Below are 70,453 nucleotides of genomic sequence, written 5' to 3'. Positions count from 1 at the left end.
ACACTTCCTATATTTTAGTACTTTTTTTTTGGAACAACTAAACTTACATGTCTCCTCATACAAAATGTGTATCTCCCCCTATACAATCCACTTTTACAACGGGTGGCATTAGTCACGTGCGTTTGCCATCGTTGTCCAAAGATGTGTGAAGAGAGAGAGAGAGAGAGAAAGTAGAACTTGGAGAATAGTGAGAGAGATCGGAGAAGAAAAAGAGGGGGGAAGAAAATTAAAAAGGTTTTTTTTTTTTCCAAAACAATTTGTAAAATTGATCATCAATAATCATGTCTTTGATGAGAAGAAGAACCTTGCTTAAGGTTATCGTTCTTGGAGATAGTGGGTATGTCTTAATTTTTCATATCATGATCTATTTCATAACTTAATCCCCATTTTTGGTTTGTAATCATCTTATTGAATTTACTTATGATCAAGGAAAAAATTCTGCTTCTTATTGAAATTTTTGTGAATTTTCAGGGTTGGAAAGACATCTTTGATGAATCAGTATCCTTTGATCAAAGATTAGATCTGTTAGATTTATCATTATTGAATTTTATCAACTTTTGAATCTTCTTTCTGGGTTTAATATAACATTGTTGATTTTTATTCTGTAACTTTGAAATTTTTGTTGAGACTTATGATACTTGAGATTGGTGTAATGAAATGAAACCATTAGTTTTTATTAGGGTTTCTTACTGAAATTAGATTCTGCAATTTGGGTCTTTAACTGTAATTTTAGATATGTTCATAAGAAATTTAGTCAGCAATATAAAGCTACCATCGGTGCTGATTTCGTTACAAAGGAGTTACAGATTGATGATAGGATTATAACATTACAAGTGGGTTTCCAGATTTATTCGATTTAAGAGTAATAAATTTTTTTTTTTGGTTTCATTGTTATGATTATTGAAGATTGTTGTGATCATGTTTGGACTGCTAGATTTGGGACACAGCTGGACAAGAAAGATTTCAAAGCCTTGGTGTTGCATTTTACAGAGGGGCAGATTGTTGTGTTTTAGTCTATGATGTAAATGTACTCAAATCGTTTGATAGTCTCGACAATTGGCGTGAGGAGTTTCTCAGACAGGTATATCTATGCCTTAAGCTATCTATCATAGGTTCTTATAGTGACAATAATGGATTCATTGAAATCTTGTTTTAGGTTGATTTAGTTAATCTATGTAACGGTTAGCCATTGTTAACGATCATTCCTTTTGTCGACTCTTACCCTACCTTAGGTGTTAGTAAAATGCCTTGCCAAGTACTCTCGAGCAACATGGAGCTACTCGCTATCAGGGTAGAGCCTATGCGAGTAGAGATTTTCTCCATACTTGGTGTAGTTCAAGTACTTCAATATGGTAGGATGAGGACTTCCAAGTCCGAGTAACTTAGTGAAATAGAAAGCATTTTTCCATTGAAATTATCGTTCAGCTTTATGATTTCTATTTTGCATACAAGTTATCTTTTATAGAGTTGAGACCCAGAAGAAACTAATTTTTTATACAATTTCATAGCATTTTTTTCACTTTTTTTTTCTGACAATACTTAAAATTGTTCGTAAGTTCAAGGCCGAGTACTCTCAAGTAACTCTACCTACTCCCAGCCTGTCCAAGTAGGGCTCTCATAGCGGGTTCTACTGTATAGCCAGTAGCCACGAGCCCACGACGAAATTTCATTGGATTCATTTCACATATTCAAATTCCAAAATGTTCTGTACTGAGTATGTTCGAAGGTCTGAAATAGCATGTGAACGCCTTTGCGAGTCTGTGACTTCTTCAAGTATCAAGTTGACACTGTCCTTTATGCCTAAGTTAATGCAATTCATATTGCCTCATCTTGAGTCAATCTGATGTTCACATCTCTGAAAGTGGTGATTGATTACTTCCTTTTTTAGCTATTTTGCCTTACAATCATCTACCTGTTACTTAAACTCTGTAAACCTTCTGGGTGATGCTAGGTTGACACAATATCTGTAAACCTGTTACTTAGCTATTTTGCCTTACAATCATCTGATGTTCACATTTCTGAGACAAAACTTGACACAATATCTTCTAATCGTTCATTCTCAAACTTTTGTGGATGCACAGTCAAATCTAAAAAATGAGGCTCTATGTCTTTTTGTGTCAACAAAAACTATGTTGACCTATCATTATTCAATCATTTTACATGTTTGTGTTCTTATTTCTTAATTTGTTTGAATCGGTTTTGTATTCAGGCAAGTCCAGCGGACCCCAAAACTTTCCCATTTGTCTTGCTCGGAAATAAGGTTGATATAGACGGTGGAAACAGCCGAGTGGTAAGGAATGACAGCATAATAAATAGAATAATTTTATTTGTTTTTGTTTCATCTTATACATCATAAGCTTCTAACTACCCATCTTCCTGCAGGTCTCTGAGAAGAAAGCAAAAGATTGGTGTGTAAACAGGGGGAACATACCCTACTTCGAGACATCCGCAAAAGAGGATTTAAATGTTGATGATGCATTTACTTGTGTTGCAAAGACTGCACTAATGAAAGAACATGAACAAGATATGTAAGTAAACTCAATGAGACGGTTTTTTATGCATTGTTACTTTTCTTCTTTTTCTAAGTGCGGATGACTTTTCTCGATTTGCAATACTCGGAGGGTTTGTGTCTGTTACATAGATAAATTGTGATATTTATGTATGATCTATATATACATACATACATACATATATATATATATGTATGTATATGATATATCTAAATCTGAAGCTCCCTTAGAAAATTGCCACATCCGGACATCCCCATGTTTGGTCAGTTGACTCCGTTCATAAATCACATTCATGCAATCGGTAGAGGACTTCCCATTTGATTGTGCTTTTTTAAGAGGTATATGAGTTGGCTCATGGCTGAAGTAGAAACCAAATTGGGAGTAAAATTTCCACTTGTTGTTTTTATCAAGATCATGCTGAACACTAAACAAAAATTCTTGACCTGCGAAAATGGGTATTTAATTTGAAATACCCCTCGTCAATTCAGTTATAAGTTCACTGAAAGGTTGAAGTTATCATGATCTGATTACATGTCCTGATGTTCGAATTCTTTATTATCTTCTCTACTCGACTGATTTTCATCTGATTCGTTTAGTTTGTTTCACTGACGAAGAAAACTTTCATCTGCAGATACTTCAATACCATCCCAGATGCGGTTTCAGAAACTGAACAAAGAGGAGGTGGCGGTTGTGCGTGTTAGAATTCAGATCTTCCTCCTAAGAGAAGCTAATCTATAGCAAAGTTCTAAATTCTCTCCTGGTTTGCCTGATTCATCTTTCTTTTTCGATTCTATTTTCTTCTACTTGTTATGATGATTCTTAGCCATTTTTTTAATGTACTTACCACTTGTATACTAATTAAGGTTTTCTTATTGTCGAGACGGCTAGGATTGTTTTCTTTTGAGCTGTATTGATTTGTAAAGACTGTGTTGTTGCTGTTAAATTTTTAACCTTCAAATGGTAATGACTTTTACCTTGGGTGTTAGATTTTTGTGCATACTTTATCTTATTTTATATTGTTCTAGTACCTCCTCTGGGCATGGACTATTTGGTGTTAGTCTTGGTTAAAAATACCTGCCAATACTACTTTTTTTAGGTTTCGGTTCCTCATCAAACCCGCTGGAACTTCAGCAAATTCATGCAAACCAAGTATAAATATGTACAAATTCGTGCGAACATTATCCATGCAAAGGTATGCAACCTTCCTGAGGAGCAAAAGGCGAAAAAATGTGGTTGAATCTTTTTGACAAAACTAAAATTTGGCCTAGGAAATTTTGTCAAGTTTCCGCCAAAACCAAATAATAGTAATGTTTTTGAAGAAATAAGAAAATTTGGTGATGGAAAATGATTCGCGAACCCATTACAATCAAAGTTGTTTCAACAAAACTCAGCCCTCTAAAATGAAAGAAATTCGTCACAACAATGACCGCCCGCGCAACCGTTACTGAGAAAGTCTGCTGATGTTTTAAAAAACTATCGCCACAAGCCCGCAAACTTTACTGACAAAGTATGTTTATTTTTCTATGACTATAGTTCTCCGATAATCGTCTTAGAAGACGAAGGATATAATCAATGTTTTACAAAACTTTCAAGGTGTTTGCATCGAAACTAGCATAGGGCGACACAGTCTCCTAATGCCTCGAGGTGTGCGTACATATTTGAATTCGATATTAAAACGTTTGCATCTAAGTCGCTTGTTATTCTTGAGTCATTGGACAATACAAAAGTATTAGTATTTTGTTTATTAAACACTTTTGTGGGACTTCATACTACAGTATTTAAGTATAAAAATTATGCTATATCATTTCCTTCAAAAAAAAAAAAACTTAAGCCTTTTACGCAACGAGGCGCCACCTCGCCTTGTGAGGGCAATCTGCCTTTTGAGGTGTAAAAACATATTTTAAAGCATTGGATATAACATAGCTTAATTCACATTGTCGTAGTCTAAAGTGGTAATAAGTTTGTATATATAGCAGATCAATTCAGAACTATAACAACTGTGTATGTAGAAAATAAGAGACAAATAAGTTTTACAATGAGCCAGAAGGCAGCTAACAGTTGAATGCCATGACTCTCACAACTGTAATTTAATTTGCAGAATTTAGCATCTAACTTATATAGGTCAAGTATGTAGGATTTTACATCTCAGCCGCGAATGATTTCCCGCAACCACAGGTTTGTGTAGCGTTCGGGTTCTTGAATGAGAAGCCTCCACCGATAAGTGCATCGCTAAAGTCCAACTGCATGCCGTATATAAAGAGGAGACTTTTCGGATCACAAACTGCAAATATCAATCATGAGAATGAAACATGTAAGCAAGAAGTTTTGAGCTTTTTTCGTGTTTACAAGATTGATAAGTTCTACTTCTCACATGGGTAACGAAGTTATGATCCATATATGTAAGAGAATAACATGTACATAAATATATAAAAACTCAGCCTAACTCGGTTTGAAGCATCTGCATGAAAATTATATAAGAACTATTATGTTTGAACTTAGTTCAACCAAAAAAATATTATGTTTGAACTTTATTTGCATATAACCTTAACTCGGCCTTGACTCGGGCAGCCGAGTCCGAGTTTAACAGCTTAGGCTTGTATTATGTTGAAGGAAAACGTGGAACAATCAGAACTTGCATAAAAGTAATATCGTTTATCGGTCATGGAATAATGTGTAGAAGTTCCTTTGCCCAATATCTCTACAGCCAAACCAATAGAGTTCCTAAACTGGAGACCTTCTTTTCTTGTGAATCAAAAAGATTTGAACCCTCTCTCGTCTATCTAGCACTTTCTTATGGTGACTATCACTCGGTCCATTGTTTTTAGTTGTCATAAAGGTAGCGTTATTTTGCAGATAGACAGTTCACTATATCCAAATAGAGCAGTAATTACCAATGGCAATCACTCAATATGAACTGGCATGTTTTGGAGTAAAACAATTCCCACATTCACATAATAATCAAATGGAGTAGATCTAAAAATTACCCACTTCTGCATCTTCATGTACTATCTAAGCACTTTATGAGGCAGACTTCGATAAATTATGATCAAATTGAGAGTAGTTGTGTTGTGGTAATAAAACGTTATTATGTTTATGTCTCGTAACCCTTCATTTGCATGAAAATAGGTGGGTTCTAAATAAATAGGCTAGTTCCGTTGTTTGGTTGCAATCTTATTTCATCGAAGTGTGGACCCATTAAGTTAAAACCGTGAAAAAAATGTGGTTTTTAAACACTACCATGGAACAAGCTTCTTTGCTTCCCCCATCAAATCACTTCCGCGGAACTCGTGGAAATGAACACCTTCCTGGAGCAAGGAAGTGTACTACAAAAGTGTGTTCATTTCCACCCGTTCCACATAAGTTATTCTCCAAGGGAAGCAAAGAAGTATTATTCCATGGAAGTGTATTACAACCATAATTTTTAGTTAATAAGCCCATAATCTCACGAAAATACAGTTGCAGTCAAACAACGGAAAATAGCGTTTGTTTTGAAAACTCGCCCGTTTGGATGACAATTAAGGTTATCAAACACACACTAAGTTTCTTATCATGACTAGGATGTTTACTGAGTAACAGTTTGATAAGCTAAATCTACTAGACTGCTAGTAAAAGTAGAAACTTCCAATTTAATAAATATCAATACAAGCTTATCAAAAGAAAGATAAACAAGACTCGAACAAGAGCCAAAACATTAAGTACTAGCACTACAACTTAAGCTTCTAACAAAAAGTAGATATAGAGGCGTACCTATGACAAACCCATCGTACTCGATAACGGAGTCGTCGGGTCTTGCGTTTGATCTGTTTTCGAACTCCATTGTATAAGACATCCCAGAGCAACCGCCTTGTTTAACTCCAATTCTTAAGCATAGGTCTTCATTCCGTTCAGACCTCATTTTGTTCAAATGCTTAAGTGCACCATCAGTAAGAGATATTGGACGTGCAATACTACCAGAGGTTGCTGGAGCTGAAATATAGAAATTTGAAAGAATTTAGCATTACAATAAAACATCACTTCTGCAAGATATTAAACCCAAAGGCAAAAACCCTCTTAATATTGAACTAGCATTTTGAGATAGATAAGTCGTTTACAAGAACGAGTGTGCATCGAATAAACGATAACACTAGGGTATTGATATTAAAATGACATTGTTTGTATAGGAAATTGGGCCAAACCGCCGAAGACCCAATTTCCGGCCCATTTCATGTTGGTCTTCGTCACAAGGATATGTCAAATGTTTAGGCTTGGGCACCCTACCCAAAAGCTGTGCAAACTATGAAATTGAGGAAACCATGTCCAAACCTTGCATATATGGGCAAATTTGTGCAAACCTCATTAGGCACATATCTTATATAGGTAGCTGAAACCTAAAAATTTTAAGAAGTCCCTTTCGACAAAAGAAAATTTGGCCTAAGGAGTTCTGGTCATTTTCCCTTGTTCTCGATGTGCAATCAATTAGTATGAAAAGTATCGATATGGTGGGGATACGGCGAAAGATAGAAGTCACCAAGCTTTCTACCATGCTAAGTCTAGGAGCGACATGGACTAACCACTATGGGTGAAATGCCGTGGATGTCTTCTGATTAGGGTTTTGATTGGAAATATGGTAGGCACTTAAGCTGGTTTATCATGTGCCTAAGAAGCCGAGGCAAACTCGATCCAATCTAAGCTCAATTTCAGTAAAAGAACAAAAGACTTATGGATCCAATAATCGAATCAAGATACCTTCACTACAATTAGGGTTCTTATTTTTGTTCTTTAATCACTAATGTTTCAAGATTCAAGCTGAACCCACAACTCAAACAGAACCAAATAAGTATTTTCAAATATAAACACTACAAATTTTATACCTCATTAGAACATATACATGAGAACTTTATACCCTAAAATTTCCCCTAAATAGTTTTATTCAATCTCTCTCAAAATTCACTCAAACTCCTAATTGAGTTTAATATCCCAATCATCTAATATCTCAAATATCAAACTTAAACTGTTTAAATCACACATATCTCAATAAACCCTTACCCAATTTGTTCTTCAAACTTACAAACCCAAATTAGTTCGAGATAAAAATTCGATTTTTAATATCTTATCTATCACGTAATTTAAATTAAGAAGTGGGGTTTCCAGAGAGAGAGAAAGAGGGAAGTGATTAGGGAGTACCTGAGACAGAGCTTGATCGAATTGAGATGGATTTTCTGAGAGTGAGATTTGGATATGAAGATCTAAAGGAAACTGAAGATGAAGATTTGGGTAAAAAGGGAAGCTTTATACCTAGACGGTAGAGTGATGGACAATTGGTTGTTGCAGAGAGAGCCATGAGAGAGAGGGAGAGAGAGGGAGGAGAGAGGACGAAATTATGAGAAATTTAGTGATGAAAATGATATGGTTGTATTACAATTGAATGAAATGGTTTCTGACCGTTGGATCATTGTTACCTATTAACTTATATTTTCTAAGGGCCTGTTATTCGTTCAAACTTTTTTACTAGATTTTTTTTTGTTCCGGACTTCCAAAGATCTCATAACTTCTAAGTGTTCTGGCACATAAATGTTCAAAACTTTAAAGGTTTAGAAACTTTAAAGTTTGAAACTTTTAAAAGTCCGGGACATTAAAGTTTTTAATCATTTAAGCTCGGAAACCTTTTTATTAAAAACTTTGAAAATCAGGAATTTTTTTGTTAAAATCAAATTATATTATTTCAAATCTTAGCCGTCCAAACTAATGTTTGATATTACAATGAACGTTATATTAATAGCTAAACTTGGAATAGGGTTTTAAAGGCTCCTCCGAATTAAAGCTTTTGCCATCCATCAACATTTTTTGTATTATTTCATGAAAGTTGAGTAAATATTCGGTTTTAAAGACTCCTCTGAAGTAAAGCTTTTGCCATTTATATGATTGGATTAAAACTAGGAAGGATGATATCATGATAAACAAAGTACCAACCACTAGGTTTAGTGATATAGTCTATACTGTCATATATTTTGTTTAAATTTACAAGCTTAGACCCGTTATTCTATTACCATTTTTCATGGGTGCTTCTGTGTGCAGAAACAAGACAACTGCGATTGGAATAGGGTTTTAAAGGCTCCTCCGAAGTAAAGCTTTTGCCATCCATCAACATTTTTTGTATAATTTCATGAAAGTTGAGTAAATAAAATTTAATTTCTATGTACAAAGTATTATTTTAGAATTTAAGAAGAAAATAAAAAGGTAAGCTCCCAAAATAAATACTAAACACATAGACGTCTTCGACTCGCGTAAAAAGAATTAAAAGTAAAAAAAAAAATAATAATCAATTGCTTATATGAAAAAATATATTTTTTTATAAGAGGTGGATGCTATGGAGACAAACAAATTATATTAGGAGTTCGAAGGAGGGGGGGGGGGAGAGAGATTTGAGATAAGGAGAAATCAACAACATTAAAGAGATAAGAAAAAAAAAACATTTTTAGGTACACCCAAAGTAGGAATTCAAAGATCCACCTGTTTAGGTGGATCTTTGAATTTGACTAATTTATAAGTAAATTTGTCTCGAAAGTCCTTGGGCCAGATCTTTGATTAAAAGTTCTTAATTTTTCATAAAAAATAAATAACGCGTTCTTTTAAAATTCTTCAAAATAGATCTGAACCAATAACACGAAACTTTAAAGTTCGTAAATAAAGGTCTGAACCAATAACACAAAACTTCGAAGTTCTTAAAAAAATGCCGAAACCAATAACGCCAAACTTCAAAAGTCTTAAGAACTTTGAAGATCTGTTAAAAGGTCTGAACGAATAACCCCCACTAAGTCAATTATTTAACTAACCAAACTGAAGGTTTATCCAAAAGAAATAGAGATTTGAAGTTGAGTTTGTAATGTAGTTGAGTTTGTAATGGGTATAACCCAACCAAGAATATAAGATCTAGGTCATCTCCACTCATTGTCAATTGGTTTGAGTTGGATGGCCACAAATTTAACTTGATATCAGAGTTAAGTCTAAACGTGATAGATTTAAAAACACTATATGGCGTGTGAGAATAGTCCCACATGAGAGAATGAGTATCTAGCAACCAAGAATATAAAGTCTCATTGTCAATTAATTTTGTGTTGGATGACCACAAACCATGATTTAATGGCATTCTAGTCTCTATGTTTAATGTTCAACATTAGCATGATATAATATACTCTCATGTGTTTTCGTAGCTTAGATAGGTCAAATTGTATCATGGAATGATGTAGTAAGACTCTTGTAGTGTATATTATTAGGACTTCGTTGAGTTACTTGACCGTTTTTTAGATTTTGTAATTTATTGATTTTGTAGTGTTTCATGTAATACAATTTTAGGGTTCAAAATATATACTATGTATCTTGAGACTATAAAGGCATTTAATTTTGTCTCGGTCCGACTCATCTAAAATTAAATTGTTCCAAACTATAGTGATAAGAAGTACAACCATCCATCTTGATATTAGAATGGCGACAGATAAAATAAACATTCTCAAATCTAACTCGTATGTGTATTGGTGGGACATAAATTTACTTTTGGTAACTGATAAGAAGAGAAATGTGCTCCTTAGCTATAGGTGGTGGGGTGTTTTTAGGAGAGTTTTCTTCCTCTAGTTTTTAATGGCTACTTCTTCCTCAATCCCCAGAACTTGGGGATGCCTTCATCCATCTTCTTCTTCCACTACCCACACCAAAAATTCTGCCACTTTTCCAACCATTTCACTCTCATTTTCTCCCTCAACCCTTTGTGGGTCTAACAAAATCAGATTGAATCACAGCTCTAATACTAGTTTTCGCACCCAAGCTAAGTTTGATAAATTCCAAGGTCAAGAAGTTGATACCCAGAATTCAGTTCAAACCCAACAAGATGATGATGATGATGGAGATGGAGATGAAGTTCAAGTTGAAGATGATAGGTAAAAGGTTTCATTTTTCTTTTCCTTATCCACTCATTTTCTTGTAATAATTGAACTGAAAGATTCTTTCTTACATTATTATCTCTATCTTATATCTATGCTTATTTCTGGGTAAGTGATTAAAAATTTCAATAATTCTTTAATAAAGTTCAAATATTAGATTTTCCTCTACAATTTTAGTTGTAATAAGTCAAGTTAATAAACATTCAAAGATAAAGAATCCTAATTCGAAGAAGTTCAAAAGTGGTCATGCTTGTAAACTAGCTATTTTAAAGAAGAATGATGAGGAAATTAGTGAAAACAAGAGACCTCTTCATTTGTAATAACAATTAGGAAGTTGTTTAAATCTTTATTGTAGATATGGGATCGTTGGTCGACCCATAGACTCTCGTAAATTGGTGTGCTTCGTTATAATAGTTCGAGTTTTTTCTTTGACGACGTTAAGATTCGAACGCTGGTATCTCCAGCGGAGAGATATACACGTGACCATTCAACTGAAGTGAGTTTCACATAGTTTGAGCTTTTTGAATGTGTGTTCGTTAAACACGGTATCGGAGCTACATGTTGCTAGTCGTCATGATCAGTTAACTACGAGATATTCTAGTCGACTAGTTAAGATTGAAGTTTTGTGGAGATGGAATTTTTGAGAATTAGTATAGTTATGTGGGTCATAAGAAAACTTACTTTCTTAGAAAACGGTCCAACGTATCACAACCTAAAATGGTATACGGAAGAGGTATACCCCTAAGTACTGCATTCGTACTAGCCTATCTTCCCCCCAGGGCCTCAAATTCTATTTGATTTTAAGCCCTGAGAAGGGACAGGATATTTCTAAGCTCATTCTTGAATTTAGACAGAAAACGTTGAATTAAATAGATTACTTTAAATAACTGGTTCTGTTTATGTTTCAGTTGCTTACCTTCCGATTTGGAGGGTGCAGTACGGCAAGCAAGTGAAGCAACGGCTACATTTGTCTCTTCAGGAGGAATGCGGGCCATTGTAAGAATTTGGTTAGATAACCAATTGCGCTTATCTTAGCACGGAACCATCACTCGTGAAACTTCCATTTCACGTCTTATATTGTATTTGATTAATTTAACTCCAATCTATAATTCCGAAATATGAATCGAGAAGTATGATGGAGTATTATAAAATAACTTGTGATAATATTTTACAGGTTGAGCTTTTAATCCCACAATTACAGTTTCTTGATGACGAAGGGGCCCAAGCTGAACTTTGGGAATTGTCGAGAATTTTCGTGGACTCACTAATTGAAAAAACGGGATGTCAGGTTAGGAAGATCTGCTTCTTTGTATTCTACGTTTCAGTTTAAAGGATTACCTCAAATTTATGCACTAAACTCTACTATCCTTAACTTCTCACTTCTTTAATTTCTCCTTGCACATTGTTCTTGGATGATCTCTAAGAAATGCAATTCTTTTTTTTGTCTAAAATCGATGTTTCTGACATCAAACTAATCTCGGGTCTATTGGTAGAAAGTTAAAGCTATATATCCGGATGCTGGAGCTGCTGCACTTCTGAAATATCGTTGGAAGGATGCAGTTTTTGGATTTGCCAGGTAAGGTGTCTTCCTCCTTCAGAATAATCTAATATCTATAGTCATGGCAAACGAATGCTTTCTTTCTGATACATGGGTTATATCGGAGTTATGCGCAGTTCCAAGTTGTAATTTAGAAGTTAAAATTGATTTTACTTCGATCTTTATATCTCCCACTTGAACAAGGATTTCTACATATTGCCCAATAATCCAAATTAGATCGATTTTGCAGCATTTACTTGTGACAACTTTTTGTTTGTATGAACATATAATATGGTATATCTTCTACAGCTTAAGTGACAGAAAACCTGTACAAAGCGAGGATGAAATTGTGGTAATGGTGGTTCCTGATTATCAGATGTTGGAATACGTAGAGAGAATTGCTGCTAGTCTATCAGATGATCCTGTACATGCTTCTATCCTTGTTGATTTTCTTTTAATTAAAGATAGCCAGACGTGCGTAGGTACGTGAAAATAGTCCCAACATAAGCAAAGGATAGTTGTTTGACAAAGTAAATAATATCTAGGGACTATCCGCTCATTGCAAATCGATTTTGAGTTGGATGCATACAATCCAATAGGAGGCATGTCCATAAATATTTTTCTTCTATAGTTTTTGGGCCAGTACATTTCTAATTTTTATGTTATTAGCCAAGGCCACTCATCATGTGGAACCCGCGTCTTGTCAGTGAAGATGTTGGAGTTGGATTTAATGTTCGCAAGTTGCGGAGATACTTCTTAAGGTACTCATTGTTTTTCTATTCGTAAAATATCCTAATGTTCTCTTATTCTTTCGTATTCTCTTCTGGGCTTAAATAATAAAATTTGTATTTCACCCCCTCTATGTGCTACAAAAATTTGAATCCCATTTCCGATGGTGAAAGTTTCATAATGATTTGATGTTAACGAGACCATGCCGACGAAATATATTCCATACACCCTCACAAAAATCCGCCGCTTCATCTGTCCATGGGGTCCGATATTGGTGTAAACAAAGTGTGAGTCAGAGTGCAGCTTTCACAAAAATTTGCTAATCTATGTTTTAAAATGCTCTACCCATATCGCCGGCACGGAAGCAAAAATATCTGACTTTGTTCCTATCAGAGATGCATATAAATCCCAAACTAGTAGTATGCATATCTTGGTCGAAATAAATTATAGAATATGACTTGTGTTCCATATAGGCCACTTTAAATCGTTCAGTCGTAGCATACTATTAAGTTTGCGGATGTCCAACTCAAAATCAATTTGAGCATTTGGCGTATCACTTGCAGGCGTAACTCTGATACCATGATCGGGTTGTGTTACACCCGATCCAAAACCAGTTGATTGAAGAAGCCCTAGATGTTATATTCTTCCTCATGATATTTCTCTTCGTCTACATGGAACAATTCTTACTCGTACTTAAACTATAAAAATGGTGGTGCGGTCATTATGCTACACATAGTGCATGTTACCGTTTTTATTGTATTGTGGAAAAGATATACTGACACTTACCTCATTTTGTGCAGGACATTTACGACAGTCTACTCTCTCAGACCGTTGCCTTTAGGCGCAACATTTAGATGCTATCCGGGGTAGGATGAAATTGCATTTCTTGACTTCCAGCTACTCCAAAATTCTACGTTTTCTACGTATAAGAATAGATCTGATACTCCTCTCTTCTACTTTTTTTTTACCAGAATGTGGAAAGTGTTCTATGATGACAAGGACAGACCAAACCGATATATTTTAGCCAAAGAAATGATTAGTCGTCCAGATGCCGAGGACCTTGAGGTTAGTTACTTATATATATTTAATTGAAAAGAAAACTGAAAATCTACATTAAGCTTTATGAACCATCTATGTTACCGTTTACACCAAGTACTTCTTTCACAAACACACGGTTAAAACTTTCGGGCGTGAATGTGATCCAAAACTCTTGATTTTGTATTATCTTATGATGGTACTATCGCCGCTAGAAATGATGCTCGAAATGAAAGTGTAAAAGATATCATCCTTTGAATCATCTTTACGTGGACCTTGAGGGTTAATGTAATGACATAGACTGGTGAGACGGAGGCTAACTCTTGAACTTACTTCTCGGGTGCTATCTTAGCGTGGTTTCTAGATATTGCAACTCTTCGGCTAATATATATATATATATCGTTAAAAAATTAGCTCGGGCATCAACCAAAAACTTGTCTGAGCTCAAGTTAAGGTTAGGACCAAGTTTGGACTAAGCCTAAGGTACTGAATCTGACTCGTCTGAGTCATCTGCATATGAATCTTTTGAATCAAATGAACCTAAAATCAACTCCAATCTGTCAGACAAAAACGAACATGAAAGAAATCTGACCAGAGTCAACTAAGACCTCGAGACAGTTTTCAAATCTGACTTGGAGAAAAAAAAAACAAGCACTACCTTAGTCTGGGACCTCAAAACAAATACACAATCTCAATGGCATGGGTACACAGTGTCAATGGGTACTAGCCAGTAGATATGACATGAAACCATAATTGAGACTGATGAATAATTAGTTCTATTCAAATGTGTTTGATGTTATTAATAAATTGTGGTTTTCTGAATCATTCTTATGTAGGTAATATTCGGCGAAGAAGAAGAGAAATCAGATAATAGTCCTTCACTATTGGTTAAAGCTGCTGGTATATTTTCTTCGATTAACCGATTCATGAGAGTCATCTCAAAATGATATTCTTTCTTCTTCCTTAGTTTTCAGACAGTGTTTTTTCTAATATATTTTCTTAAAGATATATCGGCATGTACATCAATTCAATAAGTAACACGTAATCTTTATACATTTTATTTTTAGAAGTCGTAGAAAATGAAAAAGCGAAGAGCCACCATATGTGGTACTTCTCAACTTTTTATTGGAGGGACAATAAAATGAGTTTCACATTGATCAATCGTTTGCTCATGACTTGCTCCTATCTTTATGGGGGCTTAAACACTCTGCATTCTGCAACTTTCATATGAGGACATTCGAAGATTGACTGCCAACCTAAGTCAGCAAACAAGGAACGAAATCACTCGACCACCTAATAGAGTCCATCAGTAGGGGTTTGCCAAGAGGTTTTTTTTTTTTTTTATGATGAAGGTTGCCAAGAGGTTGATAGTAAATAAATTTTTTAATTTTAGGAGTTGATTTTCAGATGCCATCCACAAGATTTCCAGCAACCCCAGAATGAATGTGTTAGAAGAGTGTACCAACCAATATATGGGTGGGTACATAGATGCTTTAATCATCTCGACCATTTAAAATTCAATCGAGATATTAGTTGGTTCTCCCCGAAATGCGTTGAAGCGCAGCAATTGACTGCACATGTAAGGGTAAAGTAGTGTTTCGGTGCGGGTCGCGAGAGCGGTAATAAAGAGGCAAACTCTAAATCATATATATGACCCTGAAATAAAAATAACAGGGGGCAAGTTCAACCAGTGAGACAATGGGTGGTAAGTTTCATCATCGATAGGGAAACAGCGTGGATCACCAGCTAAGGCCCCTAAATGACCGCTCAGTGTTTAATGAGGTATATAATCCATTAGATCTTAAGTCCTAAGTCCTAACGTACTGCAACACGGACAAAATCAACTACCCAAATATGACACATATCATGATTATCACTAGTTTGGCTACCTAGTTTGTGACTCGTTTCCGTCTAGCCAATATGTTAAATACCCATATGGTCCTTTTTATATATCTAATTTTATGCACCTACTAAACAGTCAATATTTCACTTTCCGAAAGTACTTTTCTTTAATATTTTGTTTTATTTTTTCTTTTTCATTCTTTATCTCACATCTTCATCTTCCTTCTTCATCTCTTCTACTACTAGTTGCGGGGTGCCGACAATTTTTTTCTCCTCTCTTTCTCTCTCTTCTCATGTCTGCTCTCTTGCAAAACCCCTAAATGTCATGTAAAATAGAAGGTCTTTGGTTTAGGAAGTGCACTACTTAGGGCAAGTCCAATGTATAGGGGCTGGGTCTCCCAATTTGAATCTGGGAGCCCCAGCCCCCAACCCGTGGCATCCAACCCGAGAGTCTCGGGGCTGGACTCCCGGTGGGGTTTTAGGGGATCCACTCCACTTTATTTTATTTTATTTTGCTTTTTTTTTTAAACTGATTTTTTTTAATCTTCTTATTATTCTAAATACTTCCTTTTTAACCATTTTTCTCTATTTTTTTTTTTGTGTTTATCTTTTTGAAATTATCTCTCTCGAATAATATCACATCTTAATTCATAGTCTAAATCTAATAATTCATAGTCGAAATTTAAAATCAAAATTTCGCACACGTACTTCGCACATGTATATTATTTTGATTTGGGAGTCCGGGTTGGGAGCCCGACATTGGAATTGAGAAAAGCCCCAGTATAGGGAGAGAAAGCAGTGCTTTAGTATAGGGAGAGATGGATCTTAATTGTTTCTAAAATATTCCAAAATTTATTGAGTAAAAAAACGTCTCTTTCCTAGAACCGTACTCAATAAAAAAGATGAGAAATCTTAAATCTTAATTGATTAACATAACGACATCTGCGCAAAAAAAAACTTTTAACTTAGCATAAAAAATTTCTAAACAAAAATAGTGAAACATTTCAACTGATGTCACTGAAAATGTACACAAATTTCGTCTACAATAGATAAAATATGATGTACGTATTTTTTTTTTTTTTTTAAATAATGGTTAAAAAAATAAATCAGTTTCATCCGCTTTGGTCGAAATTTCAGGTCTTTAACATTCTACATAATCGAAAATTCTTTACGGGGTAGAACAAAAAAACGACCTAAAACTCTAAAAATGTTTGTTCATCTATAGAGAAAGACAAAATAATAGATAATGTTTACCTTCGACAAATTATCTTCATTATATATGTCTTCGTTTAAGTCGATGCTTTCGTTTAAATTGAATGACTCTTCTTTTTTGATGTTGGTTGCCCCTTTCATTAATGGTGGTTTCTCACTCATGAGATATTGAGATATCATCAAAAGCTTGTGATTAAGATATTAATGATAGTATACTTCTGTATTTTGTAATTTTTTATTATATTAATGGTGACGTTGAAAGTCGTGATCGATATTAGGGTTGAGTTGTTTATATTTGAAAAAACTAAAAAAAGATGAATAAAATATTAATTTATTGGTACTTTTTATTTAAGTCTTTATATTTTAAAGTTATCTATTAAATGTTGTTTATAGTACTTTTTTAAATCAAATTGGTGTAGGAGGAGCAATTACATAAATTAACCCTCTTTAATGTAATGGAGACTGCCCTTACCAAATGATTTTTTTTTTTGTTGAACTAGCATTCATATATTAAATCAAAACGTTATTACAATATTTATTAACTAACATACATGGAATATTCTTCCAGCTCTTGCTTGCCTTTTTCTTTCTCGCCCATTTTGCTAGTTTGTCTGCACTTGAATTTAGATCTCTTTTTACATACTTGAATTGCACTTCTTCAAAATCTTTCCTTCGATCTTTAATTTTGCATGTATGGATTAACGATTGCCAGTTCACCACCTGCCTATTCCGGTGTAGATGTTTGACTAGATTGATATTATCACTTTCTACTATTATCTTCTTATACTGATTCTCCTTCGCCCATTCGATTCCAAGTAAGATCGCCATTGCTTCTCCTTCTTCACTGTTTCTCGCTCTCTTAGATGTTACTTGCGCTGCGATGAATTTTGATTTTGCATTATGAACTATCAAACTGATTCCCACATTGGATGTTACATTGGTATATGATGCGTCTACATTTATCTTAACAAAATTTACTGGCGGGGGTTGCCATTTTTCACTGTTATTCTGCCTAATATTCTCATATTTGGTGCTGGTTTTAGGAAAATTACCAATTATTCTGATAATTTTATTGAGATCATTTAATTCATATTGAAAGCAGTGGTCGCATCTCACTTTCCATATTATCCATAAGATGGTAGTAAAATGAACATTATTACTAGTGTAGCATTGATTCTTTTGATTCTCCCATGAGAAAATCCATTCAGATAAAGAGGTAATGTTCTCCGCGATGATGTTGTACTTAAACCAGATGTTTTTAGCTAATGCACAATGTAACAGAGCATGTTCTATGGATTCAATGCTCGTGCAATTCGGACAAGTATTATCATTATTAATATATTTACCTATTCTGTCCTTCACAGGGAGTGCTTTGGTGCAGATTTTCCAGATGAACATCTTGATCCTTGGAATTGTTGGGAGAGACCAAATGAAGTTCCAGTTCTGGTTATTCGTGTTATTGATGTTGGTAGTGGTACTAAGGTGCTGGTACATAGAGGCCACCGTAAATTTTCCCGTTTTAGTGAGTTTCCACCTGAGCTAATCTTTACCTTCGTTGTTCAACGGGATAGATTGAATAATATTCTGAGTATGAATGTCAAAGTTCTCTCTTAAAACTTCAGTATTCCAGCTGTTCTGTGAGATCAATTGCGAAACTTTAGTGAGATTAGAGTTTTTAATGTTAGGAATTCTGCCATTACTCTCTGGGGTCCAATTATCGGTCCAAATATTAATATCTTCACCTGAGTGCACTTCCCAAATCGCTAGATCATCAAGTAGGCTCTAGTGCTTCCTTATAGTTTTCCACGTCCAGGAGTGATGAGCTTTAGCGGGCCCAGGGGTAATAGTTTTAGGAAAGTATTTGGCTTTAAGAATTTTGACCCAAGTAGCTTCAGAGTCAGTCTTGAGTCGCCACGCCAATTTAGCTAAGAGAGCCTTATTGTCCAAATCTGGCAGATGAAGCCCTAGACCTCCTAGTTTTTTCGGGGTGCAGATATTAGACCAGGCTTTGGTGCAAATACCTTTAGACTTACCCCACCAGAAATTCCGTTGAACGGCCTTGATGCTTTTGCTAATTCCTTTGGGAATTGCGAAGCACTGCATCTGATATCGGGGTACGGCCGCCGCAATGGTTGAAATAACCACCATGCGACCAGCTTGAGAAAGGAACGAGTGATTCCAGTTGTTGAGTTTCTTCTTGATTTGTTCCAGAATGTCTTTGAAGACAGACATTTTCTGAGCACCGATGAAGAGTTGCGTGCCCAGGTATTTCTCTGAAGTGGACGCATATTTGACTTTCATGGTACGCATGATCATTCTATTGAATTTGGGATGAGAGTTCTTAGAATAGAAAATATTGGACTTCGCATAGTTGATCAGTTGCCCTGATGTCTCACAGAATTCCTGAAGGATATTCTTGAGTAAGTGGATATTGTCTAGAGTGTTCTTCCCAAAAATAATGCAATCGTCCGCCTAAAGAAGATGAGAGATCTCTAGATTAGTATTGCCCATGGGAAAACCTAAGAATCTATCTTGATTGTTATTCGTCATCAACTTACGACTGAGGCCTTCCATCGCTAAGGTAAACAGGAAAGGGGAAAGGGGGTCGCCTTGACGAATGCCTCTAGTGGGGTGAAAAGCTTTCCCCGGACGACCATTAATAAGAACCGACATCGTAGAGGTAGTGATACACTTATTTATCATATTGATCTAATGCTCATTATATCCAAGGTTCTTCATTATGTCTGAGAGAAATTTCCATTCTATTCTGTCAAACGCTTTAGACATATCTAACTTCAGGCCAAAATATCCAGCTACTCCTTTCATCTTCTTGTAAGAGTGAATGATTTCCTGTCCTATAATGATATTATCCGTAATTTGCCGACCAGGAACATATGCGACTTGAAAAGGAGAAATAATAGAGCTTAACGTGTGTTTAAACCTATCAGCCAACAGTTTGGTAATAATCTTGTACGTAGTGTTAAGGAGACTGATGGGTCGATAATCTGTCGGGGTTTGAGAATAGGTGTTTTAGGGATCAAACAAATGTGTGTGATTAATATCTGGAGGTAATTGAGTGGTCTTGAAGAAGTTCTGAACTAGGTCGTATATATCAGCATTGATGGTCTCCCAGTTTGATTGGAAGAAGAAAGGGGGATAGCCATCTGGACCTGGTGCTGCTTCTTTCTTGAGACTCTGAATCACCCAGTTGATTTCCTCCCTATCGGGTATCCTTATGAGGTTATTATTTTGTTCTTGTGTGATAGTGGGTGTAAATAGGTTAAGCATCTTATAATCTTCTTTCGGGTGAATTGTTGTGCTGATGTCAAGAAGATGCGAAGTGAAGGTATGCTGGATATCAGTAATCTCTTCGTGCCAATCACCATTTTTGTCTTTGATCGCATTAATCTTATTGATTATGTTGCGCTGAATGGCTTGAGAGTGAAAATACTTAGTATTCTTATCTCCTAGATTGATGAAGTTGTTCCGAGATTTCTCTTTCCACAGACTTTCTTGTTGAATATATAGTTCTTCTAGATTAGTATTGAGTTTGTGATCTTCCTCTTTAGACTTACTATTTTGTAGGCTGGTAGTGATATTATTGATATTGTTTTCGATGTTGCCTAACACATTCTTATTCCACTTGGTGAGCTTTATACTCAGCTTTCTGAGGTCTTGTTGAATGTTATTAGAATTATGATACTGCTTGATTTGCTTCCAGTTGTCCTCGATGAAGTTGAAGCAATCGGGGTGTGTCATCCATGTTCTGATGAACTTGAATGGTTTAGGAGTATTATAACTGTGGGTTTTGTTGTCTAGAAGGATGGGCAAGTGATCTGATCCTACTGCATCTAAGTGAGTAACTCCATATGCATTGAATTGGTTAAGCCAAGGAAGATTCGCTAGAGCCCTATCCAGTCTCTCCTGAATTAAGTTTTCTCCTAATTGCTTATTATTCCAAGTGTATGGATTACCTTGATATCCCAAATCTAATAAACCTAATTTATTAATAAACTCCAAAGTTTTCGGAATATGCGAATGGGATCCTATAGTGCCCCCCGATTTCTTCGTCGGGTCGAGAATAGTGTTAAGGTCTCCTATCACAACCCACGGGTTCTCTTGATCTTGGTTCATATGATTAAGTATTTTCCAGGGCTTAAGTTTATTCTTATGATAAGGCGAACCATAGAACCCTGTAATATTGATCGATTTATTCCAACCCGCTATGTTTAATTCTGCTTGAATTATGTTGTTATCCGAGTATGTGATCCTGAGGTTGAGGTGGTGCTTCCAGTATATAGCAAGTCCACCCGCTTTATTAATCGGGTCTACCATGAAGCAAGAATATTCTTTATTTATGGGTATGATTATTTTCATGTTATGAGATTTATTTTTGGTTTCCGAGAGGAAAACAATATCAGGTCTATATTTCATGATAATGTGCATCAAATGTTTCTTGGTAAGATAAGTGGAAGCGCCCCTAACATTCCAGCTCAAAATGGAGGGATTATCTAATTTGGGTTTATGCTGGGACATCGTTGGAAGCTAACAGAGAATCCCAAAAAACTAACAGGCACCCACCTAAGGAATTGGATGACTCCACTGACCAGCAGAGGAGTCCAGTCTCGAAAAAGTCTAAAGGCACCTCACAGAAGGGATACTCGAGAGCAAAATAACCAACTAGCAGCAATTCGAAAATTAAAAGCAGAACTTAGCTAACAGATTAAGGAGACCTAACAGAAGCAAAAACACCGACACAAACTAAAAAGATAACAACTTAGAAATCTAAAGCAACATGTTATGATCATAACAAAAGGTACATCAAACTAAAGATTACTACTAATTCAAGCTTGATTCTGTCTCTAAACCTAAACAATCCAAGTTATCTTATATTAACTTGTTGTTACCTTCACCTGCAAATAAAAAACAATCCCACCGACAGAATCAAAGCTTCCTAAAGAAACAAGATCACACCTAACTTAACTAACAGATAAGAACACAAAATAGACAGTTAAAAAACTAAAAACTAAAAGACTAACAACTGAGAACACTGCTTAGTTGACTGGATTGGACTGTTCCTGACCTCCTTCCTCCCTCTCTGCACCTAAGAATCCAGGAGACTCTAACAATGAGTATGCCAATATGTGCCTTCTTCTTTCTTCTTGACTGTCTAATGACTCAGAAGATGTGTAGAGCCATTTAGAAGGGACAAGAGAGGACTGACCTAATGAACCTGAAGATGAGCTAGAATCACCTCTTAACTGAACTCCACTACCCAAAGCACCTCCACCCCAATACATCTCTTTCTGTTTCTTCTTCATGTAGTTTCTAAGATCTCCTTCTTCGATCTTCACCTCAATTAAAGCATTCGACTCTTCCCTTTTCCCTCTCTATTGAAATATTTCATAAGGAGGTGTAGGAGCTATTGAACTGATATGAGGGTTAGTCACTTGAAAAGCACTGGAGGAAGCAGGGAGAGCTCTAGGGACTTGAGTATCCATAGGAGAGAATGCCTGCAGATTATTGGCTCTAATACAAGGAGTAATGGGATGTTCCACTATCCTACAGACATGGCATATAGCTTTAGGAAATCTGAGATAACTGAAGTTAATGAGCTTTCCTCCATCAGTAAAAATAGAACTCAGTGTGGCTAAAAGAGGAGTACGAATGTCATACATAAACTGAATTCTAATGTAGGGGTTAGTTACCAAACTGAGATTTTTTGGAAGAATTTGCATAATATAGCCCATGCAGGAGAAAATGATTTCCAAACCATGCTAGTTTTGGATAGCTGAAGGAAGACCTGTGAAGCTGCACCACATAGGTTCTTGCATCAGCTCTGGCAGCTCACCCTCTAAAGGAAAGTCTATCTCTTGCATTACTACCAACAAACCTCTGATTATCCAGGGTCGACCTTGGTTGATCTCATTCATAACAATGAGATTCTTTGGCTTAATAGTGAAGTAGTTGTGACCTCTGGATATAGGGGAAATCTTGCATTCTCTGAAGAATTTCGATTGAACAGATAAATTCCTCCTTATGAACCCAATACCATAGTTGTAGTGACAACATAATCTAGCCACAAAACCCGAAGATAGTGAAGCATTTTGAAACCAAATAAAACCTGGGCATGAGAAATTCAAAAACAAGATAGTGAAGCATTTTGAAACTAATCTTGCTCTTGGTAACAGAGTTATTACATTGATGACCGGAAAAAGCAAACCTCCACTGGGGTCGGTTTGATACATGGGAAAATCAACTGAGAAAATCGATTTTCTATTGTTTGATATGATTAAATCAGTGAGAAAACCGTTTTACAGTGGTAAAAAAGAGTTGGAAAAAAGGTCCACAAAATGAAGTTACATTATCGAAGTGTGTATTGACTAATATTTTGTTGTTGAAGTATTAATTTTGCTTCTATTATTTAACATTTCTTCTTGACAGATGATAAACATGCTTGAAATATATTATGCTAGAGATGTTAATTATTAGTCAAATTTATTAGTAGTTGTATTTGATTACTTTATATGCCTTAAAAATTGAGTATGAAGTCAATTTGTTCATACATGCATATATAAATACAACCTACACTATGGACATGAGGAATCGTTCACGAATATGGAAACATTGTCATTTATTTTGGACATTGCATGTTTTTAGAGTAGCCATAATATCTTAAAACATATAGATGTGCGATAATAAATTTTATTTGTTTATCGCATCAAGTTAAAATGACACTTCCAATTGCGATTTAATTTTTATAAATAATTACTTTGCCCCACATGGAGGTAATTATTTTGTAAAATTATACTGGAATAAGATAGTAAAATAAAATATTAAATGTGAATTTTCTATTCCCACATGTATAAAATTTTTACGGATTTGATATTTTATTTTTACTAGTCTTAGTAATATAGTACAATAAATTCTTATGCGGTTGTAGCCTCTGCCCACAGGAAGGTTAAAATTTACTACTAAATTGACGTTGGTTAATTTAGAATAAAGGTATATGTTTCTTAGCTTTGAATCAGTGTGTGATTTCTCTTATTAAAACAAAAATACTCTTTACATTAATGTGTATGGATTTGAATTTGACGTTTCATGCGGATATACCACATGTCCCCAAGAAATAAAGTACGCCTCGAGAAAGGTTGGACTATGAGCGGTGTTAGCGATCTAATCGCCTAAGTTTGATGCTCATTAAGTCACGCGTGAACAAGAGTATTCGGGGTTCCATACTTGATTGTCCTCGCGTAAAAGACTTTCTTAAAGTAGTTGAGGAACAATTTGTTCTCTCAAATAAAACACAATCCAACAGCGTAATGCAGAGTTTCTCCAAATGAATTTTTTACCATACTAAGGCGTGCGTAAGCACATTATGACAATCAGAGAACTTTTGCTCAACATTTGTTGAGATTATAGAATCATTTTTGGTTTATTTGGTACTTAATCATCTTCCAAAGTAATATGGGTTTTTTCAAACTCTCCCACAACACACATAAAAATTGGTCAATCAATGAACTTCTGACCATGTGTGTTCAAAAGAAGAGAGAACGAAACATGAGAAACTTTAAAGTCCCTATTTTATTTCTCATGCTAAGGGAAGTACCAAGAAAGGCAGCCATGTCAACAATGTGTAGAAAGAAACAACTACGTCAATAAAGTATAATGGCATTTAGGAATGTTTCTTCTCCAAATGGGTTGAACATCAAAAAAAAATTGATTCTAACACTTTTTAGTTTGCAAGCTCAAGAAGTCTATGTATAAACTAAAATTGGCATCTGACTAATGGTATTAAAACTTCCGTACCTTGAGGTTAGTGGGAGCAAGTATACATTTTTAGTCTTATATGTAGATGATATATACTTGCAAATAGTGATTTGAGTTTGCTACCTCATACGCTATGAAGAAATGACACAAGCAATACAGTTGAGAAACTTCGTTTCTCGTCTCAAAATCGTTGATACTACAAAGAGACATCTATAGATTCTTTGTGATAATTCTGCAATAGTTTTCCTCTCATAAGGTAATAAGAGTGGAAGCAGAAATAAATATATCGATATAAAGTATCTCTTGTCAGAGGAAAGTTAAAGAACATAAAATGACCACTAAGCATATAAGTAATAAGTTAATGATATTGAATTCCTATAACTAAGACATTGCCGGCATAATTGTTCTTAGATCATGTGGTGTAAAAGGATCTTAACTTATGTAATGCTTGACTATGTACTTTCCTTGACAGTTTGAGATGTTTGGTTATTATGGACAGATCCCCATATTTGTGCACATAAAGAATAACCATCTTATATCCAGTGTGATATTAAAGGAGGACCTGAGTAATTGGAGGACCTGAGTAATTTCGTCAGAAATTACTCATTCAGAAGTTATGCTCATCAAGTACTTAGTTAGAGTGCATAATGCATTGTAATACATGGAAGGAAACATTCACTTATCAGACTGTGACCGCTATGATTCGTGTGATATGTTCCTTAATTAAGAATGAGTGGTCTCCCAACTGTTTGTATGGTCATACAGTCCATCATCCATGTACTTATGAAAGTATATCATGTGGACCAAGTGGGAGAATGTTGAACACGTCTCTTTTGGAGACTAAGGGTGGCCCACATTCCTAATTTCCCTCTGACTTGGTTTTGACCATTTACTGATTTGATTAAATAAATGCGTACATGTGTATTGGGACTAAAGATTTGGGAGATAAAATTAGTTACAGTAACCAACTCATTATCCCCTTCTTCGATGGAAAAGAAGTGAGAGTAGTTACAATAACTAAAGGTTCTAACCCCTCCTATTTCACTGCTTGTGTCTCTCCATCAATAACACAACAATTTACGGAGAGGATTGGGGTTAGAAGATTTTCAGGATTCTTCATCTATCTTTCTGTTTCAATTTATCACTTAATCAACAGTGGCTAAAGGTATGTACTTCCGCATTTATTTAGAATTTAATTTTCTAACAAATCAAACTAAGAAATTGTTCTTCGAATGAACAACATATAAAAATTGCTCCGGAAATTGAATGAAATCCACGAAGGAAAGCAATAAAACTGTTCCCAATATGGATGAACACCATATGAAAATTGCTCATCCAGAGAGGGGGGACATTTTTTATTTGCACTGAAAATGGAAGTTTCCTTTCAGTGATTAAAATTGCTTTGAAAATTGAATGAAAACCATGAAGGCAAGCAATAACTCTGAAAATGGATGAATACACAAGAGAGAGAAAGAACAACAATAGAATCCTAGAGAGAGAAGAGAGTGGTTACAAAAGAAGATGAGTCAAATAACACCATAAAATATTCAGAAAGATCTCCATCGTTCTCAGTCACCTCTCTCAATCATTCTTGTAATAGATCACCATCGTTCTTGCTGGAATCTTTAAGGAAGATCAAGAGACTTGATTGTAATTTCAACAAGGATACCAATAAGAAACGAAGAATAAATTCCGGCTAGGTTGAAGCAATCGGTTTGCTCCATATGAACCCTAGCAAGATCGGAGTGAGAGAGTTGTTCCTAACTTGGGATGGAGATCATTCCATGGAGTAATCCTATGCATTATAGTTTGGAAGAGAATTGGACATTTCTAAAGACACCACAAAGAAGTCTACTAATTACGTTGTTTCTTAAGAGCACCTCGAAGAAGTCCAACAACTATGATACCTTTTTAAAGGCACCCCATAATTTCCTATAGCCTTGCCAAACTTGACTTTCTAATGCGAAAATAATTGTTTTCCTTCCCATAAAAAAAAATGTCTGATTTTCTTACATATACGTTCTAACGTATCAAACGAACCCTTAGTATCCATTGGGTAAAGTTTTCGTAATTTTTTAATAAATTAGTGGCAGTTTGGGTATTTGACCTGCTGTAATATAGTTTTTCCTAATTTGGGGACGGGTGGGAAAGTTTGAACTTGCAAAATCGTGACCAGCAAGTTTAATTTGGGTATTTCTATCTTCGATCTACACTTTCTCTCTCAAGGATTTGTTTGAAGTTGAACAACAACAAAAGAGCCTAGAAGCAACTAGGGTTTTATGGTTTTATCTTAAATCATTCACTTTCTCTCTCAAGGATTCGATCGAACTTTCATTTCTGATTTCTAGAATGCTCCAACCTTGAGGATACTCAGATTTCTGGTCAGTACTCGATACTTGCTTTGATTCTAAATCACTTTGGTGTATAAATTGATTAGTATCTTTGGGAATTGTGGAGATGATTAGGTTGTAGCCCAACTGTTTGATGAAATTCCTCTATGAACTTTTCGTTTGCAAATCAATTGAATTTTAGAACTTGCAAATTAAACACTTCAATCGATTGATGATTATGGTTTATGAACTATGATTCCTGATTTCTTATTAGTTATGAATCTCTTAGATAAGTTCAAATTTTGTTAATTAGTCGAATGTTTGTTTGTTTGTTTATTGATGGTTATGATTTATGATTATTAATTTCTTATGAGTTATGAATCTTAGATAATTTCGAATTTAGTTCATTAGTTGGTGTCTAATTGTGATTTATTGATTCATATTTAGTTTATTTGATTGTCAATTGATATTGGTTGATGTTTGATTCATATTTTGTGTTTTTTAGTCGGAAAATTTACATAAATGTGAGATGCATAGTTAAGAATGTAATGTTATCACTCTAAATTACCTTTAAATAACACTTTTGCATGTATTACATTCATCGTAGGTAGAAACCAATTTATAAAGATTTTTTGTTAAAGATTTTGGCTACGGTGAGGTTAAAGCTTAGCCCTGTATAGGTTGGTTGAAATCCTGGCTCCGCCCCTTGATGGAAAACGAAGCAAAGTAGAAACCTTTAAAATCCTAATATATTTTAATCCTATATGAGAAAATGAATCTGGTCAACTATGTGTGACTAGTTCGGGAGCACGACTTCTTTGGTGACCCTTTAATAAAACATTTGGTCTCAATATGGACGACCTTCAACTTCATGGAGTTTTGGAAATAAAATTTAGGTTTTTCATTTTCGAGTTTCATGTTTGCAGGAATGGGATTTCAATCGCAATAGCCATTATCAGGGCTTTCTAGTATACAGTTCCTAAGTCTATAATTATCAAAGTAACATTTTTTTATTCTCACAAAACTCTTGAATTTGATTATTTGCTTGATGCTTCCCTGAAATTTGATTCCGACTTAATTTCTCATCATTTCTGATTGCTCTGAACAAAGCTATCAACCTATATACTCCTCAAAAAACTTGTTTTACTCGTGATTTTGTTTGCAGATTTCTCTGAACTAAGTTATCAACTTAAATACTCATTTATAACTTGTTTTCTTCATAATTCTGTTTGCAGATTATTGTTGAAGTTGAAATTTTGATTAAATTAGACCCCTTATTATCCCACATTGAACTTCAATTTGCAACAAACCTTTTTGGATGGAAACTTTCAGATCTTTTGGTTTCAATCGTTGAAGATGACCTTTCTTGTTCGTCGTGGCTCAATCAGCTTCATCAATGTCGACCGCTTCTTTACCTTGAAAGACCATACCTCTTTCACTTCCCTAATACCCTCCAAAAAAGTCTCATTTTCTGCAACAGCAACCCAAGTTGAACCCCTAGAATCTTTTGCACCTGAAACTGTAGAAACCACTGAAGAAACGTCTCGTGGCGATCATGTTCGATCTTTGGTGTCTCTACATCACGATCAGAGTGTCAGTACTGTGACAAATGAGGGTGAGTTTCGTCACCGTGGGTATTCTAAGTTAGTTCAATCGCATATTTTGGCTGGTAAAAGACAATTGAAGGATTTGCGAAGGGTTTTAGTCCAAATTGTTGAAGAAGAAGGTACAATTTTTTATACTTTCCCATATTTTTCTTTTAATATGCTGTATTTCCATGTTTATTGGACTTACGATTGCTATTAGCTCAAGTGATTGGGCATTTAAATATGCCATCATTTGCTTAACTTCAGAATTTCTTCGTTACTTGATTAAACATTTGAGAAATCGTTTATCTCTCTAATTGATCTTTTACTGGCTTTTCAGGTTCTAACTCGTCGCTTTCTCTCTGCGAGCTATTAATTACTAATTTTAGAGAGTGGGATTGTTCTAGTTTGGTATGGGACATGTTGGCTAATGCTTATTTAAGATCAGGAATGGTTCATGATGCACTCATTGTTCTTGGGAAAATGACGGATTTGAATTTTCAACCTTCCATTTCAACTTACAACAATTTGTTGTACAGCCTGAGGCACACAGACATGCTGTGGTGCATCTATCATGACATTGTCTCTAGTGGGGTACCCCTAAACGAATACACTAATAGCATCTTAATTGACGGCCTATGCAAGCAGTTGAAGCTACAAGATGCACTGATATTTTTTCAGGAAACGGTGAGAAAGGAGTTTAAACCTTGTCTTGTGTCATTCAATGCTCTCATCTGGGGCTTTTGTAATAAAGGTTCTGTAAAGGTTGCAAAATCTTTGTTGTGTTTCATGCTGAAGTATGGACTACTGCCAGATGCTTATAGTTATAATACTCTTATTTATGGACTATGCAGAAAGGGTTCTCTGGAAGAAGCTTTGAATATCTTTGAAGAGATGGAGAACCATGGAGTTGAGCCTGATCTGATAACGTATAAACTCCTTCTTAATGGGGTTCGCTCACTTGGGATGAAAAATGGGACTTCAGAACTCATTAAAAAGATGATGTTGCGAGGTTTTAACCCAGATGTTTTTACATACACGATACTGATCTCTGACCATTGCCAGAAAGGAGATAGCGAAGGAGTTTTGATACTGCAAGAGCATATGATTTCTCAGGGTTTGCAATTGAGTATTGTCTCTTACTCTGTGTTACTGAGTAGTCTATATAAAAGTGGATGGATTGAGCGAGACATGACTTTGATTTCTGATATGGGAGCTATTGGCTTTGATCATGATCTTATTGCATACTCCATTCTCATTAATGATTTCTGCAACGAAGGGGAGACAGAGAAGACAATTCAGATGTACAGTGAGATGCTCTCGATGAGAGTAATCCCGAATTCATTCACGCAAGCACCTATTCTCTCAGTTCTGTGCAAGAAAAGAATGATATCAGAAGCGACAGCGTACTTTAATGCTCTAAGAAAGATCAGTTCACTGGTTGACCTCGGTTTGTATAACATTATGATTGATGGGTACGCGAAAAATGGTTATATTAGTGAAGCAATTCAAATATACGAGAAAATATTTTTAGATGGCATGACACCAAATATTGTCACTTATAATTCGCTTATTTATGCATTCTGCAAGGGCAAGAACTTGGATAAGGCTGAAATGTTGTTGAAAACCCTTTCAGCTCGTGGTGTGGTCCCAACTGCTCGGTCTTACACTACTCTGATGGATGCATATTGTGAAGAAGGAAAAATTGATGATGCTTTTAAACTGCTAAGAGAGATGGACGATAACAATGTGACTCCAACTGTTGTTACTTACACTGTACTTATAAAAGGACTTTGCAAACAACAGAGAGTGGAAGAATCAGTATTTTTCTTCGATTATATGTATAAAAGTGGTCTTACCCCTGACCAGGTTACATATAATACACTCGTCCAAGGATTTTGTGAGGTTGGGAACTTTGGAGCAGCATTTCATCTTCTGAAAATGTTAAAGCGGTACCTTCAGCCAAGTCCTGTTACGTATAATGTGCTCATTAATGGACTATGTATTTATGGTAAGTTGAGGGCTGCTGATAACATACTTAATGAATGTAATATTAGATTGACAAAGGTGGCTTACACTATAATTATTAAAGCGCATTGTGTGAAGGGTAATCCCTGTAGAGCAATCAATCTCTTCCAAGAGATGATAGAGATGGGATTTGAAGTTTCTATCAAGGATTATAGTGCAGTGATGAATAGATTGATTAAAAGGTGTCTGATGAAAAGGCATGTGATTAATGAGGTAAAGATTTTTCATAGTATGATGCAACATCATGGCATTTCTCCTGATGAAGAATTGCTTTTGGAGATGATTGAGGCTTTTTCTCGGAATTGGGACCCTAGTTATATACTTAAATGCTTATCAAACAAATACCAACATGATCAAAAGTGGCTTTCATTCTGATTAGAAGGGTTTTACACCAACCAATTATGTTGGATAAGTCAATACGAATATCAGGATATGCAACAATTGATGCATGAGGTATTGTATATTTATCAACCTCATTCCTTTTTCCTTTTTATTTTCTTATTGGCATTCTAATCTGGTGGGTTTTCCATAAACTAATATTTATACTAGTTCACTAGCATTGCTACTCGGTTTTTACTTATTTTCTTTTCTTAATGGTCACATTCAATGTTGTTCTAATCTGTTGTTAATCAATTGTATCCATTGATAATCAGAGAGTAGAGGAGCTTCGACCTCTTCAAGAATTCCAGCAGCTTGGAGACAGAGTAGGGGGCATCTGGTGACAACTTGCAGTTAGACGTAAGACAAAGATTCTTCCTCCTGATATTTTCCTTTGTCTATGTGGGACCATTCTTACTCATACTTCAACTATAAAAAAGGTGATACAGTCATTATGCTACACAAAGTGCATGTTCAGTTTTTATTGTATTGTGGAAAATATATACCGAGACTCACCTCATTTTGTGCAGCACAGTTACTGCAATTTACTATCTCAGACCGTTACCTTTAGCTACATTTAGATGCTATCCGGGGTAGGATGAAATTGCATTTCTTGACTTCCAACGATTCCAAAATTCTACCTTATCTATGTATAAGACTTGATCTGATACTCCTCTCTCGCTTCTGATTCTTTTCCCCAGAACGTGGAAAGTATTCTACGATGACAAAGACTAAATCATTATATTTTAGCCAAAGAACAGATTAGTCGTCTTACGGACACTTAATTTTTATTTGATCGTTGGAGGATTGAGAAACTTGATGCTTGCTATTCATATCGATATTAATTACGTGGTCCCCTTTTCAAAGTATTTTGAGGATCGAGAAACTTGATGCTTGCTAGTCATATCGATCTCCTAACCCATTTTTCTCTTGTATTTTGTTTTTGTATTTACAGTTGTACGCTGGTCAGGTGATCCTACGACATGAACGTGCTGTTCCAGTCCATTGCTGTGCTAAAGAAGCTGCACCTGCAGTTCCAAAGGTGATGGTGAGTCAATTTTTTCCTTGTTTTATAAGTTTCAATATCTAAAGTAGCAGACATATGTTCATATTATGTTGTCCCTGAACCTTATGAAATCTGTTGCCAGTGCAATCACACATTCCAATACTAACATTCCTAAGTGCAACTAGAGATTATCTATAAAGCATCCTCGTGCATCATATTCTAATATTTATTAAAATCTAATAGCTCAGTTGCGACGAATGTTTAACTGTTAATGGAATGACATGACCAGTGAAAGCTTAACTTTTAGTAATGGCATATGCTGAGTTTTGGAGTCTTGACAACAAATACAACATCGTAATAATAAATGTCACTAGAAGTCTAGAACATGGATAAATTTATGTGCATCTCTTTGTACAAAATTATAATGTTCTTGTTTTTCACTTAATAGGAAAGCAAACTGAAAGTCTACATAAAGCATCGGTTTAAAGTAGATATTTTGCCATTTAGATCAATCCTTACAAAAAATAATTATGATCTTCTACTACTTGGAATGACAATTCTATGTTAGTTGCACCTTTAAGCTTTATGAACCATCCATGTTACGTTAATACTTCAAGTTAAGTTTCACAAACACCTGGTTAGTAGTTTTCAGAATGATTGATGAAAAAACCATGCTCGAGAAAAAAGTGTAAAATATATCATCCTTGAATTATCTTCAAGTCAGACCTTCGGGATTAATGTAAGAACATAAAGTGGAGACGGAGGCTAACTCTTGGGCTTACTGCTCGGGTGCTATTTAGCGTGATATCTTAGCTTGTGCATCAACCAAGAAGTGGACTGAGCTGAGTTAAGGTCAGGTCCAAGTTTGTAGCTCGGGACTAAGCATAAAGGTACTGAATCTGACTCGTCTGGGTCATCTAAATATGAGTTGTCTCATCAAATGGACCCAAAATCAAGCCTAAATAGCTGTTCAGGCGAGTCAGACAAAAACAAACATTCTACAATCAGATCCGAGTCAACTCAGATTTCAAATATGACTTAGAGAAAACAAACAAGCCCACCACCTAAGTCTGAGACTTCAACACATATACACAAAGTCAATGGGTACTAGCCAGTAGATATGAGATGAAACCATAATTGAAACTATGATTAATAACTAGTAATTTTCTAATGTGTTTAATGTTCTTATTAAGTGTGGGTTTCTGAATCGTTCTTATGTTGGTAATATTCGGCGAAGAAGAGGAGAAATCAGTAGTCCTTCATTATTGATTAAAGCGGCTGGTATATTTCCTTCGATTCATTGATTCATGAGAGTCATCTCCAAATGATATTCTTTCTTCGTCCTTGGTGTCCTGACAATGTTTATATCCATTCTACGAGAATAGATTGTAAATCAAAGTTATGAAAAAGTTGTACAAGTATCTACACTATGTTGCAACCAAAGAGATCGAAAAAAACTTTACCTCGTCTTAAAAAAGTATTACATTGTCAACTTCTAAGTAGTCTCTCTCTAACCAAACATAGATCTGTCAGAACCTAATTTTGTTTTCTTTTGAAAATATCTGAAATACCCATTTTTGGCGATATTTTTCCAGGTTGAAATGTTACCTCACGAATCACGATGTGTCGGTGGATATGATCTAAATGATGCAGCAAAGCAAGTCAAGGTTCCTATTTACTTTAAAGCTGTATATTTTACTTCTTTTTATAGGGTGTCTTCTGTATCCCGTATGAACTTCCTTACAAAACCTATGTATATATAGGACAAGATGAAAGCCTAGAGCGAGGTTGTATTGGATCCATCCTGCAACAATATGCTATTGCGGACGATGATGCTGCCCTTGATGATGCTTTGAAGAGTGGGTCGTTGAAGATCGGTTCAAGTGGTGTTGTTATCTTGAAAATAACAGGAAAAAGACAGAAAAAGAAGGAACTCCAGAAGAGACCGATAAAAGTAACAAGAGAAGAGGAAATGATGGCAGTGCATCACGATCACACAAAAAGAAGAAACCATGATGAAATCTACTGATGACCGACCTACTAATGAATCGATCAAAGCAGATAGTTGAGAAATGTCATTGGGATGGTATAGAGTTGAGATGGAAATGTGTAATATTCTTGTCTGACGAGAATAGTAGGTAATCGTTGTTCCAATTTTGATTGATTAACTTATACTAACCCTGGTTATCTATCATTGTAATATTGAAGAATTAGCATCTTGTTTTTTTAGTTTTCTTGTTTTGGGAATTTTTTGTTCATTGAAATTGTTATCCATGTTGAGGAGGATCTTTAAACTTTTATGAAACGTAATTTTATTTTCAGGACCTCAGAAGTTAAATCAGTCTTCTCATGGTCCGGTTCAGATGCTTATTACATGTTTTTATCGGTTTTGTCTGACCGGTGAATTCCTTGGATCATTCGACACCTGAGTTGCCAACAAATACTTGTAAAGGAAATTACTATCTGATATTTGGCCCTAGGACGTCCAGTCCAACCGATATATATTCCCTCAAACTGCAGTCAGGGTACATGTTTGCTCTCGCAGATTGGAAAGACCGATATATAACGAACTCTCATGTGAAGGTGTTCGGAGATTAAATTTTGCGGTCAATCTTACTTAGCAAATGAAGAATGAAGATGTCTGACTGTATGGGTGTAAGGAGATTTTATTTTATTTTATAAATTTTATTTTTGAGGAAAAGCAATCAAATATAAAACCAATGTAACAACATTGGATCAAATGTGTACAACATACAATGTCACTGTACTCAAACCGAATTTAAAAGGTGTTCATTTTACGCAAATATTATGAAGTTTTAGAATTAGTTGATTTTCGGATTTCATTATAATATTCCTAAGGAATACCCAAAGAGGGTGTTAGAGGAGTGTAAAGATTATGCAGGATGAATGAACGAAGGACAGATACTTGAATGCTCGTTCGGATTAGCAGGGGATCTGCTAGACAGCTTGTCCAAGTGGTTGAAAATGTTGACATAAATTCCAAAATCTTGGAGGTCCCAGGTTCGATTCCTAAAGGAGGTGGAATCCATGGTTTATCGATGATTTAACTTAGACAGTTATCGTGCTTATCACATATTCACGATGTATCAATGCCTTGTGACGACTAACGTACATGATTTCTAAAAAACGAAGGCAAATAACCAACTCACGGGCTGTAGTTCCTCTAGTCATCTCATCCGTTTAAACTTCATCGAGATACTCAAAATTTGTAGATCTTAAATCTTAGCCGATCATGTCCCTGACAAAGTCAACTCGACAAATTTGGAAAAAGTGGCAGGACTCGGTAAATAACTCGAAACATCAGAGGACTACTCCGTAATCTTACACTTCATGCTGGTTTCTACGTTTTACTTCCCAATTTCCATTAACTAGGGCAAACTACTACGCTGATAAGAACCCCCTCGGTTTGAGAGAATTAGGTTTTCGTTCAGTCATCGGTCGGAACTGTGAAACTCATCGGCGGTATATTCTCAGATCATGGCGTTTACTTCTCGTCTCTTATCGAAATCCAAGCAGGTATTTCATTTGCCCTAAATCGATTTTGAAAGTTGGAATTTTTATGTGGTTCATCTAAATTTGTTCTCTTAGATCTTCTTTCTGATGTAATCGGAAACTAGGATTATAATTTTCTATGAGGTTGGTGTTTTATGTATCAATTAGTTTGTGCTTGAAAATCTGTTTGATATAATTTGTTTCTGGATAAGTGGTTTTTGGATTCTGATCAGGAAAAAAAAAATGTTCATTTTGGATATCCAGTTCAGTTATCTGATTGATCGGGTTTTTTAGGTCATGATCTAGTTTAGTTCTTCAGATTTTGTTCCTCGTTTGTTGGTCAAGATAGCCTGATGGTTTTGTTGTTAGCATTTGAGGCAATTTATTATTGTGAAACTCATATTAACTTTCTGAAGTGTGTAAGAAAATGTATGTGGATTTTTGACTTTGTAACGAAGTCCAGATTAATTAAACCTAAAAGTAATATGGAATGTGGGTTTCTAACAAAACTTAGAGAGAGCATTTCTTAAGTTGTTATGGACACTAGAATGTTTATTTGATCATTGGAGGATGGCAAAACTTGATGCTTGCTAGTCCCATCAATACTAATTATGTGGTGCCCTTTTCAAAGTATTTTGAGTATGTGATTCTTTGTGAGAGTGCTTTTTGAATGTCTTCTACCTACTTCTTGAGGTTTTATGTTCTCACCCATTTTTATTTTTTATTTTGTTTTTGTATTTACAGTTGTGCGCTGGTCAAGTGATCCTACAACATGAACGTGCTGTTCCAGTCCGTTGCTTTGCTAAAGAAGCTGCACCTGCAGTTCTTAAGGGAGATGGTGAGTCAAAATTTTCCTTGGTTTTATAAGTTTCAATACCTAAAGTAGTAGAAACAGCACAGGTGTTCATATTATGTTGTCACTGAGTCTTCTGAAATCTGTTGCAAGTGCAATCACATTTTCCAATACTAACATTCTTAACTGCAGCTAGAGATTATCTATAAAAGCATCATTGTGCATGAGTTAACTATATAAAAGCTTCTGTGATTCTGTCGATTAAGTTGCTGGATGACATTTTAAATTTTATCTTAGAAAAAGCTCGTCTTTAGACTCTTTACAGTTGTATTTTGTACAGTCTCGTATTGCTAACTATTGCGCATTGTGTGATTAAAGAGATGCTGAAGAACATATTTTTGGAGGTTAAGAACAAATTTGAGACTGCCATGGGGATACTTCGAAAGGAAAAGATCACCTTAAATCCAGAGGATCCAGCTGCTGTAACACAATATGCGAAAGTAATGAAGACTGTAAGAGAAAAGTAAGAATTTTCTCACTCCCTTTTCAGTTTTTCAATTAGGTAGCGGACTCTATAATGTAATCTTTAAGCACCACTATCTTCATTTTAAGAAAATATTACTTAGTACCTCTGTACGGTTAAAATTCCGTGATTGATGTTCACTGTTGGGAGCCCATTTTGTAATTGAAGATGGTTCTTAAAATGATCTTCTCTTGTCGTGGCATATTTTATAGATAAATTGCGAGATAAGTTTCAGGCTGTGTACTAACACCAGTAGGGGATATCTGTATTTGAAACCACTGAGGATGTCCATATCCTCTCTAATGTCCTTATTCTGCACTCTGGAAGAATCTATTTTGGTTGGTTCTAAATTTCTAATATATTTAGGCGTAGGGATTCAAAAAACAGTAAAACATGGATAAATTTATATGCATCTGTTTGTACTAAATTATAATCTTCTTATTTTTCACTTTCGAAGAATCTATTTGATTGATCAATATTATTTAGTTTTGGTGGGGATGAAGGTATTGAATGTAAAACAGAGTTTGTCTGTTTTGGTTCGGGCCTAGCTTTCAGTAGGCCAAAATACTGAGTTATTGTAGGGGTTATATGTTGAAAAAGGTAAATGTTAGACTAGAGTATTGGTGGCAGCAGCATCATTATCCACTGTATCGGCAGCAGTGGTATCTCTGCCATTCCCGCTGTCTGTTCGTGGTCTGGGTGAGAACATGTCCAGGGTCTCCGAGCTAGTCCTGACTAGGCTACAATTTTAGTAATAAATGGGCTTGTATTGAATGTGATGTATACCTTCAACTTTTCACTATCAGTATATGTTGTGATCTTGTGACTGTCTACTTTATCCTTACCATTCCTGTTGTATCTCGTATTATAATCTCTAAAATCCTTTTCGCTGAATATATAAGGTGTCATCTTGAGGTTATTACTGAAACTTTGTTAGACCGACACAATCTAAGACAAACCCATTTTGTCTCAATCAATTCACCATGACTTGTAGACATGGTGCGGTCTTGACTCCAAACTCAGAGGAGATTTTGTCTATAATTATGTTCTCTTTCTCAACCTGCAGGGCGGACTTGTTTTCAGAATCGCAAAGGATCCAGTACACTATTCAGACAAAAACTCAAGACATTCCAGATGCTCGTAACTATCTATTGACATTGAAAGAGATCCGGATCAAGTATGTATTGTTGTTCACATTTGCTTTATATGACCTACTTTGTACTGATATATGCACAATGTTCACATTCCTCCGTTGTAGAGCAGAGATTTTTAACGGTGTCTTCACATTAAATGTTATTGGATATACTTAGTTGATTACTTTAACTCGGATATCTTTTCTCTTTGCACGAGAAAAGTAGATCAGTAGCCATATGAACCAGAAGATGTGTGCGGACTCTAGGGATACTAAGGAACTGTGGAAGTCTCGGGATAGTAAGACTAATATTGTCATATATCAAGCCAACTTGGATTGGCCTGTATCATGGATTTTCTCATCAACCCTGTGTCACATGTGATGCATCACCAGACGGGGCTGTGGTTCAAAGTTCAACCCCATTTGAAATTATGCTCAGCAGTAAGACTGTTATTGTCATATATCAAGCCAACTTTGATTGGCCTGTATCTTAGATTTTCTCATTAACGCTGTGTCACATGTGATGCATCAGCTTATGGGCATGTGGTAACTGATTCAAAGTTCACCTTATGGGCCTGTGGTTTAAAGTTTCTATCAACTTTTAAGGTTTGAAATGAGAGGACGTCATTGTTCTGATCTATTAAGACCCAATTATGACATTTCTCTTTGAAATATGAGTGCTTACATTTCCCTTTAATCAAAATGGGCTCAGTAATACTTAATTGAATGCCGAGGACTACATTTCTTTAGTTGATTTATATTGCATAGTTTATTCTTTGCTCAGGACTACATTTTCTTCTCTTCCCTTTCCCTTTGCAGGAGAGGCCTCTCTGATGAGCTTGGTGCTGAAGCTTTGATGATGGATGCATTGGAGAAAGTTGAGAAAGAGCTTAAAAAACCACTTATGAGGAACGATAAGAAGGGAATGGCTCTTCTTCTAGCAGAATTTGACAAGGTTAACAAGAAGTGAGTGTTCCTTTGAATGTTGACCCTGTCGACTTGGCATATTATCTGTATTCTGGGCAACCTAAATGACTTTAACTTATTTCCCTGACACATTGTTCTCTCCCTTCTGAATTGTTAACTTCTTCTAGCAGAATTTGACAAGGTTAACAAGAAGTGAGTGTTCCTTTGAATGTTGACCCTGTCGACTTGGCATATTATCTGTATTCTGGGCAACCTAAATGACTTTAACTTATTTCCCCGTTCATTAAGCAAGATTGTACTTTGACCCCACGTTCCATCAATGTTTTAGAAGACCAAACCCATGGTCAGTACATTATTGACTCCATAACTATTTTGTGGCCTTGAGTTCATTATATGTTTCTTATTTTCTGCTTATTGCTTGCTCTTTTTTTCATATCTCGTAAATCTTTCTAAACAATGAACATTGGAGGACTAATGTCGGGTCTTACTTTATTATAAAATAGGATATAAATGAGGTATGGACTGTGATATGTAATATGTAAGGTATTCACTAACTTGTCTTATGTCCCACCAATTGACTATAAACTAGGCTTGGCATTCAAAAAGAAAATCTTCCCAAGTATGAAGAACAGCTGGAGCTTAAAATCGCGAAGGCTCAGTTGGAGGAGCTTACAAAGGATGCTCTTGAAGCTATGGAAACTCAGAAGAAACGGTATGTTGTTTGACACTTGTACACCTCACATTACTGTAGGAATCTTTTTCTCTGCTGAATCGTTACACTGTACATAGGTTCAAATAAAGATTTCTTCTAGTTGTCGCAGAATGATCTCATTCTTATGAGCAATAGAGAAAGCTAGTCACCGTCTTTACTTGTCTCTACTTCAATCGAGCTCGTAGGGTGTTAGGGTAGAACAGATGGTGATAAAACTCCGAGGCTACTTAACATGGTTGATACTATGAAAATTTTATGTTTGATACTTTGATTTAGAATACCCATATCGATGAAATAGTCGAAATTTAAAATCATAGTTCATAGATAAGTTCCAAAATCGACATTGACAAGTGGGTTATAACCTTTTAGGCACCTAGCTGCAGTAACAAAAAAGCTCACTTTATTTTTCATTCTATTTTGTTTTGGAGTGGTGACTCGTGTATTTCATACACCATGCTTACTCAAAGTTACGAGTACTAAGAACTCTATTGGCAGACCTATTAAACGCTGTTCTGAAATTTCTTTTGTATATTTCAGGGAGGAATTCAAGGACGAACCAATGGTTGATGTGAAGTCTTTGGACATCCGAAACTTCATATGAAATTATTGAAGATGTTTTTGTTTTATTTTTTTTCGATCCAGAGTTCATATTTGATGGGATAATTGTCCCCTGTTATGGGAGAGGCTGCCGTCTTCTTTTTCTCTTCGCAGTAAACTTGAGTGTTTAATAAAAGTGCAGATCAACAAACTGAGAAGTTGCAAATTTCTTTCACTTTTACTCTGTTTCTCTCTCTCTTCTAAAAATGTAGCAAATTGTAGTTTTTAATGTCAGGATTTATGCATAATGTTGGTGTAACCTCATTTGCTTCATTAGTGAGACGTGAACCCACCTTAAGCCATATCCTCACTTTCTAGGTAAATGATGTGGCAGGTCAAAACGATCGTAGCCACCTCATGACGGATCAGATATCTTGTCAAGAAAACCCTGTGGTAGAAAAACTGGATGAAGTAATCAATGTCGTATAACACTAAACATGTCTGTGCTCCATCTGATGAAACTCTTTCAGAAAATAGGATGTCTACGATCAACTTGGGTCTAAACTGTCTGAGTACAAATACCTCAGAGTCCATTGCCATGAATTAAACTTCTAATAGTCTTTGCTGGCAAAATTTGTGTGCATAATTTTAACATAATGGTATCTTTTGGATATCAACGGAACTTTGATTTGTCAAACAACCTACGTGGTTGATAGTGTTGACATAAACCCCATAATCCGGTCGGTCCCAGGTTTGATCCTAAAGTGGATTTTATGGTTATTGAATTTGGATGGTTAAAGATATAAATAATGTAATTGTCGGATTTTAGGCTTCTTTCGTTATAAGTTTAACTTAAGCGGTTAGCGTGCTTATCACATTTTCATGATGTATCGATGCCTTGTAACGACTAACGTACAGTGTAGTCGACTTCTCAGAAAAAAAAAATGAAATTTTGATTTGAGCAATTTAAGTTGCATGGCCTGGCCTCGGTAGACAATGGTTAGTGATATTGAAATTGCACGTAAAGCATGTGAATTTCTAATATGAGTGACAATGGACGTCAAACACATTATAGGTAACTTCCTGGAGAAAAATTTTGCGTGATCAGCAAATGTAGTTGACATACCTTTGCACGAGAAAAGTCCTATCACCACTGGTCAAAGTATACGGTAGCTGGAGAGATTCTTTTATACGGAGAGATTCTAGCTGGAGAGATTATTGGATACATCCTTGGAATAATATAATCTCATGTCATCATTAGTTCATAGGGTATATGTGAAGAAAATGTTTCACAACTGTCCAATTTCTCTGTCCTTATATTGAGCTCAAGAAAACACAGATTCCACACAGATGTAGTACAAGGATGCTTCATCGTTTTACTTCAGACAACATGCATCTCTAGTAGCATAGAGATATCCGACAAAATATGGAATACTCAAGTGACTACTCGTTCTCCAAGTAGAAACATTTAACAACTTTCTCAGTACTTTTGGTGGACGGCTGTGGTGCTAGCATTTCTCTTGATGCGTAAACAAATGCAGAGGTTTGTTTTCGAAGTCATTAAACTTTTCAAAAAGCCTCGTGGTTTTTATGATTCAGTGTTTTGTTGATATGGAGGCTTTGGAGCGATTTGTACACAATAATGGACTGAAACAAGTCCGGTTGATCAGAGTAAACAAGGTCTCAACCTGGCCAGCCTGAGAGTAGGTAGGGTCTCGCATTCCCAGTGAGAGTAATAATGTTCTGTGACTGCAGTCTGATGGAATACATATCGCTTGGTCTAGAGTTCCCGACTTCGGAGCCAAATGCCACATACTAATTTCCTTCACAAGTATTTGTTGGCAACTCGGTGCCCAACAATCTAAGGAAATCAAAGGTCACACCATACCGATAAAAATATATGTAGTAAACACTCTAGATGGACCATGTGAAGACTGATTTAAGTTCTCTGAGTTCCTGAGAATAAAATTACAATTCATAAGTTTAAAGATCGTCTTCAACATGGATAACAATCTGGATGAACCAAGGATTTGGAACAGATCAACAACTAAAACTATAAAACAATATGCTAACTCCTCGCAATTACAATATCAATAGATAACTAGGGTTACTATAATTTAATCAATCAAAATTGGAACAACGATTATCTACTACTCCGGACAGACGGAATAATACAAATTTCAGCCTCATCTCTATACCATCCTAATAGCATTTTTTAACTATCTGCTTTAATCGATTCATTAGCAGAAAAGTCGCTCATCAGTAGATCTCACCACAGTTTCTTCTTTTTGTGTGATCTTGACGCACTGCCATCATCCCATCTTTTCTGCTTTCTTCTTTTTGTGTGATTTTGATGCACTGCCATCATTCCCTCTTTTCTTGTTACTTTTACCGGTCTCTTTTGGGGTTCCTTCTTTTTCTGTCTTTTTCCTGTTTGATTTCAAACTAACAACACCACTTGCACCAATCTTCCCACTTTTTAAAGCTTCATCAAGAGCAGCATCATCGTCTGGAATAGCATATTGTTGCAGGATCTCTGGATCTAATACAACATCGCTCTGCGCTTTCATCTTGTCCTATATATAAACATATATTTTGTAAGGAAGTTCGTACGGGGTACAGAAGACGACCTAAAAAAGAAGTAAAAATACAGCTTTAGAGTAATATAGGTACCTTCACTTGCTTTGCTGCATCATTTAGTTCATCATCCAGCGACACTTTGTGAGGTAACATTTCAACCTGGAAAGAGTATCGCCCAGAAATGGGGGTTTCAGAAATTTTAAAAATGAAAACAAAATTAGGTTCTGACAGATCTATGTTTGGTTAGAGAGAGTTCTTAGAAGTTGACAGTACAATACGTTTTTAAGACGAGGTAAAGTTTTTTCAATCTCTTTCTTTGCGACATTGTGCAGATGCTTGTAAAACTTTTTCATAACTTTGATGAACAAAGATAAGATTTGCGTCCTTTCCAGCTTCATTTGTCCCTGAACGATGATTAGTAACACAAATTCTTAGCTTACCGTATGAAATAGAAAACTGAGTTAGATAAATTTTCCGTTGGCAGGTGAAGTGACGAACCTCAAGATAAGTGACATTCTGATTCTGCAATCCCATACAGAGTAGCACAGAGGCTTGAACATAAGATAATGCAACTGGAAGCTTCTCTTGGAAGTAGAGATGAGCAAGACTTGGTAAAAGGTCAAGTATCTATTAAGCAGCATAAAACTAGTCGTTAGTCCTAATAACATTATAGGAACTACACACAGACACAAACAGAAGCACTTATGTCAAAGTTTATTAGCTTCAAAACAAAAGATAACAAGTTACAACTTCAAAAAACTATCCATGTTAGTCATTTTTAGCATTTTTCCTGTCCAATCAAGGTTTTTCATCAAATCTATCCTAAACTGAAGCCTCTCAATCTAATTTTTAACAGTTTCACTGCTCATTTGCCGGGGGGGGGGGGGGGGGGGGAGGTTGACTGTGCTTGTATTGCACTATTATACTACGAAATATTAAACTATGATGGTACCTATGTAGTTGGTCTCGGCCGAGAATCTCGGGTCTCGTCTCGGTCTCGGCCCTCTCCCGAGACGAGACTCGGCCGAGACCCCGAGACTGAGACAGCAACTTCCAAATATTTAGATTTTTTTTTTTGGAAAACTCTTTGACCTAAATTAAGTACTACTATTTATTATATTCTCAAATCTTAACTACTTATTATATTCCCAATGTATCTAATATAAACAGCAATAATACTATATAGAATATTTAGGGTTTATGCCTTAGAGAGAAACTAATAAATTCTTTAGAAACTTTCAAAAGTTTAGTAGATTGGGATTTCCTTGTACAGAAATTAAGTTATAATACATAGTACAACTAGAATTAAGAACTAAGAAGAAGCAAAGAATACTTATGAAGTATGAACGTCGTTTTATTAACCTAATGAAGTGAACTATTTTAGAATTTAGCTAATTTCTATATTTGCTGTCTCACCGAGAATCTCGGCCTGTCTCGGTCTCGTCTCGGCCTTCAGCCGGACCGAGACCGAGACCAACTACATAGGATGGTACAAGTTTCTTCACAACCATAAGTATCAGTTTGAGAGGCCATTTGGCAGGGGGTGATGGTCCTGGATGTGTACAAGTTTCTTCACAACCACAAGTATCAGTTTGAATAATGAAAATATAGGCGAAGCTATTTATTATCAATTTATCACCAAAGTTATCATAAGGTGGTACAACTATACAAGATTAGACAATTTCTACTTCATTGGTGTATTTACGGATAACAAATATGAGATGGTTACGATGAATAACAAATGGAACAAGAAAAGATTGGCAATCTCACCATGTGAAAATCTGCAAGATTGTTGGTATAAGCTTCAAGACGATTTACGTCATATGGAGTCAGTATTGTATGTAGTTCTGTTTGTAATTCAGTTGAGATGTCAGGTTCCCTTTCGGTGAAGTTGATCTTTGGGTCCAAGATACTAAACAACATGATAACAAGTTAGAGTTGCCATAGAAGATTATCTGATAAACTGAGCTTTTATGTTCTAGAGCTGACCTCATGGCAAGCTTATACTCCATTGCTTTGAAACTAGAAGCCAGGAGTCTGCTAAAACGTCTCCGGAAATCTGGGTCATGAACTCGTAAGGCCACTGAAACAAACAAATAAATCCGGTCGAAGGGCAAAACTTAAAACTGTTTCAGCATGAACTCACCTTGATAAAATGGAGAGAAGAAACCCCATTCATCTGATTCATGAACCTCAATATCATCATTCTTTAAGGGTTTAATAACCATACAAGTATGTTCACCAGTCACAGCATTCTGGTGCATCGAAACAATTCATCAGAAAGCCAGTGGAAGGAAAATTTAAAGCTCACTTTCTTCTAAATTGAAACAAGAATTAAATCCTAACCGGAATTTGTCCAATATAAAAAGGAGCGAATTTGTGTTTCCTCCAGAAGCGGAACAGGTCCAGGGTCAATCCAAATGAGACACCAAGATAATGTAGCTTTTCAGGTCTACGTTCACGAAGATGCACAAGTAGATGTGGAAGGTCTGTTCTCGGCTTTATGTTCTCTTCTAGCAAGGAAACCTGTATTATACTGAAAGTTAGAATTCAACCTGAGACCGGGACATAAAAAGAGGATGGTTCAACTAGCTTATCAACTTATCAAAAGATCGTTTTCAAGGGTTGTGTCAACTGAAGAGAATAGTAGCTGAACTTCTAATATTTTTTTTTTTGTTGAACTTCTGAACTTCTAATATTTGACCAAATACAGAACAGCTCCAAGAGTAAACCACACACAATATCAATATATCATTACATACTTCACGAGACAAGTTGCAGGCACAATTGAAAAATGAAGAAAATCAAATATATGCCAATAAAGCTTATTTGATAGAATCAATTCTAGATATAAAAATGTACCTTTTCAGCAGCTTCTATAACTCTGACAGGGGGTTTTTCCTCAACTTTATCAGTATCATTCTCAGTGATATTGGTTAGCTCTCCTCCATAATACCTGCAGACAATAAACTGTCAGTTCGTCCAAACTGAAGCTGAAGTATATATATTTATATATATATATATATATATATATATATATATATATATATATATATTCATATATTGCATTGCAGAAGACCCTGTACCGGAGGTTTCAGTTATTAATTGCTCCGCTAGTCTTTGAGAACCCTCAAAATGGCCTCATACATATGAGAGCTTCAAAATGTTCCAACCGAACGCCACCGACGTTCGTGGGCCTTTGAGAGCCAACAACCCTTGGTTGGAGTGGTTATCAAGTTGGATCCCACACTCTAGGTCTCCGTTTTGAGACACGGATACTATATTAACTTTCTAAATCCACAACTGTATCAGCTAATTACCCCTTCCTAAGGTTACCACCTCCTCTCCCCAATATTTGATTAGGAACCATAAAGTAACTAAAAGTCAAAGAGGTTTACCTTGCCAGAAGTTCCACCGCAATTGAACCATATCCCAGCTACAAGAAATTTAAGATCTCAAATTATGACACTGAAACTTGCTTAATAAACACATTTCAGCATAACCAAGACAGGAGTAGTTACCCTCATGGCACTCGGGTGGACAGCAATACGAACAATTCGAGCACCTGAAAGACTTGGAAACATTGTGTCCCTGAACTGCTCGCAAAATTTCCAAGGAATCTGATCCCCGAAAGGAGAGCGGCCATCACCCAAACTTTTCATGGCTGACTTTTGAGAAATCTGTCCTTCAAGGCAAACCTGTGGATAATACAACCTTAAATGTTACTCTTAATGTCACAAACTTTTAGTATGGACAAACACTCAACAGCAATATGCATCACATGCAATTCATAAGCTCCACTCTTTCTTTCACAAGAAAAAGTCACAAGTTTGGATAGCTGTAGTAAAATTATCCTATCGTTCAGAGAATAGGAAGTCAAACCTGGATGACACACAATATATCCGGGAGGAGATTCTTTGATTCATCAACAGGACCTGCATATAAGGTAATAAGTAGATGCGAATTTTAACAAAACTAAGTATAAGACGTTCAGATCAACTACTTACCAAGTAAAACAAACAAGTGGTGGGCTGGAGCATCAGCCATTAGTTGCAAGTCATTTGGAGAATTTTTGTAGTGGGAAGAAACATAGAGAGCCATCATCCTCTGCGCAGATCAAATTATACAAGTAATATTACATGTTAAGTGCAAATTTTTTTTTTACTTTAAAGTTCAACAAGAAAAGAAGATATACCTGCAGAAACAATTCACTGTCTTTGTGATAGGAGAAAAGAGTATCCCGATTGACATAGTAAAGCTCACATTCACTTGGAGGGGGTAACCTTGAAAAATTAAAAAAAAAATTCAATAAAGATGATAAAGATGTTGCCAGAATCTCCAACCCCTTAATACCATACTAACCTGCTGATATTAGGAATAGAATTTGTAGCATCCAAACAAAGTAAACCATGAAGCCACGACTCAATTGGATCACCAGGAGCGTATCTAATAGCTTCACTCAGTTCTACCTTCTTAAAAGTTCTACCTATAACCAAAAATTATATTATTGGGGAAAGATTAAGTGTTAGATAAACAGAGGAATGCAATCAATATTTTTATACGCTTGCAAAGATTCTAACACTCTTATGTGATTGTAGACCAAAAATGTAGACAACCATGTGAAAACAATAAGAAGAAATGTTGTTTTTTACTTAGAACCAACTAAGACTCAAAAAATGTGTAGCAGAAGAATTTTGCACCCGAAGCCCAGATATAATTAAGTTCAGCCTGAACCATCAATAAGACTACCAAGACAACGCAAGTAATGTCTACTATTCACTTTCTTTAGCTGTTTACATAGATTGTATCAACCTGCGCATAGCTTTTGTTAAGAACACTGGCCATTTCAACTAGCGAAACACAGAGGTACAAAGACATTTCTATTTTTGTCATAATACGGACAGGAAAGGAAGAACTGACAAAAGAAGTACTCATGTTAAAACATCAACATGATGCCTTTTTGGAAGCTCTCATTTCTTGTTCAGACTCAGAAACTATGAAATCTAATACAAGAGTAGAATTTTTTACCAGAAATAGCGCCATCAACACTCTTACTGTTCTGGCTCTGTTCTTCCAGCTGCCGCAGAAGCTTTAGTGATAAGGAGCGACCTGTACCCTCATATCTGTGAAATACGTTTTAGAACTTAATATACCGCCCAACTGGGAGAAGAAATAGAGCTAGTACGTCTGAGGGAATTGTTGACATGCTAACATGATAAAGTAAATGAATGTGAAGTTCCATCTCCATTTAAGGGTGGTTTCTACCAACATCCAGATAGTATTAAACATAATAAGAGAAATCACACAAAAGAATACCCGTTGACAGTAGATGAGATGAAGACCAGGTATGGCCCAAGCAAAGATTTAACTAGTGGCAACGGAATAGCTGCTGCTTCATCAATAACTAAGAGTTCAACTTGTGAAAGTTTGTCGTGTTCGTGCGGCTGAATATACTGTAGAAAATATTAAAAAAACATCTCAGAGAAAACTCAGCTTGAAAAGAGCAGCAGCCTTTCATATACTAAAGTCTGAGCTACATCACAAAATTGAATTTCTTTTATGCCATATTCATTCTAATCTTTCAAAAAAATAAAACTTTTTGTTCTGGTTTACTTCTTCAAAGAAACAGTATAATCAGTTACTCTTCAAAGAAATATACAACTTAATTATGAGATATTCAACACGGATAGACACAGAAACAGTATAATCAGTTACTCTTCAAAGAAATATACAACTTAATTGAGATATTCAACACGGATAGACACGGAAACAGTATAATCAGTTACTCTTCAAAGAAATATACAATGAGTATTTATATGTACCCTAGTTTACTTCTAAAAATTCCTCATCCGGAGGAGAACCAAGCACCCTATGGTTAAATTGGAAACTGACAACACTAAGGATAAGATACTACAACAAGCAGAGTAACATGTAAGCTCTCGTATATAGGATCTTCATGAGAAAAAGGGAGAGACACATGCATATTACTACTTAATTATGAGATATCATGTAAGAGGATCTACACTGAATTACGAGTCCCTCACTGTGGCTTTTCAAACCTAACTAAAAACAAAGATATGCTTTTCCACAGTCAAAATCAAACACAGGGTAACTCAAGGGTGATCAGAATCTAATACTCCGAGAAATAAAATAGGAGAATCATTTTACTGTAGGTAATTCCAACTCACAAATCCTAACAGCTCATTTCAGCTCGCAAAACCCAAAACTAATTGACGTTTTGAGGATAGATGAACAGCAATACATAGTTGACATTGATGTATTCAACCGTCAATACAAGAACAGGCCATCTACCTGAATTGTCTGCCTATGCTGCCTGTAAATATTTATCCGGATGATAGCTTTCTTAATCTCAGGATTAACACTTTTCACCAAATCATAATCTATATGCTCCTGCAAAAGACCAAAATTGCGTACTTTATTCAAAGCTTAAGAATGATGCACATTTAATAGAAAAAGAATGGTAAAAATATAACAGGATAAGGGCAAAGCACATAAAAAATTGTACAAATGACAAAATGTACGTGTTCTTCAGACACAGAATTTCTAAGAAAGTCTCTAGAGACGAAGAAATTTCCCCTTCCTACCAAACACGTAGATTATAAAGATAAGTATATTACTGCAGCCAATTCTTTAAAACGGTATACGCGTACACCTCAAGGCGCGCCTCGAGGGGAGGGGTTTGTTTTCGCCTTGAGGTGTATGTAACCATAGAAAAAAACACTTCCAAGCGTCGTTTTAGTTTATACAACATAAGTAATAACATTTGTACTTTGTGTTTGTCAAACAGTCAAGTCCTTGTTGTATACAAGTGAAAAAGACTATACAATCTTATTGTTGTATATAAATATGGTGTGATTTATTTTTCTAAAAGAACCAGTGTACAAATTATTATTTTTTAACTAGTGTACAAAATTATTATTTTTCAAAAAGTTATTTCAGCTTCAGAATCAAAATGGAACTCAATAGTCTACTATTTATTAGTACCTCTCAAATCTACAGTTAGTATAAAATAACATGAACAACGAGAACGCAAAAAAAGAGGTTAAGCTACTACTTGCTAGAATAGCCTTGAATATGTAACAAAATTCATCTAAATCCAGAGGTTAAGAAGATATATACCTTATACTCGAGAGCATCAAAACCCTTGCACACAAATTCAAACAACGTTTTCAAATTCTCCGGGCCAGGCGCAGTTACAAAAATATTTGAATAGCTGCACACAGAAAGAACTAATTGACACATCCACAACTAATAGAAGATAATATGGGAAACTAAAGAACTAGAAAAAACAATTTTGTCAGCATAGAAATATAACCCTGCAGCAATAGCTCCCGCCATTGCAAGACCAAGTGCGGCTGATTTTCCACGACCACGAGCAGCCAGCAGAGCAACAGTGCTCCGTAGTGTCTTATCCAGAACAGAATCAAGGAAAGTAATGACAGCTCTTCCCTATTGAAAACATAACAATTATGAGCTGAGGCTGATCTTTGAAAGGTTTCACCAAGTTGCAAGGGCTTAAATCTTTTATATCAATAGTCAATGCGGCCATAATTATATCTGTCAAACAAAACAAAATACCTGGTCAAGTGTACGACATTTCTTGATCAATGGGCCAACAGGGAAATCATCAACAAGTTGTTCCTTTAGATTCTTCAAGTCACGTTGCGTTTCTGAAAGTCCTTCTGAATCCTATAAAGAAAGAGCCAATAAGAAAAAGAGAACAGATTAGTGTTCACAGCACAATGTTCACACCCACTATCAACTATACAAAATGAGCATAATAACTACAACTGTGGTTTTGGGAACGAAGTATACTCAAAATATAAGTTGAAAACCACATGTTGTCTCAGATGCAATTTTGTTGATAAAAATAAACTAGAAGGATATTCCCATAGAATAAATCTAGCACATACAAACTTCAAAAACACAATCACTAAGGAGTAAAAACTCACCTCCTCGACAGGAACTGGTGTGATTGATCTAATGTGTGATGAAATCGGTAAAACATTCAACTCATCATCCATAACAACACATGATTTACACGACGCAAGGGACAACAAGAAGCGCTCATTAAAGCGTGCAGTTGCCTCAAAATGGGATTCTGTTCGGAATCTATCATGAACATCCTGAAATTGTAAACATTTCCATCAATGATAATAGTTGACATGTAAGGAGATGTGCAAGAAAATCATTTGTAGGGGACAATAGTTGTATTGTATATTATTTGGATTCTTATGCAAAAAACACGCCTAAATTAAGAGTCAACGTAAAAGCGAAAAAGGGATAAAACACTCTTTGAGTATCGGCATTATAATATAATCGCCACAAGTAGAAAGAAATTGCAGTTTTCCAAGTCCATGTCTTAATTCAAGCACAGTTTTAATATGGAAAAAGAGAAAGCTCTGCGCATGTTGGTTTACATATATTATACGACATTTGCTATTTACATATATATATATATATATATATATATATATATATATATATATATATATATATATTATAGTGTATTAGTCATCCTTAAAGCAATGCGTAAAATAACAAATAGATAAATGGAAGTATTCTATAGTCCATCTTCTAGTAATTCCATGAAAGCATGAGAATAGTAAGCATGTAGAGCATTGGATATGATACTTACCATAACCATGGTATAAAGTCTAGTGAGAGATGATAGAGAATGAAGCATTAGCACAACTAAACCACCACCTTCCACTGTTTCTATCGTTCTTGCAAGAAGATTAGGTGTCAACGCTTCGAAATCCTAAACAAAAAGAAGGATTAAAATAGAAATCAAACCGGTATGAGTTAAGATATTATCACCCAACCCAGATAAATATTTATTTGATAAGTAGTTGAATGAGCTTAGGATTATATGATATAAAATTACAATAGGAAATTTTGCTAATTATACCTGGAGAACACACATTCCAAATGTATTACCAAGAATCCTTTCTGAATCTTTATACAAGCAATATGTCAATCCTCCACTTTCAACAAATAGTGAAAAAGGATCAACCTTCTCAGGGTCAAGTAACCCACTTCTCCTTAACTTTTTTATCTGTTTTGCTCGCTTCTTCTTGTGACTGCAAACAATATATACACACCAATAGTGTAAAAGAACAGACTTTATCTAGTGGTTTTTGTTCAAAAACGATTTTTTTATCGCAATGATGTTGATTTTAAAGGTTTTGATATTTCCCTAATAACCAATAGCTCTGGTTCTGGAAAAAAAAAATCAACTCAACCAACAAACTCCAAGGTTTTCGTTCCTAATAGTAGGTTAGTAATACTTATATCAATCTAGTCTAGTAATTGAAAAGATTAAACATTTAGGGAAGAAATAAACAAGATAAATCAGTGAATATGAACCTGCTAAGTTCTAATTTATCCTTGTAGCACCATAAAACAGTAGGACGAGATTTCACAACCGCTTTACTCAACATGTAATGAAGATTAACTATCTGTATACCCAAAAAAAAAAAACTGCATTAGAATCAATTCCAGAAACCCTAAAAAATTGAACAAGAAGTGGAAAGAAGAATGAATACCTGGTCACGAGATTTATCACCAACGATGACAAAAATCGAACGGTGCTTAGTTTTAACACCATTTTCTATAAGAGTTTTGATACGGTCATCGACTTTCTTCCTCATTTTCTCTCGATTTGGTAGTGAAACTCTTCAGCCTCTCTCTGTATCTGTTTCTCTCTCTAGGTATTGAGATGTTCTTGCCTAGGTTTGAAATAGTTAGCGGTTGTTGAGAGGTGAAAGAGAGAAAGAGGAGAGGAAAGGGTTTAGGGCTTTAGAAGTGATCCTTTTTATTAGGAGGAGAGCTGCCGGACTTTTCTTTTAGGGTTGATTCAAATTTGACCTCCAATTTATGATCAACATGAATATATAGTCTATATTTGTCTAGTATTCTAATTTAATACCCAAAAGCATGATTCCGTTAGTCAAATTTAACCGTCAAAAATTTCTTTCCCTTTCAATCATTTCATAATGTTTTTTCTATGTATTTTCTCTTAATTACCATGGAAAAATATCGCTGAATTGCAACTTGAGCCGACCTTCAATTCTTTTCCAGCCTCTATTCTTTCTTCTCTAACCACCATCACCACCATCATTATCATTTTTCTTTCTTCTTGAGATTCTTTCTGTCCCCCTCTCTCACTTTCTCCCGTTTTTTTCTTTCTCCCTCTTTTCTTTCCCTTGCTCCATCCCGAGCTTCCACAGACGCTTGAGTCCGATGATTTTAGTTTTAGACCATATAATAATTTTTCTATGCGAAAGTAGTTTGCCCCATGATTTACTATAGGGAGATGCTAGAGAGCCCAAATTTTTTGGGCATTTTAGTGCCCAGCTGATGTGGAATCACTAAAAGACAAGGTTTTTTCAAAGTTTGACTACGGTGGGGACCGCTTTTATTTCTAAATGAGGAAATATGTCACCCTCTAAGTACCAATTTCTAAGTCACTCTATCATTTCCCTTTACTATATATGTAATTTAGACATAAACAAAGTAAATGCATGAACGTAGATTGGTCTGAAGGTTGTTTTTGTATGTTTATGAACTAGTATTTCATTCTCTAATTTCTCTTTCAAATTTTGATTTCCTTATCCAATTTTTGCATTCTCTCTCCAAATTTCTATTTTTTCTTTCTAATTTTTATTTTCTCCTTTTAATTTCTAATTTCTCTCTTAAATTTTTTTTCTCTCCGAACTTAATTATTTCAAATTTTCTCTAAGTTCTTTTATTTGTTAAGACTTTTTTACTAGATCTTTTTTTTTCCGAACCTCTAAAGATCTTACAGTTTATAAGCGTTCTGACACATAAATGTTTAAAACTTATTAGGTTCAGAAATTTTAAAGTTTTGAAACTTTTAAAGGCCTGGACATTATAAGTCTTAGATCATTAGGTTGTTAAATCTTTTTATTAAGTTTTGGAGATCCTAACTTTTTGTTAAAACTTTAAAGAGTCCGTTTTAAATCTAAACCGTCCAAACTCATAGCTAAGATTAAAACGAAAGTTATATTATGTTAAAAGTTAAACTTTAAATATTACATGTTTACTTCTCTTCTTTATCTTCACCAAACACTGCCATTATTTTAAGATTAAAATTTTAAATAATTAAAACGAAAATTACATACTTTTAAGATTCATACTTTAAGCATTAAAACTTTTAAGATTAAAAACATTAAATATTAAAAGTAAAATATTAAAACTTAAAATATTAAAACTTTAAACATTAAAACTTTTAAGATTAAAACTTTAAATATTAAAACTCTTAAGATTAAAACTTTAATTAATTAGAACGAAACTTACGTTTACTAAAAACCTTTAAATATTAAAACGAAAGTTATACTATTTCAAGATTAAAATTTTAAAGTAAAGTTCCGAATAAATAACCCCAACTTAGTTCTCTAGGGTTTCGCTTTTATAGTGGTATACGCATGTAGAGATTTAAGAACTCTTACAGGCAAACTGATGGGAGTAGATAAAGTGTTACGGCAAAACTGATGTGAGTAGCTATATTGCTACCGCCAAAAGGAGAGGTCAAACTCTAGGTAATTCTTTTTCTTATTTTATTTTTATATGTATTATTATTATTATTTAAAATAACATATTTCATTTAAAAAAATTTCCTAATTTTTGTAAATTACATTGGTATAAGATTAAAATATTAGTTGTTTACTTCTCTTCTTTACCTTCACCAAGCACTACCATTATTTTAAGATTAAAATTTTAAATGATTAAAACGAAAGTTACATACTTTTAAAATTAAAACTTTAAATATTATTACTTTTAAGATAAAATTTTAAATATTAAAAAATTTAAGATTAAAACATTAAATATTAAAAGTTTAAGATTAAAATTTTAAATATTAAAACTTTAAATATTAAAATTTTTAAGATTAAAACTTTGAATAATTAAAACGAAAGTTACATTTACTTAAAAACTTTAAATATTAAAACAAAATTTATATTATTTTAAGATTAAAACTTTAAATAATTATGGAGGTAGAGAATACGTAAGTTGTTACTTGTTAGGAAGAAAGAAATAACTCTTTGTGGTGGAGACAAGTACGGGCGCGGGTGCACGTCCCGCACCCCGCTGACAATAATTTTTATATCTATTATATAAAACAGAAGGGAAAACGATGACTGGGACAAACATCCTTTTTTAATAATCTATTATATAAAACAGAAGGGAAAACGATGACTAGGACAAACATCCTTTTTTAATAAAGCATATTGTCTAGAAGCCTTTTATAGAAATTTAAATATAGTCCTTCGTAGAAATAAAGTTACATATTTAAAAAACAATAATCTTTTCCTTCTTAGGTGCTGTTTGTTTTTTTAATTTTTCAGATCTGAAATCTGAATTGGGTAACAATTCAGATTTCAGATGTTTGTTTTTTTAATTTGCAAAATCTGAAACTTTGTCTAAATAAGGTAGAGGTCTGAATTGGTTGAATAAAGGCTCACTTTTTTCAGACTTTAAAATGAGTCTGAAATACTAGCCCACCAGCTGAAAAGTGCTCAAAATACAAATTTACCCCCACAAAAGTAAATAAATACTTTCCAATCTCCATCTTCATCTCACCGACAACCATAACACAACCGCCGACCACCAATAGCCGACCACCACCACAAAATAAAATTAAAAATTTATCAAAAGATTTAGAAATCAGACATGATTGAAGGTTGGAAGAGATCTTTCCAACCAGCAACTCTATAGTAAAACTGGATGATTCCTCTTTCTCTCCCTACTACACCATAACTTCCATTACTTACACCAAGAGGATCACAAGAAATACACAAGTACACAACAAGCTTGAAAAAGGGATGAACTTCTAAACCAGATCTACCATAGTAAAGTTTGATAATCCCACTTTCTCTCTCTACTCCATAAGTTCCACTATTGACAGTTTGACACCAAGAGAAAAGTTCTCTCTCTGAGTCTGACGAATTTCCGAACATACTCTCCTCTAAAATTGGGCGATTTCCCATTATAGAAGTGATTTTCTCCTTTGTCTAGCTTCTGTAGATGTAGATAATAGAGGGTTTCTGATTTCTTCAACAAATCCTTCATCTCAATCAGGACCAAGGCGACTGTGGTTCTCCTGAAACCCTAAAGAGTCGACTGTAAAACCATCACAAAGATCTAGTTGGAACACAGGTATTGGAAGAGGTGAAGAGGGAAAGAAGGATAATTAGGGTTTGGGTGTTAGGGAAGTGGAGGGAGGCGGCAGAGAAAGGAGCAAAGATAGTTAGGGTTTGGGTTACAATTTTTGGAGATCTATTCTGGTACCCAATAAATTAGTCATTTATGTAAAAAAGGGTATAAATGTCAAAATTAAAATTCAGACCCAATAAATTCAGTTCAGCCAATTCAGATTCAGCCAATTCAGATTCAGACGAAGAAAAAAAAAACAAACAGCACCTTAGAAATAAAATAACTAATTTAAGAAAAATAGGGAAAACGATGACTAGGACAAACATCCTTTTTTAATAAAGCATATTGTCTAGAAGCCCTTATAGAAATTTAAAATATAGTCCTTCGTAGAAATAAAGTTACCTATTTAAAAAACAATAATCTTTTCCTTCTTAAAAATAAAATAACTAATTTAAGAAAAATCTACTATATAAAACAGAAGGGAAAACGATGACTGGGACAAACATCCTTATTTAATAAATGAGCTAAATCTTGTGCTAAATCTATTTAACAATGAGCTAAATCTTGTGCTAATAAATTACTTTAGGCAAGAACAAGATCTATGATTGTAATTGATTTAACTTTCATCTATCATCTTCAATTTTCACGTTAATATATGAGCGATTTTTTGTAACGTTGCTATCTTCCAAGAATCTTCAGAGAATATGAAAGTTGAAAGCTGCAAATATTAGGGAGACAGTAAGAATTCGAGAATTTCGTTACAATATTTTCAAATGGTTGACTTTGTACTTTTCTTTCGTTTTAAGTGTCTAATAGTAATACAAAGTTTTATTTTTGGGTTTGTACGCACTGTACGACGCCAAATTTCTCTTAGAAGGATTTAAATTTATTCTTCTGGTTAGGAATAAAATATTTATTCTTCTAGCTTACTACCCTTTACATTTGTTATTTTTTAGATTTATATAAAATGTCTTTAGATTATGGTGCTACACCATATGATTGAGGCAAACACATATAAACATTTCCTTTTTAATGTTTATTTCGTATGTAATATTTTATTATTTGTATGCAATTAATTAGATTTTTCTAAATTTTGAATTTTTAGTTCTTTCTTATGTTCTAGGAATTTCTTAAATGTTTTTTTTGTTTCGTTTAACGTAATTTTTTTTATATGATAATTTTAATTCATACAATGTTATATCTACTAAAGAAAGTGAAACAGTGAATGACATCTTCTTTATCATATTGAAAAACCCGCTTCATTTTAGAACGTATTATATCTCAATACTTTGTTTATATCGAATATATATTTTCAAACGCAACAGATGTTCCATGAGAACCCCGTGCCTCCGGCACGGGCCATACCCTAGTATAAGTAGAGTAAGAATTTTAAAGATCTACCTAAACAGCTGGATCTTTGAATTTGAGTAATTTATGAGTAAATTTGTCTCGAAAAATGAATAACACGTTTTTTCAAAGTTCTTTAAAAAAATTGGAAACCTAAACACTAAACTTTGAAGTTCTTAAAAAAAAAGATATAAATGAATAATCCAAAACTTTAAAGTTATTAAATAAAGGTCTGAATCAATAACACAAAACTTCAAATTTCTTAAAAAGAGGTTGATACCAGTAACGTTAAACTTTAAAGGTCTAAACAACTTTAAAGATCTGAACAACTTTAAAGATCTGATAAAAGTTCCGAGTGAATAACCCCCACTAATTAGCTCTTTCTCTCTAAGTATTTTCTATTCCTCAAAATGTACAACCACTAGGGTATAGCCCGTGCCTCCCGGCACGGAACTATTTTGAAACACTATTTTGAAACACTTACCTTGTTCGAATATGTCGGTGAACATGAAATAATGAGGTCGGGATTTATTTATGAGGAAGAAAAAAAATATGATGCGTCTTAAAAATGAAATAAATCTTTAAATAAGATGAAGAATATGAATTTTGTTGTTTTTTCTTTTCCATACATAAAATGTTGTGTGAATTAAAATTTAACATGTTATAAACAGATTTAGATAGCATATATCATGTTTTTTTTTTTTAAAAAAGATAGCATATATCACCTTATTCAACTAATCTAATTAAAATCCTTATCTTTTAACCATTTTTTCGTTCTTTTATTTTCGATTACATAGAGTAAAAAGGGTAATCAAACTAATTATCTCTATATCGTTCCAAGTTTGACGGATGTTTTCGATAAAGTCTTCAACTCATCAGCTTGAATGAATAGGCTTTGACGGCAATGGTTCAACAGGTACAACATAAGGTGAATTCCAATCTGCATCAAAAACTTCTTCAAGTTGAAAAATAATGGCAGGATTATAAGAACCAAAACTCACACCTGAAGTAGTATAAAAATAATCCACATCAAATGTTGAAATTCTTCAACATAATTTCCTGGGAAATAAAATATGAAAAAGAAGATGAATGCAAAAAAAAAAAAAAAAATTGCTAAAAATTAATTAACAAACAAAGAAAAGAAAAACTCCAAAAAATCAAATTATTTCCTCCGGGTACATCGTTGACAAACTCATTATTTCAACGAACTAAAAAAATTAGAACTTGATAGCAAGAAGAAAAGATGAGACTGATTAGTTCAAAAAGAAAAGGAAGAAAATCAAAGTTTCAGAGACGTGCTCAACTAAATTACCTAGTTTCTGTGAAGACCAAGTGTGCAAGAAGTATCATGAGAGAAGACTAAGAAGCATGATTGAGGAGTGTCCACCACGATGTGCCTACAATATAGACCACCTAAACACTGTAAATAACAAATAGTTAATGGAAAAAAGTATATAGATAATTCAATCGCTCATAGGACGGGCATTAAGAGATGAGTCTATTCTATGAATAAGCATCATAAAAAGTGAAGATAAAAAGGAAAAATATCAGTCAATTTATAAATGAGAGCACAAAACGAACTCTAAACTGAATTTAACAAGTACATCCTAAAACTTGATAAAACGTAATGACTGTAAAAATTAAACAAAAAAACAATAATGTACCTTCATAAGAAAAGGAAGAGATAATCCGTCATATTTTATTTCACTTGTTTCTTGTTTCCCCGAGTGTCGGTTCGTCGAGAGATTGACACGTTCTCTAATTGAGTAATCTAACTGCAACATCTAAGAAAGGACTTTGTTATGTACCTTGTGCAACAACATTCTTCCGATGTCAAGTGAAATACCCTGCTAACAATGAATGTAATCAGATTATGTATTTATTCTCCAATGTCTAGTGATACAACAAACTGTAATGCAGAATGACCAAAAAATGTGTTAGATTGCTTATTCATAAGAAGAAATACATGACTTAATCTGACAAAAGTTCACTACAGGCTTGTTTTATGTAGACCTAACAAGTAAAAAACAGAGAATATAGAAGTTACCATTTGTAATGAAAGCATTGTATATTTTGATCTTATAATATGATCGGCTAGACAACTCAAACCTAGTTTATTCCTTCACATGTGTGTGTGTGTATATATATTGATCTTGTTAAAATGGTTGATTTTCTTTTCCTAATCAGACAATGAGTAAAATGTAAATTTTAGTGGAGATGAACTTTTTGTTCTCAGCTATCATATAGTTGTGCATACATGATATTCATATAACAATATTAATTCAAGTGACCTGTTATCCCTAAATTTTACATACCCTATTTTGCAAACTCCACATATTTTGTAGATATACAAACATTTTCTCGTCTCATTTTGTCATTTAGAATCAGTGAAATAACAAAAGCAACTAAAATGAAAATAACAATACATGTGGTTTAGATGTTTAGAGTTCAGGCTAACATATTAAGATAAGAAAAACTATATCTTTGCAAACAAATCTTTGGTCGAATAAATTAGACAATTAAGCATATAACACGGTCTATTATGTCATGAGGATGAGTAGATAAATTCATAATGTGTTTCTCCATTCCAATATTCACATAAAAACTATATTTAATGCATAAAAGAATGGGTACTACAATTGAGAGAAACAGATTACTCATTAATTGTATTTGTGATAAATCAGAACAATACAATGATGGTTCTAACTATTGGCACATAAGGAGGGTATATTCGAAATACCTCACAAATCGAAGCAATGCAACAGTAAGATGAAAAATCAGCAAAAGAGTACATGAATAACAGTGAACTCACATATTTAGATGAACACTTCGACTTCAACCTTGTATTCGTTGGGAACCTGACACTTCAACTTCAACAAAAGAGTAGATCAGCAAAAGAGTAAATGAATAACAGAAAAAGAATTGACGCTTCAACTAAATCAAAACCCTACATCAACTTGGAAGCCCTAATCAATTTTTTGTGTTTGAAAGATGAACTTGAACAATCTTTTGCGTTTGGAAGCCCTAAATAGCAACTACATCAAAATCCTACTTCAATTTGAAAGCATTAAATTAATTTTTTGTGTTTGGATGATGACGTAGAACAATTTTTTGTATTTGGAGCCCCCTTAAATATCAACTAAATCAAACCCCTATCTCAATCTTGAAAGCCCTAACTTAACTAATTTTTTTGTTTCTATTTGGAACCCCTAAATCACCATTAATCATCATCAATGATCAACCTAAATCACATAAGATAAAAGTTGACAATGATAATACCTTCAGACTGGTTTCGGAAAGTGGAAGTCGCTGTGAAAATAGCTCTTGGGCAAGCTGAGGATTCGATGTAATTGCTCGTGGAGAAACCTCCAGAAGCTGTAACAATTGCAGATCTAAGGAGAACATCACCATGAAAAGGAGAAGAAAAAACAATAAAACAAATTCATTCTGGCATTACATCAAACACCTCAAACTCGCAAATGAAGATTGACCCAAGATGCATTCTTTGTTATCTTCCTCATATTACTCCTGAAACACAATTCAAAGGGGGGGAAAAGAATCCATATAACTTATACAAAAAATACTATTAACTTCACATCTGAACTTCTATAACATGAAATCAAAGTCAACATCTATAATCTGAACTGTTGAACTAAAAGAAATTTTACTTTTGTAATTTTTCTTATACCAGAACGGCGTGAAAATGGATAAGACGGCTGCCATCCATTTCCGTTTTACTTATTTTTGCTTTTGCAATCTTCAAATAGAAACTCTTTAAATAGAAATCGGCAGTGAGCCTCACCATTTGTTCTTCTTTCTTTTGTAATCCATAAAATCACAGAACCCCTAAATTAAAACCCTAAACTTGATAACCTAAATCTGTTATGTAATGAGAGAGAGAGATAGAAAGTTGTAGTGAGAGAGAAGGTAGAAAATGATATAATGGGAGAGAAGCAGCTAACTTTTTGATAGAGAATGAGAGAGTAAATGTTGAGGAAAGAAGAAGAAAGGAAAATATAGAAGACTGGGGGGAAATGAATCGGTTGAATGCTTCTGTTTTTTTTTTTTTTTTTGTATAGGTCAGCAGGCTTTTTTTAGAGAGCCTGAAACTCAAGTGCCTCGAACCCCTGACCTCGAGGATAATGAAGCAAGAGCTTCACCACTCGGCCTAGGGGTCTTTGGCATTGAATGCTTCTGTTACAGGAGAGAGAGAGGGCAACGAACGGGTTGAATGATGTATAACCCGCATCCGTTGGATTTCACTTAAGTTGGCAATGCAGAGGGTTAGATTTGTCTCTCACCATGTGCATTTATTCTGTCGTAGTCAGCTTTGACCCAGTTCTGTTTTGTTATATAGATATAAAAAAAAAAAAGTAACACAAATTTTCATCTAGACCATTCAAGGTTTGCTGAATTTTTATTCCTCCCTCCAATACATATCAACCCCTCAATTTTGGTCTAGAAATACTCATTCACCTCTTGAGCCCCAGAGGTTATGGATCATGAGACCTAGATAAAGTAGTTTATTCTCAAGATTTACCCAATCATAAAATACACAATTTGGGAAATCTAAGGCTAAATTATTAAATAGGACAAAAAACTTAAATTCAAAATTCTAATCAATAAAATACGGGCAAAAGTTTCCCATCTCAGTAGTGTTCCTCTAATTTGGTAATCAAATATGTGATGAGGACGATGAATATAATGAACATACGATATATGTCTTTTAACAAAAAAACAATATGTCACAGGGCGTGCTATTTTCTAGTTGCACTTGTTAAAAAGATTGTAAGAATGATTGAAAAATTGAATAAGGTGATTCGTTATATTATGTCTTAAACATATTAGGTATTATCTTAGGGATATTTTCATTAAAACTTGTAGACCCCTTATATTTATGGTATTGGTAATGGGTGAAAGTGGGTGATAAAGAGAAAAATGTTACATTCAAACTTTTAACTATTGATATTGTGATATCCGACTCTAATCCGACTCAATGAGTCGAGGGATCTAAGTATTATATTCCTGGTTATAAAAGTATTCTATATTCAAGTAATTAGAGTTATCTTTTAAACAAGAACAAACACATCTTCTTTGTGGCCTCCACGGTTACAAAACATTTTTTTTCTTAACTTCTAATAGTTTAGATATAAATTTGTTTATATAATTTATTCGATTCGTATCTTTTATTTTTTTTCATCTTTTCGAGTTCTTTTCTCCAAATTTAGAATTGAAAATCATTATTTTTTTCTCCTCTTCTTTCTCTAATCTCTCTTCATCGAAGGAACAACAACAAAACAGGCAGGTCCATCATCTCCTCCTCTGTCTCATTCTCAATCTCTCTCCAATGTCGATGATGGAAGAGAGGGAACTGACCGACCCCCTTTGTCTCTCTTGAGGGAGAGCGTGGAGCCCTTCGATCTAAATATTTACTAAATTTGTCTAATGAGGATGATATATATAAATAGGAAGGCATTGATTGGTTAATCTGTTGGTGTGTCTTTCTCATGGGTCATAATGAAATTAGACCTACCACTTAAAAAGAGGTTTCCATAATAATGACAAATTTTCTAGGGCTCCTTGTCAAATCGTATAACTTAGGGTTGATCGCCCATTGAATAGAGATGTAGCCAACTCTAATTGGTGAAGGCATGCGGACAGAAATTACATGATAATTGGAGTGGCAATTCAGCCCCAGGTCAACCAACAATTTTTCTTGAATGATTCTTCTTGAACGTCGGATCTCGTCTTCTTCATCTGTCACGTACATACATGTGTCATACACGTATCTTTTTTTTTTTTTTTTTGTTAAAGGATACACGTATCCTATTAAGACCATATAGCATTGTTAGTTTGTTACAATATGTATACTTTGCAACAACCATTTGAACTCAAAGTTCAATTCTTTATAAAATAATGAGTTAATTCCTATATGGCCCCCTACTTTGTGACCAGCTTCTTTTATGGCCCCTTTTTTTCGTAAATTCAAATATGGCCTCCTATTTTCAGACAAATGTCATTACTACCCCTCTGATTAATGTATTTTCAAAATAAAATAAAAAACAAAACCTAAATTCCACCTCACTTCCTTCTCCACCACTCATCTCTCTCCACGTCACCTCTCTCTCCAACTCACCTCTCTCTCTCTCTAACTCACCTCTCTCTCTCTCCAACTCATCTCTCTCTCTAACTCACCTCTCTCTCTCTCTCTCCAAGTCACTCCTTCTTCTCCGACGAAGGTCGCCGGCCGGAAAATTTTCCGGCCGGCGACCTTAAAAAAATAAAAAATAAATTTACCCTCATCTCTCTCTCTCTAGAAACTCCGGCGCCGGAGAACAGACCAGATCTGTTCGTGAACAGACCTTCGTGGTCTGTTCTTGAACAGACCAGATCTGTTCGTGAACAGACCTTCGTGGTCTGTTCTTGAACAGACCAGATCTGTTCGTGAACAGACCTTCGTGGTCTGTTCTTGAACAGACCAGATCTGTTCGTGAACAGACCTTCGTGGTCTGTTCTTGAACAGACCTTCTCCGGCGAAGGGGTTTCCCCTTCGCCGGAGTTTCTAGAGAGAGAGAGAGAAGAGGCAAAAATTTTTTTTTTTTTTTTTTAGGTTGCCGGCCGGAAATTTTCCGGCCGGCGACCTTGGTCGGAGAAGAAGGAGTGACTTGGAGAGAGAGAGAGAGAGGTGAGTTAGAGAGAGAGATGAGTTGGAGAGAGAGATGAGTTGGAGAGAGAGGTGAGATGGAGAGAGAGAGAGATGATGTGGAGAGATATGTGTGGGGGAGTAGGAAGTGAGGTGGAATTCAATTTTTTTTTTTTTTTTATGTTGAAAAAATATTAATAAGAAGGGTAATCAGGACATTTACCTCAAAAAAGGGGGCCATATTTTGAATTTACGAAAAAAATGAGACCATAAAGGAAGCTGGTCACAAAGTAGGGGGGCCATATAGGAATTAACTCTAAAATAATACCTACAAATACAATACCCATTATATCTCTCTCTCTCTCTCTCTCTCTTCTCTCTTCTCTCTCTCTCTCTCTCTCTCTCTCTCTCTACTCTCTCTCTCTCTCTCTCTCTCTCTCTCTCTCTCTCTCTCCTTCTCTCTCTCTCTCTCTCTCTCTCTCTCTCTCTCTCTCTCTCTCTCTCTCTCTCTCTCTCTCTCTCTCTTCTCTCTCCTCTCTCTCTCTCTCTCTCTCTCTCTCTACATCTCTCTCTCTCTCTATCTCTCTCTCTCTCTCTCTCACTCTCACTCTCACTCTCTTCTTTTTTCACTATCTAAAGTTTCTTCATAAAATCATACCACAAGTAGTATATCAATACTATTTTCACTCTGTAGATCTCTACCAAGTTTTCATGGGAGTACCTATGAATACAATCATTCCATGGATTATCATGTTCATAACAAGAATCTCTCAAAGACTTAAAAACAATACTACCCACTTTAAACCCTGTCCCAAATGCCAAAACCCATATTTTATCTCCTTTTTTAATCCTCTTTTTAGCTTCAAAATAAGCCAACTCATAAAACACAAGACTACTAGAAGTATTCCCAAATCGGTGTAAACTCATCCGAGCTGGCTCAGTCACTTCATCACCGAGTCCTAAAGCTTTTCCACCGGTATGAATACAAGCATGGTCAAATGCTGTCATAAAATCTGGCACAATCTGTTTCGACTCACCCCGAGTCAACCCGGACAGAACAACCGAGTAGGCATATAGAACGAGTTGACTCAGTGGTAAAACTCGTGGGGCAAGTTCTTTTATATATTTTTTTTTTGTTAAAAGGCAAGTTCTTTTATATGTTCACGTAAATAAACACCAGCTACTCTTATCAAATCTTTAGTAAGTGAAATTCCAATATTACCCTTATCGTCTTCTTGTTGAAACGCGGCTTTATAAGCCGAGTCATTGGCCCCGTGGTGAACTCTCAACGAGTCAACGATTTCAAACTTGGCGAGTTTTCTCCGTTTCGGGTCATTAGTAATAATCGTAGCAGCTGAGCCTACCCGAAATATACAATTAGTAACCAACATGGAACGGTCGTCACCAAAATACCAATTCAGACTAATACTCTCAGTAACAACAACTAAGGCGTACTGAATTTTGTTACACCCACGAAGTATACTAGATGCTAGGTCAACTGACATAACACCAGAACTACAACCCATTGTACTAAGATTAAAACTTTTAATCGTTGACTTTAATTTATACCGATTGATTAAGAGAGAAGTGAGAGAAGGAATGGGTGTAAACATGCCACTTGTCACAATCAGAACGTCGATCAATTGTGGGTCAACGTTTGTTTTTGATAAAACAGAATCAACGGCCGAGAACATACCTTCTTCAGATTCTTGAAGGGCGCATTTTCGTTTAGCTTCATAGTCAGTTGTAAAAATGAACGGGGGTGCGTAGGTTTCATCACCAAGTCCCGATTCTGAGTAAATTCCTCGCTCGTTTTAGAAAATCGTTTACTACGACGAACTAAATACTCGAAGATTTCGTAATTACATTTCCTATCGCAGGACGGTTTATAACAAAAATAATCTAGGAGTAGGGTAGGATAAGGCCGAAATTTTACGTAAAAAAACAGAGTGATTAAACAACACCAGGCACATGATAAGGAAAAAGTGGAATTAATGGAAAGAAAGTGAAGGAATTGAGTGGAGAATAAGAATGTGGAGTGGGTTAGAAGGGAGAAGATTAGAAGAGCAGCAAATGAGAGTTGAAGGAGTTGGATTTTTGTGAGAGATTCCATGGACTAGGGTTTGTTGTTGCAAGTTTTAAGAGAGAAAAATGAGAGATGGGTAGGTGGAACTTTTGTTCTTTGATGATGTTGTATTAGTAATGGGTAGTTCATGTTAATTATGTTTTTGTAGGGTTTTTATACATAATTTTCAGAGAGAGACATAGATTGTTGATGGCTTGATGCTACTCTTTAATGGAGGGGCCACTCCACTAGAGAATGATATTTGAGAGGGTAATTCCTCCATGCAGTTTGCTTTTTAGGGAGAGAAAGATGAGGACAGTTCATACAGTATCCTTGTGATAAATGAATTAGGGAAATGATAGAGTTCCTTAGAATTTGTTACTTAGATAAGGAAATGTTTGAAAGAAAAGCGGTCCCCATCGTAATGGCGTAATCAAACTTCAGTGAATTCCACGTATATGGGTGTGTTTGATATCACCTATTTCCATGCAAATAAAATAATTTCCTTGGAAATAGGTATGTCTACCGTTTGATACGAAGTTTAATTTCATGACTTTAATTTCCTAGAGAATCTATTTCCAGTAAATAATCCACATTTAATTCCTTGCCCCCCATCGGAATTAGCTTCCGTAGACAGTCACAAATCAAAATAAAAATATTTAATACATTCGAATACTTCAAATTTAATATTTATCTCTATGTATGTTCAAAATGACATTTTTACCCAAACATTAACCAAAACACACTTTTACTTATGCATTGGGCAAATAACATTTTTGACCTTCTTACCAAATATCATGTTTACCAAGTTGTTAAAATGACATTTTTACCCTTTAATAACATCAAATTGATATTTTACCTTTATGTTGTCAACATGACATTCTTAACCTCGTATAATACCAAACTGAAAAAAAAATACCAAACTGACATTCTTGTAAAAATAGTTTGTCTACACTTTTATATTAAAATGACACTTTTACCTTTTTATATTAGTAAAATCTCTTTGAGCAGCATAAGGGTGAAAATGTATTTTGGACAACATAAGGGTGAAAAATGTAATTTTAGCAACATAAGGGTAAAAATGTCATTTTGACTACATAAAGAGTAAATAAAAGCTCTTTAATTGAATATTATATTCGTAGAAGTTAGTTGTCAACTAAATAATAGAGTTTGTAATTCCACGGAATAATAAATGACAACCAAACGAAGAACTCTTATTTCCATGGAAACTTTTTAGTTCCATTGAATTGCTTCCCTGATATCAAACACAACGTAGCATCTTCCAAAGAATTTTTTGTTCATGTAAAATGATCCTTTTCTAAGAAATCAAATGTCCGGACGTGGATTTTTGTTAGAAGGACCATTTTAGTTATTATCTAATTTAAGAAATTGATTGGAGTAATTTGAATCAAAATTACCACTTAAAAAGATCAACAAGTCTTAAGATTAAACACAAATAAGAAAAATAACGTGGGATTACTACGCCTCATTCGCTATTTCAAATCTCTAAAATAATCTATGGTTGATTTTGTGTTGAACTTCTTAGTAATTTTCTTTTCAATGTACAAAATCAAAGTTTGGATGACTCGAATTGACTTCTCTTTATGACTGAAATCGATTTAGATTAACAATTGGAAAATAAATTAAAATAAGGTGACAATTGAAACTAGAAATAATAAAAACTTATGATTAGAAATAGATTTTTTTTTTTTTGAGACAAAGTAAAGTCTATTGATTAAAACCGAAGTTGTAGACATTACAATGAGAGTTTGAGCAAGAAGAAAGACAATTAAAACAACAAGTATCTGTCTTCCTAGAGTTAACAGCCATATTATGAGCCAAGGCGTTAAACTTTCTATTCACAAAACAAAAACGGACATGATCAAAAGAGGAAGTCATGCTCTTAACTTCCTTTAGTACCCGTGTGGCTGTCCAGTGGATTGAGTTATGCCTGCCATTCAAAAAGTTGATCACATTAAGAGAATCTCCCTCCAAAATTATATGCTTAAGATTGTGCTGGGCTGCCCACTTCAATCCAAAGAGACAGGCTTTACTTTCTCCCTCGTCTACTATTCGTCCAAGGGTTTTCGCGGATCCTTTTGCAAGTTTGTTTCCTGCATCATCAGATATTACAATACCAACATAAATGAATGAAGAAGAATTATCCCATGAAGCATCAAAATTAATTTTGAGGTATCCTTGTGGTGGGGGGGTCCATTTTGTGATAGTAGGAGATTGGTTCAAGGCAGAAGTTTTAAGCTGCATGGTCTGTAAAGTCAGGTAGCTTGTAATTTCTGATTGAAGAGTGACCAGGTCAAGTTGGGTGTCTCTAAACACAAGATCACATCTGTGTTTCCAAATATGCCAAATGATGATGGACATTGTTTCTAATTGATTTAGAGAGTTGCTGTGATCTATCATTTGATCTGTATCTATATATGAATCGAACCACTCCTGAAAAGAATGGATGCTCCTGTGGATCCTCTGAGGGATTAAGAACTGGCTAAGAAGTTCCTTGGTAATCTTGCAGTCCTGAAGGAGGTGCATCATGGTTTCCTCTGCTTCATTACAGAGAGGACATGTGGTAGAGATGGGTTGGATGAACCTATGAAGAATGGACTTGACTGGGAGGATGTTGTGGGATAGTTTCCAAAGGAATAAAAGGATTCTAGGATGAAGTCTTAGGGTCCACTGCTTCTTCCATCTAGAAATGGATGTGGGGTTAGAATCATTATGTTCATAAATAAGATGCTTATACATGGAAGAGACAGAGAAAGTGCCTGCATGACTTAGGGTCCATTTTGGAGTATCTTTTTGATTGGTGATTGGGATGGAAAGAATTTTGTTTATGATGTCAGGCTGGAACAGATTGTGAAGAAGATGCAAATTCCAATTGGAGTTATGGGTGATGAGGTGGGATACCTTAGTGTAAACTTTGTTGTCCTCAGGTTGTCCTAGTGGCATCATACCTGGAATCCAGGAGCTATTCCATATGTCAATGAGATGGCCATCACCCACTTCCCAGGAGATGTGCTGGTCTACTATTGACTGATTTTTTACAATATTTTTCCAAATCCATGAGGCATTTGCTGGGCTGTGCAGGGTGGAGTTTTGTGAAAAGTGATATTTGGCTGCCATGAATTGAACCCAAGAAGATTCTGGTTTGCATCTGAGTTCCCAGTTAAGCTTGCTCCTTAGAGCTTGATTGTCTAAATTGATGTTTCTAAAGCCTGAGCCTCCAATTGATTTTGGCTTACATAAAGAGTTCCAATTTTTCAGATAGAGGGATTTAGAGTTAGGTTTTGTTCCCCACCAGAAATCTCTCTGTAGAGATGTTATGGCTTTTTTAATCTTACAAGGAAGGTTAAATATGGCCATCTGATATCTTGGGGCAGCAGATAGTGAGGATTTTATCAATTCTCCTCTTCCTGCCTGAGAAAGAAGGTTTTTCTTCCAGACACTGAGTTTTTTATGAAGCTTCTCAAGTATAGGAAGAAAGGGGTGAAGGATTTATCCGTTCGGTCTGAAGGAGATGTCCTTCCGAAGGAGTGTCCTTCGACCAAGGTGGCAATGCGATCAATTTGTCAGTTAGGATAACGATGACCACACGTAAAGATCATCCAGTCCGGTCCAATTAGGGGTCGTAATGCTTTGCTAGAAGCCAACTACGATCGTCGGATCAAGGAGTTGATTCGAGGCTAACATAGACCGGATCCTACAACGGGTTACACATAAGAGTGGTAACTTGATCGGAGAGATTTGACTAGACGGGAACTGGCTAAAGTTGGATGGGATTCAACTGGAAAGGCCGAAAGGGTCCGAATGGAGATTCGGGACAAGATAGAAAGGAGGCTCTTTGGGCCGGCCATGAGATGGCCGACCAGAGTAAGTGGGCCGGCCATATAAGGCCCATAGTGGGCTGCCCTGGCCGGCCACACTTAAGGGGATTATCAAAATACCCCAAAAAGGGTATTTTGGTAATTATCTTTTCTGTGACCCAGAAAATAGAAAACCTAATCTGAATGAGATTCTAATTAGGGTTTGTCTATATATTGGGTCAGTTGAGAACAGAAAAGGTGTGGATTTTTCTCTAAGGAAAAATTATACAGCTCTCTCTCTCTCTGAATATACAGCTATTGGAGAGAGAGGAATATAGAGAAAAAGTTCTCATTCTATCAATCTAGTCAAGAAGAAGAGTTCTTCTCAACCTTCTAGTAAGTCCTAGCAGTCTGAAAGGAAGGGAGATCAAGTCTATTCACTCGGTGTCTCAAGTAGAGGAGCTACAGTTGGAGCTCTCGATCTTTGCATGCGATTGGAATGGTTCGAGGGAAAAACGCGTTAAGGTATTTATCCCTCTCTAGTTCATTGATTAGTTTATGCATATAGGTCCTGGGCAATCTAGTGTTAAACATGAGATGTTTGAGATTCCGCTTACAACACTAGGTAGTGTATGAGATACACAAAACCCTACAGTGGCATCACGAGCCGGTTGCATGAAACTATCTCTGACTAGTCGAATTAGATTCGAGCTTGATTGATTAGATGATTTTATGTTTAAATAGGGATTTAGACATGAAATTGATTAGTTTAAATTAGATTTAGACTTGA

General features: G+C 35.1%; 6 protein-coding genes, 1 long non-coding RNA gene and 1 pseudogene across 15 annotated transcripts; 4 read left to right on the top strand and 4 right to left on the bottom strand.

The window, feature by feature from the left end:
- The first annotated feature begins 89 nt into the window (after positions 1-89).
- Positions 90-3,495, top strand: LOC147565002 (ras-related protein Rab7-like). Its single transcript, XM_086651417.1, has 7 exons — positions 90-337; positions 472-498; positions 734-833; positions 935-1,081; positions 2,210-2,290; positions 2,383-2,528; positions 3,142-3,495. Exons 1-7 carry the CDS (start codon positions 282-284, stop codon positions 3,209-3,211), a joined length of 627 nt encoding a protein of 208 aa, XP_086507543.1. The 5' UTR covers positions 90-281; the 3' UTR covers positions 3,212-3,495.
- Positions 3,496-4,455: 960 nt separating this feature from the next.
- On the bottom strand, positions 4,456-9,346 carry CPISCA (chloroplast-localized ISCA-like protein). The gene is made up of 4 exons (XM_086651418.1): positions 9,302-9,346; positions 7,674-7,965; positions 6,258-6,476; positions 4,456-4,791 (listed from the first exon to the last, which is right to left on the bottom strand). The coding sequence occupies exons 2-4, from the start codon at positions 7,828-7,830 to the stop codon at positions 4,649-4,651; spliced, it is 519 nt and encodes a 172-aa protein (XP_086507544.1). The 5' UTR covers positions 7,831-7,965; positions 9,302-9,346; the 3' UTR covers positions 4,456-4,648.
- A 625-nt stretch (positions 9,347-9,971) lies between these two features.
- LOC147565000 (DUF1995 domain protein, putative (DUF1995)) lies at positions 9,972-14,793 on the top strand. Its single transcript, XM_086651416.1, has 9 exons — positions 9,972-10,420; positions 11,332-11,419; positions 11,598-11,711; positions 11,917-11,999; positions 12,270-12,384; positions 12,630-12,721; positions 13,490-13,555; positions 13,661-13,754; positions 14,561-14,793. Exons 1-9 carry the CDS (start codon positions 10,125-10,127, stop codon positions 14,669-14,671), a joined length of 1,059 nt encoding a protein of 352 aa, XP_086507542.1. The 5' UTR covers positions 9,972-10,124; the 3' UTR covers positions 14,672-14,793.
- Positions 14,794-26,508: 11,715 nt separating this feature from the next.
- LOC147564999 (uncharacterized) lies at positions 26,509-34,197 on the top strand. Of its 7 annotated transcripts, none has more exons than XM_086651410.1 (8): positions 26,509-26,929; positions 28,114-28,604; positions 28,805-30,945; positions 31,146-31,230; positions 31,826-31,918; positions 33,114-33,189; positions 33,472-33,543; positions 33,640-34,197. In XM_086651410.1, the coding sequence occupies exons 2-3, from the start codon at positions 28,235-28,237 to the stop codon at positions 30,865-30,867; spliced, it is 2,433 nt and encodes an 810-aa protein (XP_086507536.1). In that variant the 5' UTR covers positions 26,509-26,929; positions 28,114-28,234; the 3' UTR covers positions 30,868-30,945; positions 31,146-31,230; positions 31,826-31,918; positions 33,114-33,189; positions 33,472-33,543; positions 33,640-34,197. The 7 variants fall into 7 exon arrangements, with proteins under 7 accessions (XP_086507536.1, XP_086507535.1, XP_086507541.1 ...); XM_086651413.1 differs by having other exon boundaries at positions 26,661-26,929; positions 31,826-32,766; positions 33,117-33,189; XM_086651409.1 differs by lacking the exon at positions 33,114-33,189 and having other exon boundaries at positions 26,513-26,929.
- A 940-nt stretch (positions 34,198-35,137) lies between these two features.
- On the top strand, positions 35,138-40,224 carry LOC147564998 (putative ATP synthase 24 kDa subunit, mitochondrial). Its single transcript, XM_086651406.1, has 7 exons — positions 35,138-35,413; positions 36,134-36,227; positions 36,561-36,705; positions 37,772-37,882; positions 38,657-38,803; positions 39,354-39,476; positions 40,014-40,224. The coding sequence occupies exons 1-7, from the start codon at positions 35,375-35,377 to the stop codon at positions 40,075-40,077; spliced, it is 723 nt and encodes a 240-aa protein (XP_086507532.1). The 5' UTR covers positions 35,138-35,374; the 3' UTR covers positions 40,078-40,224.
- A 1,727-nt stretch (positions 40,225-41,951) lies between these two features.
- On the bottom strand, positions 41,952-52,776 carry LOC147564997 (GNAT acetyltransferase (DUF699)). Its single transcript, XM_086651403.1, has 26 exons — positions 52,163-52,776; positions 51,984-52,075; positions 51,526-51,697; positions 51,253-51,375; positions 50,567-50,740; positions 50,193-50,303; positions 49,930-50,063; positions 49,734-49,827; positions 48,906-49,004; positions 47,910-48,046; positions 47,622-47,716; positions 46,956-47,079; positions 46,789-46,876; positions 46,601-46,700; positions 46,476-46,528; positions 46,115-46,291; positions 45,992-46,029; positions 45,456-45,549; positions 44,940-45,119; positions 44,740-44,848; positions 44,583-44,652; positions 44,364-44,505; positions 43,092-43,220; positions 42,872-42,997; positions 42,687-42,752; positions 41,952-42,589 (listed from the first exon to the last, which is right to left on the bottom strand). Exons 1-26 carry the CDS (start codon positions 52,265-52,267, stop codon positions 42,326-42,328), a joined length of 3,096 nt encoding a protein of 1,031 aa, XP_086507529.1. The 5' UTR covers positions 52,268-52,776; the 3' UTR covers positions 41,952-42,325.
- Positions 52,777-57,718: 4,942 nt separating this feature from the next.
- LOC147564996 (uncharacterized) lies at positions 57,719-61,171 on the bottom strand. 3 transcript variants are annotated; one of them, XR_015229361.1, is made up of 7 exons: positions 60,806-61,171; positions 60,595-60,665; positions 60,417-60,512; positions 59,950-60,007; positions 58,802-58,984; positions 58,317-58,534; positions 57,719-58,089 (listed from the first exon to the last, which is right to left on the bottom strand). It is a non-coding gene; the product is annotated as an uncharacterized LOC147564996 (long non-coding RNA). The 3 variants fall into 3 exon arrangements; XR_015229367.1 differs by lacking the exon at positions 60,806-61,171 and having other exon boundaries at positions 57,719-58,196; positions 58,450-58,534; positions 60,595-60,797; XR_015229373.1 differs by lacking the exon at positions 60,806-61,171 and having other exon boundaries at positions 57,719-58,077; positions 58,450-58,534; positions 60,595-60,797.
- A 3,307-nt stretch (positions 61,172-64,478) lies between these two features.
- Positions 64,479-65,893, bottom strand: LOC147564995 (3-ketoacyl-CoA synthase 1-like; annotated as a pseudogene).
- Positions 65,894-70,453: the final 4,560 nt, after the last annotated feature.

This window comes from Eschscholzia californica, unplaced genomic scaffold (assembly GCF_041429995.1).
Source record: "Eschscholzia californica isolate CP2 unplaced genomic scaffold, dmEscCali1.0.p SCAF_1, whole genome shotgun sequence".
NCBI lineage: Eukaryota > Viridiplantae > Streptophyta > Magnoliopsida > Ranunculales > Papaveraceae > Eschscholzia > Eschscholzia californica.
The sequence above is the reverse complement of the archived record's forward strand: the minus strand, read 5'-3'. Positions and strand labels throughout refer to the sequence as shown.

Coding starts and splice junctions, on each gene's coding strand:
- LOC147565002 (XM_086651417.1), top strand. CDS start 282: ATGTCTTTGATGAGAAGAAGAACCTTGCTTAAGGTTATCGTTCTTGGA. Junction 1,082..2,209: donor GTGAGGAGTTTCTCAGACAG/GTATATCTATGC, acceptor TTTTGTATTCAG/GCAAGTCCAGCGGACCCCAA. Junction 2,291..2,382: donor ACGGTGGAAACAGCCGAGTG/GTAAGGAATGAC, acceptor ATCTTCCTGCAG/GTCTCTGAGAAGAAAGCAAA.
- CPISCA (XM_086651418.1), bottom strand. CDS start 7,830: ATGGCTCTCTCTGCAACAACCAATTGTCCATCACTCTACCGTCTAGGT. Junction 6,477..7,673: donor TCGATCAAGCTCTGTCTCAG/GTACTCCCTAAT, acceptor TCTATATTTCAG/CTCCAGCAACCTCTGGTAGT. Junction 4,792..6,257: donor GTACGATGGGTTTGTCATAG/GTACGCCTCTAT, acceptor TGATATTTGCAG/TTTGTGATCCGAAAAGTCTC.
- LOC147565000 (XM_086651416.1), top strand. CDS start 10,125: ATGGCTACTTCTTCCTCAATCCCCAGAACTTGGGGATGCCTTCATCCA. Junction 11,712..11,916: donor TTGAAAAAACGGGATGTCAG/GTTAGGAAGATC, acceptor GTCTATTGGTAG/AAAGTTAAAGCTATATATCC. Junction 13,755..14,560: donor CAGATGCCGAGGACCTTGAG/GTTAGTTACTTA, acceptor ATTCTTATGTAG/GTAATATTCGGCGAAGAAGA.
- LOC147564999 (XM_086651410.1), top strand. CDS start 28,235: ATGACCTTTCTTGTTCGTCGTGGCTCAATCAGCTTCATCAATGTCGAC. Junction 28,605..28,804: donor CCAAATTGTTGAAGAAGAAG/GTACAATTTTTT, acceptor CTGGCTTTTCAG/GTTCTAACTCGTCGCTTTCT.
- LOC147564998 (XM_086651406.1), top strand. CDS start 35,375: ATGGCGTTTACTTCTCGTCTCTTATCGAAATCCAAGCAG. Junction 35,414..36,133: donor TCTTATCGAAATCCAAGCAG/GTATTTCATTTG, acceptor TTGTATTTACAG/TTGTGCGCTGGTCAAGTGAT. Junction 36,228..36,560: donor TGCAGTTCTTAAGGGAGATG/GTGAGTCAAAAT, acceptor GTGTGATTAAAG/AGATGCTGAAGAACATATTT.
- LOC147564997 (XM_086651403.1), bottom strand. CDS start 52,267: ATGAGGAAGAAAGTCGATGACCGTATCAAAACTCTTATAGAAAATGGT. Junction 50,304..50,566: donor CACCAGTTCCTGTCGAGGAG/GTGAGTTTTTAC, acceptor CTTTCTTTATAG/GATTCAGAAGGACTTTCAGA. Junction 46,701..46,788: donor ACAGTGAATTGTTTCTGCAG/GTATATCTTCTT, acceptor TGATCTGCGCAG/AGGATGATGGCTCTCTATGT.